The sequence below is a fragment of the Camelus bactrianus genome, chromosome 16 (genome assembly GCF_048773025.1).
Source record: "Camelus bactrianus isolate YW-2024 breed Bactrian camel chromosome 16, ASM4877302v1, whole genome shotgun sequence".
Lineage (NCBI taxonomy): Eukaryota > Metazoa > Chordata > Mammalia > Artiodactyla > Camelidae > Camelus > Camelus bactrianus.
The window spans coordinates 18,022,344-18,082,926 of record NC_133554.1 but is presented as its reverse complement, the minus strand read 5'-3'; the positions used below and the strand labels follow the sequence as shown (position 1 = coordinate 18,082,926).

Here is a 60,583-nt window from a genome sequence, read left to right as displayed (position 1 = left end):
TCTCTACTTTTTGTATCTCATTCTCACAAGCATTTTTCGGTGGCTCCGGGAGCAAGGCAAGAGAGAGGATGCTAAGCTTGGATGGGGCTAGGAGAAAATATTTAGAAGAGTATTTATTTTCAATTCGATCTAAACCAATCATTCTCAAATTTGGCTGCTTCTTGGAACCATCCCGGGAGCTTTAAAAACTTACCTGGATGTCAGCCCAGAGGTCTGACTTAATTGATTTGGATGCGACTGGTCATCTGGATTTTTTTTTTTAATTCCCCAGTTTATTCCCAGGTTGAAAACTACTGAGATAAATTTCTCATTCCTCTTCTCACTTTTGAAAAAGTTAGATTCTCAGCCTAAGTCGGTGGCCCAGGGCATCCAGGATATTTGCCGCCGGCCAGCGCTGCACAGTCCTAGAAAATCGGCGCGCGCGACAACGACAAACACGCGGCGGCGGGACGGGCGGGGCCGCGCGTGGCCCCGCCCCTGCACGCCTATCGGCGCGCGGTGCGGGCCCTGACGTCACTCTTGTCAGGCCGCGGCACATGGGCGGCCGGATGCGCTGAGCCAGGCGCTGCGGGGCCGCGGAGCGCGGGGGAGCAGCGGCCGCCGGCGCGGGGAGGGGGGTGGGGTGGGACGGCGCGCGGCCTCGGTGCTCGCGCGACCGGGCCGAAGCGGTACGGTACCCTCCGCCCTCTGAGCTGTCTGCTTATTTTTTCTTTCTTTTTCACAATTGTGAACATTTTGCAAGACGAGGGGTTTGCGGCAGGTGAGAGCATCCTGCCCGTGGCCGAGGAGCCCGCGGGCACTTGGCGCGCTCTCCGGGGACCTTCTGCATAGGGAACCCGAAAGTTTTTGTTTTATATTTTCATGCAGATGTGTTTATAAAGACATAAGTAATTTTTTTTTTCTTCTCTTGTCTCCACCGCCTTGAAAGAGACTACTTTCGGCAAAGGACGGAGGAAAACCCTCAGCAACATTTTGGAGAGCGGTTTTGTTGTTTTTTGGTTTTTTTTTTTAAGAAAAATAATTTGAGTGCATCGCAATGGAGAAAATGTCCCGACCGCTCCCCCTGAATCCTACCTTTATCCCGCCTCCCTACGGCGTGCTCAGGTCCTTGCTGGAGAACCCGCTGAAGCTCCCCCTTCATCACGAAGACGGTGAGCGCTGCCCTCCTGGTTGCCCCGCTCTGGGAAGGAACGGCGCTCCTGGGGCCCCGCTCCTGGGGCCCCGCTCCTGGGGTCCCCCTCCTGGGCCAGGCACACGCGCTGGCCCGCCGGAGCATCCATCCGCCTCCTTCTCTCCCTGTCACCGGCACCCTGCCCCTGCTTTGGTGAAATTGAGTAGCTCACCCATCGCTCCACCCTTCCTTCTCAAAAAGGGGAGACCCTCTCGCTGAGCAACGTTTACGGTAGCGTTGCGGACCCAGCCTGGCCTCCCGGGGTCCGGATCGGGCGGCGCAGGTGGGAGAGAGAACTTGACAGGTCAGTGTTCCCTAGATTGAGGCTCACCGGCATGCGGAGTGAAACCGTCTGCGCCAGGACAGAGCTTCGCGGGCTGGGGAGAGAAATCAGAGGGCTGGCTTCCATGCGGGTTGGGGCTCGAGTTGGGGGTCTCCCTGCGGAGCCTGGGTATTGGGGTCGTGCTTACTGCTGCCGTTAGTAGTATTTTGAAGTCCGGAGGAGGTGAAAGCAGAGACACGTGTTCCCCCGTGCAGGTTACTTCAGAAAGGGGGGTTGGGGAGCTGGGGCTGGAGAGGGGAGTGGTCTCTGGGCGCGGAGGGGCGTACGCCCCCAGCGCTGCCACCTTCCCGGTGCACTTTCCTTGGTGGGAGGGGAGAGCGGATCCCGCTCACGTGTAACCGCACAAGAGCCACCTCTGGCTTGAGCCTTGTCTGGGTAAGTCCCAAACCTTCCCCAGGCATCCTTGGCTGGAGCGGGCCGAAGGGGTCCTATGAGGAGATGCGGAACCCAGCTGGTGCCGCCCGGGATCTGTCCTTTGGGCTGATGGTTTTCATGCCTTCGATACCGCGCTAGCAAATGCGAAACCTCCCAGCTCATAGTGTAAAGTCTTGAAAGATCATTTGGCTGCAGGTAGCTCTGGAGAACTCGCATCTTCTTTCCTACCAGGAACAACCTGTTGCATTGCAAGAGTTGAGGGGTTTGATTCGCAGTCTGCAGAGCCTAGCTTACCTCTTAATTCCCCTTTAAGGAGTAGCACTTGGGAGGAAGGTGCTGCCTGCAGTCTTTTACATCTGTGGGTGTTTTTAAGTCAGATTCTCAGGAGATGAGACTGTAGGGAATTAGAATGGGGGTCGGTGGAGGCTGTTTCTCTGAGGAAGAACCTCAAGCCGAATTCCTTAATCCCAGATTCCACCGGCGCCTGAGTACTAGACTCGTCAAAATCCGGAGCGCTGGTTAAAGACCTAAGGGGGTGAGGGACACTCCCAGGCAGAAAACAGCTGCATACCTCCATCGCAGGTATAGAGAGGACCACGTTTCCACTAGCTGTGCTTTAAACAGGGCGCCTCCATGTGTAATTGAGTCAGATCATACTTAAACGTTTGCGGAAGAGGAGCACGAAAACACTTGGTATTTAAAAACAAAACAAAAACTCCTTTTGTAAAATGTAATATACCCAGTGGTTTTAGAAGCAAACACACGTGACCTAGGTAGTTCTTGGTTTCCTCTGCAATGAGAGGCACTGGTCAAGGTCCTGCAAATCTCAGAGCCTCCATTTCTTCATTGTGAATGGGGATAGTTGCTATTTGCAAGTTTATTATGTGATTGGGGGGGGTAGAAATATATGTGGAAGAAACCAGGTAGATAGTAGGTGCTCAATACATGGTATCGAAGAATGGGTAGAGAGTCTGTACTTTACCAAAATTAGAATTACCAACGCCCTGGCTTTCTAAGTCTGAATGACATCATCTTGTTACTGTAATGAAGTTCCTGGAAGATAAATCATGCCTGGTTATTGGCTGTTTTCTTAAAAAATCACATCAGTTGCCTGTAATTGCCTGGGTTATTTTCCCACTGTAGATTTAAATTAATATTTGTCTCCCCGAATAATGCACTGAAGCCTGTGCTCTCTTGTTTATATCCTAGACCAGTCTCTAGCCCTGTCCCAAGGACTCGTGCTTTCTTTCCAAAGTAAATAGGAAGATGTTGAAAAACAGGCAGAGATCCATGTCCTGCCTGAACTTTTAACTCCAGAGCCACAGAAGCCAGCAGCCAGAGAAAAGCCCCGGCATTTGTGGGAAGTAGTTTTACAGCAGAAGCCAGGAGGGGGTGATACAAAAGGGACACTTTTTCTTTTTTAAAATCCAATTCACCTCCCCCCCGCCTTTTTTTGCAGCATTTAGTAAAGATAAAGACAAGGAAAAGAAGCTGGATGATGAGAGCAATAGCCCGACGGTCCCCCAGTCAGCATTCTTGGGACCCACCTTATGGGACAAAACCCTTCCCTATGACGGAGATACCTTCCAGTTGGAATACATGGACCTGGAGGAGTTTTTGTCGGAAAATGGCATTCCCCCCAGCCCGTCGCAGCATGACCACAGCCCTCACCCTCCCGGGCTGCAGCCGGCTTCCTCAGCTGCCCCGTCCGTCATGGACCTCAGCAGTCGGGCCTCCGCACCCATTCACCCTGGCATCCCATCCCCGAACTGTATGCAGAGCCCCATCAGACCAGGTAAACTCTCAGAAGGGTCTCCCTTCAGACGGGGGAGGTGGGGAACAGAGGGGCAGGGTGAGGTTGACATAAACGTCTTCACCATCGGGGATGCTTTAGCCCTCTCTAGAGGGGGAGTCTTGCATTTCACCCACGGTTGTGGTTGTCCCCCTTCAACGAGCATTTCACCTGGAGAGTCAGCGAAAGGCAGATTCTGTGGACCTACCCCTAGAAATTCTGATTTTTCAGGTCTGGACAAGGCCCAGGAATATACATTTTTAACCAGCTCCCCGCAGCTGATCCAAGGACTATAGTTTAAGAAATACCGACTCACAGTGACTGAGTTGGATAATTTAGGCATCCATCTTGCCTCCTGTCTCTTTTCCTCATTCCCCAAATACACAGATGATAGGATTTTGCTGAATGATTTGGACAGACTCTTATAAAACTGTGGTTTACCCATATCTATCGTTCTCTGGCCTGAAGGGAAAAAAATGTGAATCAGGGGTTGGGGGACAGAGAGATTTTTGATCCATTGCATCTTGTGTTGTCATCGACTGAGAAATGGAATCTAAAAGCCGCTGTCGTATTAAGAGAGCTTAGCCGTCTTCGGTATCAGACCCCTTCTCTCTCCTCACTGTGCTGATAAACCAAATTGTTCGTACATTTTTGTTTTCATTTTCACCTGTCCACTACACGTCGTCCACTTTTATCAAAACCCACAAGGCCACAGGGTCAGCTTTAAATGGTGTGGAAATATAACACAGAAACGTTACCTGAAATGACCAGCACTTCAAAACCCACTGCTAAATGGTTAGACAGAAACAAGAGTTGAGGCCGCTCTGTCTTCGTGCCGTTCACACCCTGCGATACAAAATGAACAGGAAGAAAGGCCATTTCATGTGCACAGGTAACCAGGAACAAAGATCCAGCCAGATAAATTGTCAGGCAGGTCGCTGAGCCGAGGGCCTTAGCCGCAGGGAGGGCAGAAAGCAGGACAATAGGAGACTTGTGCTGGAGATCATTCCTGAACTCTGTGTCCCCAGCTCGGGTAGAATTTCTGTGACACACAGAGCGAGATTAAAATGAAAGGAAATGGTGCAAAGGAGGAAGAGAATGCCCCTGCCTTGAAATGTTAGTGTTGGAGTTAAAACTTTTCCATCAAATCTCTCTGGGCTGCCCCTTCTCCAAAGCTCACTTTGAATTATAACTTCAAGGCCCCTGGCTGGAATGGAATTAAGGCATCACCTCTGACCCCCTCAGGAGGCTGCAGAAACTTGGGGAAACATTCCTTCATGTGACCCTGAGTCCCTCTTACTTAGAACCCGTGGGGCCATTGTCTTCAGTTTCTTCTGGGAGCAGACCACAAAATAAATAACCTTTCAGAGTGAGGAAGCAACCAGGAAGACGGGGTGAGAGCCCCGGTGAGAAGGCACAGGTGTGCCTCAGTCATCTGCTCTGCAGAATGGGACTGACCACTTCGTACCTGTGTGACCTTACAAAGTGACACAACCTCTCTGGGCCTCAGCTTGCCTCTGTATAGACGGGCATACTTTATATTTGATTGAGCTGTTGTGAAAAGTACAGATAATGTGTATAAAGTGTAAAATGACCAGCACCAGATGTTTTGTAATGAGAGCAGTTATGATCATTATTCTGTCCCTGCCAGCTTTCATCATTCATTCCCATCCCTGTCTTCTGTAATACCTTCGTAAAAGCAATTAGGTACAGCATATAACCTCTCATTCTGGAGAGAGATGCCGGGAGATTTTGACCAATAGTTATTGGCTCGGGGTGTTCTAACACTTATACGCGATCGACTCGTATTTCTCAATCTCCTGTCAAGTACAGGATGTGTAACATGTTAGAAATGCTGTATTTATTTCCCAAGAGGCATGCAGATATGGGGTCCCCATCAGCGAGGTTCCTGCTGAGAGTCAAGAATTGGGGTCTTGGAGCTTGAGGCTTCCTTAAAAGTCACTTGTCAGAGCTCATTAGAATCAGTATTAATGACTCTTGGAAATCTGGGGTGCCCCAGTCAGGTTTGCAAATCTATAACAAAGATCTCCAGAGTTTCAGTGGATAGCATTTTGTGAGGTTATGGAGGAAAGGCTCCAGGATCAAAGTGGGTACTGGAATCTAGGAATAAGCTCTCCATTTAAACCTCTTTTTTGATACTTGAAACGCACTTCAAAATAATCTTCAATTCACTTAAACTCAATGGTACGCCTAACAAAAGAGGATAAAAAAGTTATAGCTCTTCTTAAAAACACCAAATGCAGATAAAATAACACTCGCCTGTTCATACAGTGCTGATCATTATAAAGATTATAAGGCAAAGTACAATTCTAGGGGACGTGGAATTCACGGGTGGTATGTCACAGGCAAACCTGAAAAAAGGAGAAAGTCCTCGATGATTCTGTATAATCACAGAGGTGACCAGAATAGAAATGTCAAACTAATCTTGAGGAAAATAAGTCCTCAGAAGGGAAGAGCACAGCTGTAGCCTTGAACATTCTGGGAATTGTATAATTTCAGTCTAAATCAAAAACTCTTAACCTTGGCACAGTTGATGTTTCAGGTAAGTCTTTGCTGCAGGGACCATCCTGGGCATCGTAGGACATTTAGAGGCACCCCTGCCTCTACCCTGTGACACATGAAAATACTTCCAGTCACTGCCAACTTTCTCCTGGGGTCAAAATCATCCCCGCCCCCCCCCCACCTGTTGAGAACTAATGATCTAGACTTTCAGTTTGAATGTCTGGGCTTAACTCAGGACCCTGTCACACACACGGATGCTTTTTACCCCCTGTACAGCTTTGTGGCAAAACTTTTGAGAAGATCAGGAGACTTTAGGTGGCCACGAATAAATATAACGTTAATCAGAGCGTGGTTATGCACTTTTAGTTGATAAAACAGAAATCAAGCTGATCAGGCTTTCAATGCAGAACAGCTTTATTAAACATTTGTTTTCTGCCCCCTGCTAAGCGTGCATCTTTTGAGTTACGCTCAGTAGCATTGTGCCGTGAGTGCTGCCTGTGTGGCTGAAAGGAGATGACAAATTAGGCGTTTCTAGGTTTACCCCACATGTGTCTCGGAATGACAAGGTGAACGTTCTTGTGAATTCTCTCACTTATCTACCCTGACCACCCTCTAACCCCTTTCCTGTTTGGTACACCCATCCTCATTCCTCTGTCTGGCTGTCTGATCGAAGGATGAATTAAATTCTCTGAATACAGTTTCCCTTGAAGAAATAAGCTGGGGATGCCTTGAAACCTCCTGTGGCTGTGGGTCACTGCTAAGCTTTCTGGGCTGATATCTTAACGAAGGAGAGTGGAGATCCCTGGATGCTACAGCCACCTGCGTGGGCTTCTCCGTCCTCTGAGGTGCAGCTTTCTGGACGTTCCCAGGCCCACAGAGATGGCAGGAGTCATCCTGACCGCTTCGATGTTTGCATGTCAGATACTATCAGAAGTGGTACCTGGGAGTGCTTTCCTAGAGGTATACGCTGTGTACTGGAAAAATAAGAATCGGTTTGCCCGGAGAATTGAGCGATTGCTTTAAGGACAGCAGTCCCTTTAGGGAAAGTCATCCATAGCAGACAAAGGCAGAGTTATTTTTAAATCACATGCTTGTAAAGCCAGATTTTAAATTGTTTCCTCTGGTGGTTTTTCTTTGCATAGCTTGGGGGTGTCCTACCACTGTAAACAGCTGAGAATTAAGAAGCCTCTCTTTCCAGTTCTGAGCACAGAGTCTGGGTCACAATGAAGGCTGCTTATGGAGTGAAGTGAAAACCCCTGGAGTGTGGTGGTGTGTGGGAGAGGAGGGCGTGAGAGGGTGGCCCAAATAGAGTGAGGAGGTAGGGAGAACCAACCGCACCTTTGCAGGATGGAACCTGTGTTCTGTTTCTGCTGACCTTCCCTTGTGATGAGGTTCCGCGTGGAAGGAGAATGCTGGCCATGGGGTCTGAATAACAATGGAGGAGGGTTCTGTGCTGGTGATTCTGGAATTACGGGAGGTCTTGCTCAGGCAACAGAATTCTCTTTGCTTTTTCCAGCATCGTGACACGAAGCTTCAGTTTCTCCCTCCCCTTGAGGGCATGCAGTACATGTATTTTCCCATCCAGCGTGTTGCTAAGTCTGCAGATTGGGAGCACCGTGCTGGAGTTGAGTGCGCTGCTCCTCAAGTTTCTTGGACATGCTCTCCATCCATCAGGGTCAAGGAGATTATGAGGGAGAAGGTCAGCTTTGCTCTGGAGGCCGGCAGACTTTTCTGTTGCTTGTAAGAGTTTATCTTCTCCACCACACCCTGTAGAAGACAAGTTTTCCCTGTTCTCTTGGCTTTGTTTTGTGTGACAGTCCCAGGACTGGGGTTTCCTGGCCTTCTGGCAAGAGGTATTTCCAGATACGTGTGGACAGCAGAGTGCCTTGGTGGTTAAGAGCATCAGCTCTGGACCCAGGGACTTGGGTTCACATCCTGGACATGCTTTGACCTGCTGTGTAACTCTCTGTCAATTTCTTGACTTCCTTAAGCCTCAATTTACTCATCAAGAGAATGGAGACTATAAAACCCTCCCTGGGGTTTCAGCAGGGTGTGTGGTAGGTGCATTCTCAGGGCCAGGAGCTGGAGTGATGTCACGGCTTGGGAGCAGGGGAAGGGAAAGCTTATTCCCAACCCCAGTCTCCATTTAGGGATTTGTATCATCCAGCGCCCTTCCTTCTGCAAAAATGGGACATGCATTTCGTTGTTGTTTTTCAGCACGCCCAGTCCCCATCCTGTGCAGCCTGCTTGACTTTTCTCCTTCATCCTGGGTTAGGACAAGCCACTTCCCTGATGTTACTCCAGCAGCAGCCCTTCTGGGTTAGCAAGTTCTGTTCCCCTGTTTGGAAACTGCTGCCCGCTGGGTGCCCAGCCCCCCTCCCCCCCAGCTCTCGTGCAGGCCCCGGCCACCCTGGCCGCCTGCCCGCGTGACCGTGTGCTCCAGGCACGTGGCTGTGCCCGGTGGAGCTCACCCAGCTCGGGGTGGCGCCCTGGCGGCCTTCCAGCCACCCTCGCCTCCCATCCCCGGCAAACCCAGGCAAGTGCCAGCGAGCAATTGTAATCCTGCCCCCTGGCAGGAGAAAGCCGGGCTCCGGAGGGCGGGGGCCCGTGCCAGGGAGCCCCGCTCTGCCCCACATTCCAGCCAGACCCCAGGGGCAGCCGCTCTCCTGCCCGTCTGCCCGGAGGCTCTGTCTTCTCCGCGCCGCTGCGGTGGGCAGGGTTCCTGCAGGCCGGCTCCTGCCAGCGATCTTGGCAGAGCCTTCTCAGTTCAGCACTGTGTCTACCAGACTAGAAAAATAGCAGCATAAAGACAGAAGTAGGTAGAGGAGAAGGGAAGGGGTGGGGGAGGTAGGACGAGAGAAGCCGTGAGTGATAACACCCAAATGTGAGGCAGCCAGGGGCCAAGAGACAGCCAGTGATTTATGAGGTTTCTCAGAAACCTCTCTTCCACCCAGCACTGATCACTTTTACCCAGGAACCCTGTCTGATGTCTCAGCCCTGAAAATGGAGGCGAGAGGGAGAGTGGTCGGGGAAGTATTAAGATGAAAAAACATCGAACAAGAACACACGAGAGAGGGAGGGGGAAGTTCAGGGCCTGTATCTGATTGTCTAATGGGAATGGCTGTGAATACGGGTCCCATCTAGAATCTTTCTTTGTTGTAATAGTTGGTGTTTCCCCAGCAAGGATCTGAAACCTGAAACCACCAAACCATTGTTTTGGAATAAATTTCAATGTCCTTTAGACCCAGGTGCTTGCCAGCTCACCATTCAGAGGCCCATCAGAGGGACCTGTGTTTGAGACACAGCTATCCAGGCAGGAGAGCAGTGTTTTAGGGCATAAGATCTGATGCACAGACACACCTGGTGGGAATGCCATGCCTGCTGGTGATCTCGGGCAGGCAGGTCCTTTAGACGATCGAAGCTTCAGATTTCCCACGTGGAACTTCGGAGTCGCCACTGGACCTGCCTCCTAGGACTGACTGTTGGACGTCCTCTGAGCCAGCACGTGCAGAGCGCAGGGCACAGAGTCTGGCACACAGTAGGCGCTCAATAACAGCTGGCTGCTGTGAAGGGTGTCCTCACTACCCATCTGATCTCGTTTCTCATAGGAGGACCCAGTGTTGGACTCCTAGGCAATCTGCATGCTTTTCCCTTCCAGCCAGTTAAGGCCTCTGGAATTTGAATTCCCCTTGCTCCTCTGCTGAGTCTTGCTCACCTTTCTCTTAGCCTGAGTTTTAAGTAATCTTGGGTGGCTAACCGTAACCTTTATTCAGTCCTCCTCGCTCATGAGGTTAAAAAAAAAAAAAATCAGACAAAATGCAGTTCAAGGAAGTTCTTTAGCAGAGGATTTCTCCATGACATAGATGACTAGTAAATCAGTCTGTCCGTCAACTGATGTCACTGTTGAATTTTTAATGATAGGCAATAATTACATTTGAAGGAAATATGATGACCTCAGGGGTAAAGCCATAAGGGTGTGTTATGGTGGGAGAGGAGAGACGTCTGGGTCATTCTCCCGCTTACGAGCAAGACTTCACACAGGCATTCCAGAGTAATAGTTCCCCCCTCCCCTGTTTCGCTAGTGGAGACACCTTCACTCTTTCTGCACCTTCATTTTCTCCTCTGCTAAGTAATTCTTTGTTGGGTTGAGGTGAGCTCTCTACTGTGCATGAGGGGTGGGCATGGCACGTGGCCCACAGTACGGCCAGCCCTACCCACGGTCAGTCCATTTTTTTCCTCTGGTCAATAGTGTGCAGATGACAGGGGAGCAGAGGAAATGGAAGGGCAGGCAGCAATGTGGACGGTCCCCAGAAATAGCACTGGCTTCAGCTGGGCTGCCCCCTGGACAAGACAGATAGAGAAGAGTATGATTTGGCTGCTGGTCTCAAAGACATGGCAGTTTAGGAGGGAAGAGAGAACTTTTAGGTAAAAGGATGAGTGACAGGACAAGCTCGCATCTCCTCGGTGCCAAGTGATGGGTGAGTACCTAGAGGCCCCCAGGATCTGTTGCAAAGAGGAGGGTGAAAGAGTGATCAGGAAAACATTTGGAAACAAATCAGGGAGCAGGGCAGAGAGAGCTGCAGACCTCAGAGGAAGCAGCCGCTGCCCAGGGCACGAGGGCCTGGGGCGAGGCTTCTTGCAGGAGCTGGACCTTTCCTTGGGCCTGAGAGTGAGAGGTGGAGGAGCCAGAATGGTGAGTGGCAATGGGGTGGCAGGCTGTGGAGGCAGGAGCGCCCACGGATGTTCAGGGAACGAGGTGTCGCTCCAGTTTGGCTGGTGCAGCAGATGCACATGGAGGAGTCAGGGCAACGAGTCTGGGGAGGCAGGTGCCAGCCAGGCTGCTGAGCGTGAACTTCATCCAGGAGGCAGTGGGGAGCCATGGAGGGTGTTTGAGCAGGGCAGTGGCATGTGGATGTTTCCTCTTGGGTTCAAGGTTGGATCTGAAACACTTTTAGATACTTCACAACAGTTTCCTCTGGCAAACCGGGGCTTCCTTATGATTGTTATTTTGAAAATAAATACGCTCCCTTGAACATCAAACAGCTTTTCAAAACACAATGTTCTAATGATGTAGAGAAAGTAATTCAAAAACATAGGGTTTAGGTTTCACTTATAAAGCCCATAATTGTGGTGATTGGGGGAAACACTCTCTGGCAAGGAAACAGTTTGAGGTATTTGGATGGTTCAGAATTTAAAAGCAGGCCTGCTCTCACAGGAGTAGAAAAATAGATTTTAATAAACCCAACCCATTAACATCCATGACTTTAAAAGGCCTCTATGTTATAACGCTTACTGGGTTTACAAAAAAAGTGTATTAAACCAATTTTTATGAGTGTGTGTTTGTTTTCATACGTGTGCCTATGTGTGTGTGAAAGAGAAGGAGAAGGCGTTCCTGGTTCAGTGAAACGAGCAATGCTTGGTTGAGATTACCAGCAGCAGTAACGTCAGGCTGCACACGCTTAGCCAAGTGTTTGTCCAGCTTATTCATTTCACCCCTGAGATACAGAAGACTCCTCCCTGCAGTTTTGTGTTCTTGAGCCCCGACCTGGTGTCTGTGGCAGTCTCCTTCCCTGAAGCCGGAGCGAGCTGCCTATTAACGCAGTGATCTGGTGGCTGTGGGATGTGCATGTGCCCTGCTGGGGGTGCTCGTGGAGGAAGGGGACTTGGGAGAAGACAGGCTCTGGGGGAAGGAGGGGACCGCTAACTGGCACCCATGGGGTGAGTTGCTCAGGTGCCCCCAAGGTGTCTCTGGGATCAAGCCAAGACTACAGCAGGTGGGAGGGGTCACCGTAACCCAGACCCATTCCCTTAAGTGAAAAGTAACAGTCAACATGTTCCATCTCGCCTTCAGCTACGTATAGTAGACAATCACAGGAGTGTTGGCGGAGCCACGTGTCTGGTGGGGGAAAGCTATACAGTACTTGTTTCTGTTAAATTGGCTTCTGGTGGATACACACTCCATGACTTCATGTGAAAATTCCTAAAATGTTTGCCTTCCTCCTTTTCTGACTTTAACCGGTATCGTTACTGCCTCAGCTCCCTAACCATCCAGCTCACAGTGGGAATCAATCCAGTCTCATCTTGTGTCCTGAAAAAATGACACATTTCCACTGTAATTGTCATGCAGATTTCCTAAAAGTTTTGTCTTCAGAAGTTTAATGTAGGATTTTTTTTTCTTTGCATTAATGATTTTTGGACGGATGCTTTGGAATTCGGGGTCTTGTAGTGAGAGATGGCTTGTGGCTAATAAAACCCTTTTCCCTCTTGAATCTTGCCTGGGAGACCCAAGATTCCTAAAATCCATGAGTGCGTGCTTGAGGAAGACGCTCCAGGGAGCTCCAACACTAAATCATCTGTGACAAAATGTTCTCTTAGAAAGTGGGATTGCATCAGTGGATCAGCAGAAGTAAGTGCTTTGGCAGAAACTCCTTGAGTGGGGAAGGGCGGTGCTTTCTTTTGTAATTAGCTCTGGGGAGCAGAGTCTGCTTTGGTGTCTTTGCTGTGGAACCCAAGTGTGTTGACTGTGGAGTGGAGGAGTCTCACTGCTGCTGTGGAAGCGTTTCCTGCACTCAATGGAAAGAGTTAAGCGAGGCTGTTCATTCACGCACAATAAATGCCTTCTGAGCTGAACTGAATGGGAAGTGTGAAGGTTTGGGGGAAGATGCCACTGGGCCCTGACCAATGGGAATCCAGGCTGTGAACCAGACGGACTAGACACCCAGTGATCAGATTACCCAGAACAGAGAGCTCAGTACCCCGAGACGGGGAGCGTTCTTCTGCGGAGAGTGGGCAAACCGTCTGCCCTTTTGATCAAAAGACGTCATTCACCTTAGAGTGGATTCGTTGTGTTGTATGGTGGGCTTCGTATTGCTGAGGGAGCTTATGGAGGCTTTTACTAGAGAAAACTTAAAAAATGGGATGGAGCCCTCATAATCCAGTTGGAATAATAATACTTTTAAAGGCCAAAGGCCACTGAAAGATTTCTAGGGGGAAGAGTAAATAAAATAAAACCTAAAGGTAGAAATAAAGCCTTGATAGAGCCTCTGAGGAAAAGGAAAGTTTGTAGAATTGACTTCCTAAGAATGTCATAGAATTCATTCCATTACAAGTGATTTTGTTTTTATTAACACATTTTCCCAGGGGAGTTGGGTGTATTTTTTTTCCCCCCTCATAGAATCTAAAATATATTTATTTCAAATGGCTGGTAACAGCTGATTGATTTTTAAAATAATGTTTATGTCCATGTCAAAAAAATATTTTTTAGCATTAGAAATGAAATTGATCCAAACATAACAGGGCATCATTGATACTTAGTTATTGGATTCCTTAGAAATGTAAAGACAGGAAGTTTTAGTATTACAAAAACTAGGCGTAAAGAAGCCGTTTGAGTTACTAATTTTCTCCTTATTTCTCTTTTTATCCTCAAGCTTTACCTGGCAGTAACATTGCATTGATTCAGACTTTGTGATCATTTGCTCTCACGTTGATTAAAGTGAAATTGGTATCTTTGTCTTCTTTATAAAGATATCATCAAACACATTCATTGTGCAAATATAATTTTAGAAGGCACATTAAACTTATTTGAGTACAAAACAGGCTTTGAAGACCTTGACCGTGTGTGTATAAATTGATGTTCTTGATCACAGTGTGTGGTAGGAGCCAAAGAACTTCTGTCATTCAGATGTTTGAGTAATCGAGATTAGTGTCCCCACCAAATTGTTGCAGTTTATCTCTGCCCTTCTTCCCCACTTGTCCCCACCCACTACATTTTCATATTTTTAAAACTTAAATTTACATATGAATACTTGGAGCCAAAAGAGCATTTCTGTTCATTTACGTACCGTCACAGAGGATGTCACGGACCAATCCCTAAGGACGGTGGTTTTCTCCTGAACTTTACTAATGAAATGATCACCTGCTAGAGCAGCCTCCTCTCATTCTTCCCTTCTCCTCACTGATGGGCAGCAAAATGGGGTTAAAATCCCAGCCTTGGCTCGGATCTTGGCTCTGCCGTTGACCAGCTCTGTGGCTGGTGGCTTTCTCCTCCCTAAGTGGGGATGGTGGTACCTGCTCCAGCCAATTCCCGGAGGAGTAGATGAGGTGCTGTATGGAAGCACGTAAAGCAGCGGTCCGTATGTGAATGGGAGCTTTCACCACTTTTATCGGTATTCTACGAATACTATTTTTTTTCTCTTTTTCTACCTCCATCATCATATTATGGACCCTGAGGTAGGACCACTTCTTGTGCTCCAGCAGTGATGGCTGCAAATTGCTCCCCGCCTCCCGAGTCACGGTAGGGGAGAAAGGGTATTGAGGAGGCAGAGCAGGTGAGCAGCCTGTGCACTGACCTCTGTGAAAAGGTCCACCCCACCTGGAAACCCCGTTTGTGGTCCTGTAACCCCGTAAATGCCCGCTTCCTTGGATAGCTCCGCCAGCCAGGGCTGTGTCTTTCGTCTTCACACCCCTTCCCACCCTCTGAGTCTGTGCCTGGAGACCTTGAGGGGGCGGAAAGGGGGAAATGGAACTGAAGTTTGTTTCTGTGAGTGCTCTCAAGCCTTCCAGCCTGCTGTAGGATTTGTGACTGGGGCTCCTTCTCTTTCCCTTTCGGTGACATCTTTGGGTGGTGGAGTGCAGTGCCAGTATCCCCAGCTGTCGGTGATGGGCTGTTGAGTAGGGTTGGCAGGGCCATGGGTTTGTGATGATAACGAACCCACTGGCCTTCCGCTCCCCCTGCTATAAATCTCTCAAACCTTTCTTAACCCTCCCTACAAGATGCAGAAGTGGCAGTTTCCAGAGAGGAAAAATGGACCCTCTGTCCAAGTAGAATGGGAACACAAGGAAATGGAGAAAAAGCAACAGTAAATCACCTGGAAGAAAGCGTGAAAATGGGTTTTACACAAAAGGATAAGTAGAAGTCGATCAATTTAAGAGTCGGGGCAAACCTGATATGACTTTATTTTCCAGCCAGATTAGAGATGTGGAGCTCTTGGCCTAGATCTTGCTGGAGTTTGGTGTGTACTGTACCTACGGGTGTGGCAGGATGACCCTTTTAAAGGTACAGCAGTCCTGTCTGAAGGATAACAAAGGGCCTCAGCATCGAACTAGGCAAGACGTTCCCCTCTCGAGAGGGGCATTTGACTCCAGCTGAAGCTCCCTCAGCGTATTTTCACATCCAGTCAGGTATCTCTTGAGCTTTTATGAAAGAGCAGGCACGGTGCTCCTAAGTTTATATCAGCTAAACATATGAAATCATGGCGGTACCCATTACGTGTTAAAGCCCGGATGGTGCTAAGCACTTACTCCAAGAGGTTGTTGGAAATCAACTCATATTGGACATGAAATTGGTTCCTGGAATTTAATCTGCCCCCAAGAGGACTGGATGTTGTGGCTACATTGCCAAAGTATGTTTTCTCTCTGCTTCATTAGCCCTCCCACTCTGACTACAGGCAGCTTAAAAGTAAATGCGGGCATATCTCAATGGCTGAAGCCATGGCGAGCAGGATATAATCATGTTCAAGGCAGAAATAACAAGCTTTGATAAAGACATTCAGAGAAACACAGTCCTAATAGCATTAGCAAACTGCTGTTGGATCCTTTAGACACTAAACTAAATTGGATTTGGAGTCAGAGGTCTCCTGAGAAGCCAGGATACCCTGGGCAAGTCACTTAAATTCTAAGCCCTGTTTCCTCATCTGGAACATAGCAGCCTATTTCATAGGAATAAAATTATACTAAATGGGCTAAATCAGTGACCAGACCTGGGACTGTGCCTGCTCAGAGTTGTCACTCAGTACGTGTTCTGGTATTTAAGTGTCACTTTCTAGAGTGTACTTATAGTTTGTGTCTTTTGAGTCTCACTTTTAGATTTCTGAGTTGCTGGGCTGAGTCTTTGAAGCCCCATGAAGTTTCTTTTCCTTTTTTTTTTTCAAGAATCGACAAAATGCGGTAATCCAGTCATAAATGACAGTCAAATGTGCTTAAACATATCCAAGAAATCAAAATAATAATTAGTTCATTTGTGTCGTTATTATTATTTTTAGATTCGTCATATGGCATTTTTCTTTCTCTTTCCTGCGCACTTCACTTAGAATGACAATCTTCAGGTCCATCTTAATTGCTGCAAATGGCATAATTTTATTCCTTTTTTATGGCTGAGTAGTGTTCCATTGTAAATATGTACCACATCTTCTTTATCCAGTCATATGTTGATGGACATTTGGGTTGTTTCCGTGTCTTGGCTATTGTAAATAATGCTGCTGTGAACACTGGGGTGCATGTGTCAATGAGATATCAGTTCACACCAGCCAGAATGGCCATCATTGGAAAGTCTACAAATGATAGATGCTGGAGAGGGTGTGGAGAAAAGGGAACCCTCCTACACTGTTGGTGGGAGTGTAGATTGGTGCAGCCACTCTGGAGGACAGTATGGAGGTTCCTTAAAAAACTGAAAATAGACTTACCACATGATCCAGCAATCCCACCCCTGGGGGATGGGCATAAATCCCATGAAGTTTCTTTAGGTCCACTAACAGATCTAATTTATATTCTCAGTTGTGCTGTTAATTAAGCAAGTTGTCAACCTCTCTGGGTTTCACTTCATATGTGAGATGAGAATTAACTGTTTTTCCGGCTTACAAGTATGAATATAAAATAAGATAGCCAATTAGGAAATTGATAAGATAAATTGGGTGGACATTGTTTCTTTTGGGTTTTAGGTGGCGAGAAGAGAAAACATGCAGCAGTAATCTCAAGGTAGGCCATTTACAAAGAGCACAGAATTTGGAATCAGCCAATGTCGGTTGCCAGGTTTGCCAGGATTGGTTTGTGTGTTCTTGGACAGGTCACTGAATCACTCAAGGCCTCAGTTTTCTTATCTAGCAAATGTGGGTACTGTTTTTAGCTCTGTGACTCTGGATTCTAAGACTGCTATGAACTGGAAGACTAACACTCAAAATTTTAGTGCAAAAATGTAAAGCTTCTTGGGGCGATGGTACCGCACCCATGCTGGTAGATGGATTAAGAGTTTGATGTTCTGCCTCTCAAAGGGTGACAGAGTCCAAAAACTAACACTGAAAAGCAAAAGACATTTGACAGTTCTGGGCAAAAAAAAAAAAAAAACCACCAATATTAAAGCTTGTTACTTCCTTAAAAATGGTCTTCATTCTGAATGGGAACCACTGCCTTCTCTCCAGAGTAACCCTGAAAGCAAGTTATCTGGCTGGAATCATTGCTCTGAGGGTTGGATTTTTTAAGCAGTGGTTTTTAAGCCAGATAAAACATTTTTTAAAAAGAAAAAAAGGAAAACCCCAAGGCCCACAGCTAGCTCTTTGATGGCAACTCTTCTAGAAGGGCAGTTGGCCAGCGAGCTTTTGGCTTGTGCTGGGTGGCGGGGTTCAGGTCTGAAGGAGCCTCCCTCCATATGGTAGGTTTCACTTCAGCCGGTGTCGATAGATTGGTAGGTGCCTGGAATGTCATCTTGAAAGACTGAAACTGGGTCTGGGCTCAGAGGAAGGAGTTCTGTGATTGATTAGAGATGTCTGCCCTGGGCTTAGGTGGGACTGTTTTTGTGCCAGGTATTTGCTGTCCTGACAGAGCAGGTTGGGAAGATCCTTTAGTCCTGGTCTGTCCACTGGGCAAAAGATCAAGGACTCAGCCCAGTGCTGTTCCCGGTGTCCTGGAAGAGTGTTTTTCCAGGCCCCTGGCACGTACTGTTCTGCTCTCAGCAGGAGACTTACTCTGGTTAGCTTAGCAGAATGGAAGAGGGGAAGTTTATTGATTCTGCCCCATGGTCACAGGGCAGGAGTTGCAAGGTGGAAGGAAGCTGGAATTCCAGAAGTCCCCATCAGATTCCCGTGGAAGCTCCAGCGGGGCAGATTGGGGCGCCCACTGCTCCAGCAGAGGTGACCACAAACCACAGGGCCGGGCAGGCTGAGGCCAGCGGTCATGGCTGCAGAGTGCCTGGAAACCCGGCCCGCAGAAGGGCTAGGAGGCTGGGCCCCCAGTATCGCACACACCGTGACTCTTGACCTTAAAAACGGAAGTTCTGTCACTTTCCTTAAGATGGCACTGGAGAATTTGCCAGGCCACTCAGGATAGCAGGGTGACCCTCCGTTATCCATGCCAGTAATTCTGAAGTTTTGGGATAAGCTTTTCTGTCTTTGTGCTGTGTGACCTGCTTCCCTGGTGATGTTTGAGCTCTTCAGGTTTTTTCTGGGGAGCACATTTGGGGTGAGGGGTAGTGCTTTTCACGGCTCCCCCAGGACACTTTCCCCCAGCCAGCCAAATGTCTTGGAGACCTCCGAGTTTCCTAACTTTAAGTCCATGAACTACACCAGAGGACTAATAATAGTTGCTCGCAGGCGCCAAGGTCACTGTGTGACAAGGGGTAGGTGCAGGCGTGTGTAGGGCAGTGGAGTGAAGTGGGTTCAAGGTTAAACATTGTCTATGGAGAATCTGCAAAGGAGTTCACTGAGAGTGGAGTTGACTTCCTCTGCTACTGAGGTTTTTCCAGTGACTGCACCTGAGCTGTGCATACCATTAACTTTCAATTATCCTGAGGCCGATTAACCAGTTTGCAGATTAACCAAGGCAAAGGCTCACCTGGGCCTGGGAGGCGCTCTCATCTCCGCTGCTTCATAATTAGCTGGTTCTGGCTGGTTGCATGCCCTGTGGTCGAGGACTCTGAGGGCTGCGTTGCTGCAGAGGCGGGGAGCCTCAGAGCAGCATCTTCTAGGACCTTCCACTCCCTTCAGCCAGAGGAGCGTGCTGGCACGTAAAGTCCGGCAGCCCCCAGCACAGTCCCCAAGAGCGTCAGAAGCAACTGGGGTCCCCGGAGCCCACCAGCCCTAACACGCTCCCCAGACTGGGAAGGTCAGTGTGGCTGGAGGGCACAGTGCATTTGAAAGTCCTGGAGATGAAGTAAGATGTTTGAAAGGGACCCAGGGTTGGGGGAGGGTAGAGCTCAGTGGTAGCGTGCGTGCGTGCTTAGCACACCTGAGGTCCTGGGTTCAATCCCCAGTACCTCCTCCAAATATAAATAAATGAATAACCTAATTACCTCCCCCTCATGAAAAAGCAAAACAAAAAAAATTTGAAAGGGGCCCAGGGGGCAGGAGCACTCATCCCCTCTTTCCTCCCCAGCCTGTGCACCTCCTGCTGCCCCCCCCATCCCCCAGAGATGTAGATTGACAGGCATGAGACCCTGTGCAGTGGATCCAAGGGGGCCAGGGCCACAGCGGCCATGAGGCTGGAGTTGCCCACAAAAGCAAACACCTCAAAATATGCATTTTTGCCACACCTTACACCAGAATACACACAAGTTAACCCAGGAGTCAGGTGCCTGCCATCCTTGGAGTGATCTCTGTCTTTTAGGGGAGTAACCTTGAATCCCAGGTAAACTCCAAATCTTAAGAACACGTCCACGAAGGACTTTGGTCTGTGACCCTTCAGGGAGGAACGAGCCTCTGCCCAGGATGGCGTTTGATGGGATTCCTCGGATTATCTTTATGTCCTCAGCAGAGTTCAGCTGAGCACCTGACCTGTCCTTTCACCTCTGACTCTGTTCTCATCCTGCACCTGCCAGGCGGGAGTGCCTGGCCTCGGGGCAACCAAGTTTGCTGACAACCGCGGTCCCTTCTCAGCCAGGGACGCGGCTTTCCTTGGGTCCTTCTCTTTGGCTTACGTTTTCCCGGGGCTGCTGGTGTGTACAGTCTAGAGATCACATTTTATTAACACAAAGAAATCTGCTTGGGCTGCCTGGCTCCCTCAGTCACATGGAGAGAAATGTGCTCCTTCAGGCGGCCAGCCTGCAGCTCTCCGTGCAGGATTCAGCCGAGAGCCGGGCACCCGGCCAAGCTTACATTTCACTTTGGAACACACTTTCGCATCACTCCTTGGCAGAACATCCACGGCGGTGTCTATTTGGGGAGTAAGTTAGAGAAGTGTTATTTCCCTCTTCTGAGTGTCGAGAGCTGGGACCTTTAAAAAAAATGTTTGACTTTTCCCCATCTTTGTTGTCTCCAAGGTGCCCAGGTCATCAGGTGATCCAGCTAAAGGGGGCAGCCACGTACAAGAGAAGTCCCCTCCCTCCCAGGTTGTCCTGCTTTTTTTTTTTTGCTAAATCAGTAAACATAGCCAGGACCGCCTGGGACAGAGAAAGTTAGGCCAAGGTAATAACATTAAAACCAAAGTCCTGGAACTCTTGAGTAAACTAGTTACCCTCCCAGATAAAACAACCTCGTTGTCCAAATCTTCCTTTCCAAAGATCTAAGACTTCAAATGCTGGTGCACGGCCAACCATTGAAAGAAAGAACTTCAGCGAGCCTCCCGGGATGGCAAACACTGTTAAAATCAACAAATGAACCTCTTCCATTCAGTTTTCCCTTACTGGTCTATTTTTATTTCTTTCTTTTTTTTTTTTTTTTTCTCTTATACCCTCCCTTCTCCACCTCTACCCCCATCTCCAGTTCACTTTGCTCAGGGGCAAGCTAATCGTTTTGCCTTTAGTAACACAACTATCCAATATCAAAAAAAGGGGTGTTTCCACCTCCAGGCTCGGTTCTCACAGGTCAAGGCCTGAAGCCTGACTTGGGTTTGAAAAGAAATTTGGTTGTGGGATTTTCAACCTTTTATAGAAAAGCTGAGAATGGTTAGAAAACACAGATTTATTGGAATAATACTGACTTCTCTTTTCTCAAATGAAATTAGACCCCTCTTGAAACAAGAAATTGAAAATAAACTCTTTCTGCCCCTTCATGCCAACCCATAAATTCCGTGGGGATTTCCCTAGTGCCAAGCCTTATTCTGATTCTAGTGTTTACGACTTTGGAATGTCGCTTTTGCTGTCAGTACCATCCAGCCCAGCGACAACTCATCAAGATTTAAAGAAACTTTTTCCAGCCAGACGCATACTACTGCTTCATCGGACAGGCCACCCATGGGAAGCCCTTCCCCCTCATTGAAAAGGATGCCCAGAACCTTGGGGACCAGGGGGCCGTCTCCTGCCAGTCACCTGGTGAAGCTTTTGCTTACTCTGCAGAAGGGAGGTGGCAGAAACCCATTCCGCCTGTCTTGAAAACCTGCAGGTAATTAGCTTTGAAAATAATGCCAGGTTCTCACAGGGCCAGTAGATGCCTCAGCCCAGTGGGGGCAGAAGGAGTGGGACTTCACAGAATAAAACTGTTGCAATCACATTAGTCATTTCAGGTGAGGTCAGATAAGGTTATTGGTGAGATGGAAGTGGCCCTGCAGTTTCAAAGAGGTCTCCCGAAAGCATTGAGAAATGGTTGAAGTTCAGAGGTTTATTTGAAGCTTTCCCCCCTCCCCCTTATAAGGGGGACAGGTGCTTCTCAGTCGCGTCTTCTTTTTTTGCTGGGCGGAAGCCCTGGCGGGTGATTGGGAGGGTCCGATGCACAGTCAGTGGCAGGCGTGCCCTGTGGGTCATCTGCTGGCTGCATTGGCCATAGTGAATGTGTAAGCCATGGCCACTGGCCACCGGGCAAGAGGGCGCCTTGAGGCCTCTACCCTCTGCCCTGCTTGGGGAAGGGTTCAGGGAATATAATTCCACTTCGTAATTAACCGAAGCAACATGCGGCATTTTTCTTTGTGCATTGTAACGGCAGGATGCTTGTCACTCAGAATCGGCTCTGTCAGGACTGCTTTGAAGATCAGTAGGTCCAGTGGTTGGGCCTGAGTCTGGCCTATTCTCATGCCAGTGTGGGTGCTTCAGTGCCGCGGGATTTTTGCATAAAACAGGTGAAGGTGTGTTGGAGCCCCATCCTCCCCAGAACGCTTGTGCGGACTCCCAGCACTCGACTTGTGTCTCAGAGGCAGGGATCAGGCTTGTCTCTCTGGCACCTGAGCTCATGCTTCACACGCAGTTGGTGCTAAGTGTCACTCAGTAAACTTTGCTGAGTGGTGGAAATAACCAAGATGTTATTTTCATTATCAGTGGTTTTAGAAGAGTACTCGTGCTCACTTCAATACCTCAGTGCTGCTGGCAGAATTCAGTTCAACATGGCCAGTCTCTGCAAAGGGTCACGACAGTGTGATGACCTCCTTTGGGGCAGAGCTGGGTCAGGGTGATCCTGGAGGAGGTGACGTGCAGACCGGTCCCTGCGGACCTACGTAGTGACAGGCCCAGCATAAGGCGTCAGTGAGCTTCTCTTCTCTGTGAACGTTTTGCTGTTTTCGGATTGATGCTTTAATAGCCAAGAGTGAAGAGTGCTTTCAGACAGGAGATTACAAAGAAAGGTGTGTACTGACCCCTGACTTTCCATCCTCGGTGACAGACACAGCTGGCATTCGGCAGCCCTGCGTGCCGTTCCCAGGTCCCCTGTAACAGGTTTGACGGGGAAGGAGAGAGGGTCCGTGTTAGGCTGGGGGTAAGGAGCAATGGAGAACTTCCACTTCTTTGCTGAAAAGATGCGGGGAGACGCCCCTCCGGGTGGCATGTTAGGGTGTAACTTTCTTGAGCATAGGATTGATTAGTTTATGGAATGGTGCTTCTGTCCTTACCAGCCAGAAGCTGGGGTCACTAAAACAGACCCGGCCTGCTGAAGAGGAGAGGGGCTTCCGAGGTCCACGCCAGGAGCAGCGGCAGCACCCTCCTCGCCACCCCCACCCCCAGCCCCGCCAGGGATGTGTTGGTGGCAGGAAGCTGCCCTTCTGACTCGCTGCCCCCAGGCAGCAGGTCAAGAGTTGGAACGGGTTGATCCCGGGCTTTGTGATGTCCTCAAATCTCCTCAAGCAGAATTCATTCTGAGCCTCCGACACACTCTGTGCCTGCACCAGGGAATGTGGTGTGGAACTTCTGGCAACACCCAGAGATGCTCCACCCTTCCCACATGTGCCACTGCTGTTCAGTCTGCCGTGTCTCATTGGGGAAAATAACTTCTTTCCTACCAGGGTGAAACTGCAGAGGTCTCTGGAGAGAACAGTGCAGAAAATTATCCAAACAACTGATGCATTTGAGAAATTATTTCGAGAAAGATTTAAAATATTTTTTAAAATACACAGCAAGCACCTTTCTTCCATTACCCAGAATTAACAATTTGACATGTTTACCTTGTATGTTCACATGTAAATTTATCTACATACTCATCTATGAATTGACACGTGGCAGATGAAGTTCGGGTCTCGGGGAACTTTTTGAAAAGAGCAATGTGTAAACTCATAAGGCAAAACAGAAATCATTCCAAATCTGCTTCCTCAGGTCTGAATCCCTCCTGGCACTTTGAGTCCGTTGTATTAATAAATGAGCCTGTTTTCATTCTAGTTAGGAAGGCAGTCCAGGCCGGTTCATCGGAGAGCCACCCTCTCTTTGGTTAGACTTTGCAGAGGGTCAGCAGGCGGCTCTTCAGCACCGAATTCCTGGGTGTTTCCCTTTGGAATGTGGAAGGAGTACCCCTCTGCCCCAGGAGAGGCCTCACCGAGAGCTGTCGTCTCCCTCGGTGCTGAAGAAAACCAGATACACAAACCAACATTCAGAGAAGGGCGTGGTGCAGCCCAAAGACCAGCAGGGAGCTGTGACGCCGGCTCACCCCAAAGACCACGGTGTCACAGGCGATGCCCTTGACGTGTGGCAGCTGGACTGGGCAACAGCCCGGCCCCACTGTGCCTCTTCTCTGGACCAGTGGAACCCTGAGAACGAGGCAGTCCACAGTGTGCACCGGTGTTTCTCCGAACACAGCACTTCCATCAGACAGATGCACAAAAATAGCTAAGCCCTCTCTAGGGCTCACGGCAGCCTGGGCACTAGTCTAAGTGCTTTACACGTATTACCTCTTAAAACTCAACCCCTGGGTGCTATTATTAGTCGTAGGTCGGAACTCTTATTACGGCCCTTTCAGAGGTGAGAAAACGAAGGCCCAGAGAACTGAATACAGTGCTGACGGGAGGACAGGTGGAGACAGCAGGGCCGGAATGTGCAGCCCCGCTGTCTGGCCCCAGCATCCGTGCATGGAGCCACTGTCCCCGCTGCTGCTCCCTGGGGGCTGCTTTGCTCATGGAAGGTGGAGAACTCCTGGGACCTCAGAACACCCGTGTCAGGCACAACACAGGGACACAGGTGTCCTGGGAACTGGATGCGGAGGGGATGCAACAAAGTCAAGCCAATCAGATGCACGTCTGAGGTGGCGCTGAGCTCTCCGCAGCCAGTGCCTGAGAAGGCCGGCTTTCAGAACACGGGCTTCTCTTTTAAATCATGAAGGATTTAAGTTAAAAAATGGATTCTGTGCTGCGGACTCTCAAATCCACAGTGCCTTCCAGAATGATCTTTAAAGTGAAATACTGTGAAATGATAAACCCAGCCACCCAGGAAGAGCCAGGGCCAGTCCAGAGGGGTGACAGGAACCTGGAATGTCCAGTACTGAGCCCAGTGCACAGTCCACGAAAGGCAGAAAGGGCAGGACTCATCCCCCTGGTGCCCGTCCTTTGCTGATCTGCCCCAGTAGGGGAGACCCACACAGTCCAGAGAACCCGGTCTTCCACACAGAGGTTTCCCCATTCTGCCGGCCTGAGAAGCCCGCATGGAGAAGCACGCGTGGCCTCGTGGATGTGCTGGACAGTTCTGCTCTCTGCCACCAGCTGGGTGAATGGAGGGAGCTGGAAATGCTCACGGTCTCCACCTTCACGTGCTTTGCAGAGACTTGCTTGCTGAGGCTCCTTGCAGCTTCGGAACAGGGGGGACGTGGGCTCTGGAGAGCTCTGCGTGTGAAAGACCACGGGGTGTGCAGCAGCACTTGGTAAATATTAGTTCCCCCCCTTCCTGTGTGCGAGGTAGGTCGTGCGAGTGAAGCATCAGCAGTGCGGACGCAGACATAGATCTCCACGTGAGGCTGTGGCCTCTTTTCCTTGAGTGTGGACCAGATGTCAGGCTGCCTGGTGCGGACTCCAGGAATGTGACGGCTTCCTTCTTCGGGGCTTCACTGCTTCTCCCCATATGGAGAAGCCTCCCTCTCGAGGCGCTTCTTGGATCTGAAAAGCAAGAATGAAAAAGAGGATGGTATAAAAGCCTCAGGAATGAACTTTTGGTGTTCTTAAAAAGGATCCGTGTATGTGTTGCTTGGATCTTACTGTCTAGTCTGACACCCGGTTGTCACATCATTATCCCTGTTATTTAATAACATAATAAAAGTTATTAGAGAGCCACTGCGGGTGGATGTTTGTTTTGAGTCCATTTCTCCTTTTCCTTTTCTGATGTTTACTGAAGGCCAACCATTGACCAGGCACCAAACTAGGTGCTGGGAATTCAGAGATAAGGAAGATTTCATCCCTTGAACTTGAGAAGTTTATGAATTGCAAAGACATAGATGAATAATTGCAAATAAAGTGTTATAGGGTATGTACCAGGTGAAACCGGAAAGGCAAGGGTGGTCGGCTCTGAATGGAGCGTAGAGGGAAGATCAGAGATGATCCTTGAATTGTGTCTTGAAGAATGAGCAAAAGTTATTTGGGGGAGCGATCCATTTAAGTGACTCACTGAGTTTCTCTTGACTGATACTAGGTTAATTTCCATTAAATATGCTCAAGAATTAATTCAGATCCTAGTGTTAAGGGACATGGGGCTGGAATAAAAAAATGAGGGGGAAAAGGAGAATAAAAAGGGTGTATGTGGTGGTTCACCCAGAGAGGACCTAACTCCCTCCTACCCAGAGAAAGGAGACTGTGTTGCGTGGTGAGGGGCCCAGAACTCTGCACTTCCAAGCCAGCCGGGCCACGTGTCTCAAACGTGGCGTGTTTAAAGAAGTTGGGAGGTTAGGGGCGGCATAACTGACGTGATTTGACAGTTGCTGTGGCAACACACCCACTTCCAGAAAATCAGTGTAAGTGGGAGGGCAGGAAAACTCGTGGTACTTGCCCTGGGCTGCCCTGCGCCCGACACTGCCTTTTCCCCCGAAGGGGCGACGGATTCAGAAGAACAAATGCTCCGCATGGCTGACTGCCGCCTGCCTTTGTGGAACTGAGTCTGGAATAAGATAAGGAGATGAGTAAACCAGAGCAAAGACAACAGGGAAACTGTGTGGAGGAGGAGGAGGTCTGAGCAAGCAATGCCAACTCCTTTCAGGAAAACGTCTCCCGGGTGTTGTATTTGAATATATTGAATGACCCATGGATTTCTATGAAAAAGTGCATATGGCGTAAATGTGTATAAACCTCCCTTTATGGAATCAGCAGCAAAGAATGCTTTAGGCATAAATAAAATAGTCCTTAGAGTAGCAAAAAGACTTGTGTTAATGAAAAATTGGTTTTGAAAAGTTTCAACTGGAGAGCTGGAGGATTGCCTCTGAGGCGCCACCTGCTGGCAAATCAGAGGTATTACATGATGTGAATATTCCAACTGTGGGGGTGGTGGGTTTCCTTGCAAGCTTCTGTGTACCAGCTGCTTACCTCCACAGCAGCTGTCTCCTGTAGATCCTTGGTTCTCAACCTCGGCCTTAGTGAGACTTGCCAGTGGAGCTTCTTGAGAAGTTATTGAAAAATATTTAATTGCAAAAGTAATATATGACAGTTGTAACATAAAGTCAGAACTGTACAAGGGGTGGGGGGGTGCAGCTCAGTGGTACAGTGTGGGCTTAGCATGCACGAGATCGTGGGTTCGATCCCCAGTACCTGCATTAAATAAATAAATAAATAAATCTAATTACCTCCCCCCACAAAAAATAAGTTAATTAAAAAAAAAGTCAAGAACTGTATAGGTGTACAGTTTGAGTTCCTATAGCCATTCCAGATTTAACTGTCAGCAGTTTCTTGGGTACTCTCCTAGGCATTTTCATTCTGTTTATAGGTGCATGTGTATGTGTATAAATATATCTCTATATATGCTTATATATAGATTGTGTACAGAAGTATGGGAATATATGTATATGTACTCTATACATAGAATAGTACACATAATATGTATAATATACATTGTGTGTGTGTGTGCGTGTGCACACACACACACATACACACACAAAATACATAATGTTATATAACTTGCCTTTTTTACTTAGTATCTTTTGGCTGTCTTTCCACATGGGTACATACAGATCTACCAGCTGCATCGATATGCCATAATTTATTTAAGAAGTACCTTGAGTGGGTTTTCATCTTTGGTTGCCATTCTTTGTACGTTCCGCATATCTAAAGTATAAATCCCTAGACGTGGAACTGCGGGATCAAAGTGTGTAGGCGCCAGAAGAATTGTACTGGTTCATACTCCCACCAAAAGTATGTGAGAAGGCTATTTCCTCTTTCATTAAAAAAAAAAAAAAAAAAAAAAAACAGAAAACAAAAATAAAATGGAACAAAAATACAGAGCCTAGGCCCCATTTTCAGAGGTTGAGGTAGGAGGGGTGCTGAGCGTCTGTATTTTTCTAAAGAATTCACGGGTGATTGTCGTCCTTAACCAGAGTTGAGCGCTGTGGCCTCAGATGGAGGGTGAACGTTAGAAGCCATGCTCTTAAATGAAGATGCCTCGGTCATGCCCTTTCAGATGCAAGCAGCATGACTTCCATTACCGTGGTCAGCTGGGGACCAAAGCTACCTGCTTCCTTTCAAATTCTTGTTAAACTAGAGGTTTTTATTTAGAGAGACACAAACATTAAATGAACCTGTATTTACTGAGTAGGATTAAGGCGACAAAAGCCAGAGGAGTAATACCCAGACATAGTTTGAGACCTTTCTCATTGTTCTCTAATTGTTTGGTCGTAATTCATTTCTCTTTCAAATTAAAGCCTTTTAGGGAAGAATTGTTTCATTCTTTTCGGTGTGGCCTCAGGTTGCATTGGAAGACGTTGAGTTTGTGGATGTTAAAGTTAACATCGTTCTCTGATTGCAGTATGAAAATCAGTCCCCAGCTGGTACGCAGCTGGCCAGCTTGGGGAAGTAACATTGTCTCCTTTAAATGAGCATCTCTTCTCCAGAGAACCTGTTCTAAGCATTCTCCATCTTGGGGAATGATTCTGGGTGTTGACCTGGGTCACTGCCTGTTTCAGAAGAAAGTCACCCACATTCAGTGCTTTGATTCCTTCCTTTGCGGCCATGCCTTCCCATCCTCTTCAGTGTCTCTTGTCCACTGAGCTGCTGCCCAGGACAGTATCCCTTGCTCTGTGGCGTTAGGAAGCCTGTCACGCCATCGCTCCTCACATCTCCCATCAACCCAAAGACCATTGTCTTCAGCCAATGGCATGCCGGTGTATTCCTTTTTGAGGAAACTGACTCCTGCCCTCTTCTGTCTGTCATTCGCCCACGTATCTTTTCAGTTGATCTCTTTATCAACCAACTGACTCCCATGATTTGCTAAGAACTACCTTTCATTAAGGAGTTTGCCTTAGGAAATCTGAGCTAATTGGGATGACAGAGGACCCCACAGGTGCTGGGGCACAGGTCCACCCAGAGGTGCTGGGACACTGGTCACAGACTAGGCTGACCCTCCCCTTCTCATGCATGGTCCTGGCAAGCCCTGGCCTGAGAAGCTAAAGGGGAAAGTACAGAATTATGTTGCAACACTAAGGACCCACACAAGTGTTTGATAATAACTTAGCGCCTAGTTTCTGTTTCCCCAAGAGGCACACAGACCTTACCTCATGCCTGTGGAATAGAAAGGCAGATTTTTGTCCCCTACAGATTTCTCTACATTAAGCAGGAGCCAGATGGGTTTAGCTTGGCTAATCTTAGTGCAAGCTGGAAAATTTCAATTTTTCCGAAACAACACATTTCTAAGAAATTGTCTGGTTTAGAACATTATCCTAGCGTATGTTAGGGACCTGCCTGATGCTGGGCTGACTTCTCTGCAGGCTTATAAATACGTATGAAAATGTACCTGCGTCTCCCTTTGTCCCCCACCAACCGGGTGGTGGGAAGTTCTAGGCTCAGTGAGCCCTTCCATTCTGATTATTTGTCTAAAGCAGTGGCTGTTTGGTAGTTCCCCCCGCCTCCCGTGTGGGACTGGAATTTATTTGAGAAAACCCAAATGTACGCCTTTCCCCAAGTCTTGGCATGCATCTGGATGTGAAGTTAGCTTCTGCATGATGCGTGCTCATTGAATATTGATTCAGAGTGTGGATCTCTGTAAACTGTATGTGTTGCTCTGAAGACTTCCCTCCTCCTCTGCCCAAGTGGCTGAGACCGAGCTGCCACTTCTCTAGAATATATTTCCTCCCGCGACACCTCATCACAAAGGTAGATGCCAGTCAGGCGGTAACAGGACCCACGCGATGAAAAACTTGTAGGAAGCAGAGCGCCCGGCGGCTGCCATGGAGGCTGGCAGTGCTCACCTCACCCCAGATGGGACACAAGATCCATTTTGTGTAACTGACCAGCTGGCTCCATGGAATTAAGTTGACTCCCCCGCCCCAAGAATCCATATCCTTGACTTAGCATAACCCTCCCCTCAACCCCACCAGAGCTTCCGTTGCCTGGCAACACTTACTTAGGAACCTTTCAGAGTTATCATTAACTAATGCAGAGAGAGAGGATGTCCCTAATCTGTGTTACACACGCAGCCTTGGGTACAGACATCCCTGCTGTAGGCTGGAGAGGGCATGTCCCCAGGCATTTTTATCTATCGTCCCTGTCTCACAGCCCGTGCCCCAGCCCCAAACATACACTTGCCAGCCGGAGAGTAAAAAATAAAAAGACGTCGTGGGACTTCAGGCGATAGATGCAAGGGGGCCACCTCTGTCAGGCTGGGTGGCTGAACACCCCTCCCTGAGTTCTCCCACACAGCATACGGAGTAGACCCCAACATCCCAAGGAGCGTGTCAGAGCCCAGGATTGCTGCCACATGCAGGGGCCAGGAGAGGGCTGCTTGGAGGGAACTGTTGGCCACTGGCCATTGGCATTAATTCTGTTGGTGGGCATATGCAGGTTTGGGGGAAGAACAGAAAGAAAATTGGGGCTTTGAAGCCAGCCCCAGTTTGAATGTAGGCTCTTCTGACTTCCTGGCTGTTCAACCTTGAGCAAGTGACCTAAGCTGTCCAGTTGCATCATTGTCCTTTGTTCAGTGGAGGTGATTTGATAGCTCCTTGATTCGGAGGCACAGTGGCTGCCCACAAGGGGCTGATAACCTAACTAGGAGAACCAGCTCTCAGTCAGTCCCCTCGCACCAGCCTGTCCAAGAGCTAGCTTGCCTCCTGCCTTCCTGGCCTCTCCAAAGTATCGTCCACGGAGTCCTCGTCATCTCCCTGTCCCTAAATGTCGGTGGTCCCCCAAGGCCTTTCCTTGGGTTTTCTTCTTGCTCTGCATTCTCTGCTGGGGGGGATCTCAAGGCTGTTAAATCTGTATCTCTGGTTAGGATTGCTCTTTTGAAGCCTAGACTCCTGTCTACAGCTGAGAGCCAGATCCTCCAGCGTCCTCATCTGGGGTCCAGAGCTGCCTCAGACTCGATGGGTCACAATCCGACGCTTCCTTTTCCTCCGATTGTGCCACCACCGTCTTTTCTATTTCAGTGAATTTTACCACCTCCCTTCTGGCTGCCTAAGCCAGAAACCTGAAAGTTGGTCTTGCTCTCTCCTTCCCTTTCCCCCATGTTGAGTTGGCTGAGACTCAGATTGATCCCACCTCACTGATAACTCTTGAAATTCCCCAGCCCTCTGCCATTGACGTGGGGGGAGCTCTCACCTTTCCTGTCTCCCTTCCGATGCCTCCTCCACTTCATTGTCACAGCATCATGTCATCCATTTCTCCCCATTCCCTTAAGGACAAGGTCAGAACGTGTAGGGCCCCTCTCTGGCTGCTCTCAACTCTTGTACCCACCTCCTTGCCCTCTGAGCTCCAACTACACCAACTACTTTCAGTGCCCTGCCCGGCTCATGGGTTCTCTCGCACCTTCATGCCTTCGCAGATTCCCTTCCCTCTGCCTTAATCAACCCCTATCTCTTTGTTCATCTGGCCAATTTCAAGAATCTGCCAAGATGTCAGCTCCCTCTGAGAGGCATTTCCTGATGCCCCTGCCCCTCCTCCAAGGATCTGGGTTAGTGATGGACCTCTGGACTCCAACCTTTGGTTCCTTGGGCAAAGCTCTGTCCTAGCACTTAGCACCTGCACTCTAACCACCTGTTTGCTTACCTGTTTCCACCTCCAGACTGTATGCTTCCAGGGGTTAGGTTTTATTCCTATATTTTCAGAGCCAAGTCCATAGCTGGGCTCCATAAATGTTAAACAAATGAATGTTTCAAGCAACATTAATCATCTTCTGTGCAAGGCATTGGCAAGGTCTTTGTCTTGAAAGGATTTCCAATCTCAGTTGAGAATAGATAATTGCTTAAAAGTTATAGAGTCAAGGTGGGGCAGGGCATAGCTCAAGTGGGAGAGCACATGCTTAGCATGCATGAGGTCCTGGGTTCAATCCCTAGCACCTCCTCAATAAGTAAACTCAATTACCTACCCCCTCCAAAAAAAAATATTTTTAAAAAGTTAGGAGTCAACCTGATAAGACTTCTAGGCTGGCATAAGCTTACATGCAATATAATGTAGTTGAAAGTTAAAAGTTGTCACCAACCCTGGGACAGTCAGCAGGCAGAGGACTTCTCTCAGGCCCTTGGGGTTGGTTGGACACATAGAGGTAGAGAGAATGTCCAGGAAACACGGCAGACCAGCCTGGCTTGAGCAGAGAGTACAAAGTGGGAGCTGAAGCCTAGATGTGGAAGTCCTGGATCTCCAAAGAGTCTGGACTGGGAGGCAGTGGGAAGCCCCTGGCCACCTTTGGTCATGGTAGACTTCTAGGAAGAGTAACCTGGTGGCCGTGTTGGCAGACAGGACTGCAGGTGGCAGACAGACAGGAAGGCATTGCATTTGTCAAGTCCTTAGAGGAATGGCCTGTGACAGCGATCTGAACCACGACAGAAGACCTCGCCTGGACTTACGGATGATTTATTGCCAGAGCTACAATGAGCCTTTGCTGTCATCTCAGACCCTGAGCCCGGATTTACTGGGTGGTCAAACCGAAGCCCAGGGAGTCCTCCCCACAGTTCCCATAACTGAAGTGTGTCTGGATTCCATGGTATGTCTCCCTCTGCGTGAGGGGGTGTGTTGAAAGCTTACATCCTGACAGAATCAGACAGATCACAGCGGTGAGGAGACCTGGAGGAGGGGCTGGTGGTCCCTGGGAGCTCGAAGGATGAGTTTGGCTTAAACACGTGGGCCTTGAGACCACAGTGAGAGGAAGGCCGTGGCCAGTGCACAGAATGGTGTCGGACTCTCTGTGAACTTTGGGGTGAGAGAATCTGAGAGCCCTGGCCTGGAGCCAAGGCAGGAGGCTTTGGAAAAGCTTGTTTACTTTTGGGTGCTCAACTTGGAGACTCGCACAGGAAGGGATTTTTGTGGATCTCCTTGAGAAGCCGAAGAACCACAGACACACCTGAATCCTGTTCGTCCGGAAACCCGGGCTTTAAAACAATCCTGTTTTTCTTCCTATGTTTGTTTGGGTTGGTGGGGGGGTCGGGAGAGGAGGAAGGGTGTCGCTCAGGAGACGCGGGCCATTTGTTGGCAGTCGGTTCCTGGGTTCACAGTGGACGTCAGCAGGCCTTGCTCTGCCCTCGTCCCTGGCTTCACTCTCTAAATCCAAACAAGAAACGAACATGGCCCAGAGGGGGACAGTCAGTTTAATAACTCGCCGTGGCAGCACTTTGAAAACTGCAGGTTTCAAACGGCTAGGCCTGCATATTTCCACCAACTCAGACAAAGAGACTCTGAGGACCCGGGCAGTGCTGATTCCAGGGGTGCGCACTGTCATTAAAAATGGAAATCACCTCTGAAAATAGCCTCCAGGTAGGGAGAGCTGGTCTCTCTGCTTGATAAGGAAGTAGTCCCTTCCACGGGGACCTCAGTAAATTGCTGAGTGCCTGGATTTCCCCGAGGAAAAGCCGTGCCCATCGGCCCCACGTCCTTCGCAGGGCTGTCAGGAGAGTGGGACGGGGCTGTAGGTTTGCTCCACGCAGGTGAACCAGGTCCGGATGCAGCCTGCAGATGAAAGCAGGCGGCCCTCCTGTCCCTGTGCTCTGTGGAACCTCGTCCTCACCGCCGTGCACGCAGCGGGTCTCCGAGGAGGGCCAAGGAGAACGCGCACTGGACTTTAGTTTCCACTTTGTCCTCTCCAGATGTCTCCTTTTTTTCTGTTTTCTTGGTGGGTTGGTGGTAATTAAGTTTATTTACTTTTTATTGTTATTATTTCTTTTTTAATGGATGTGCCGGGGGTTGACCTTGTGCATGCTAAGCATGCTCTCCATCGCGGAGCTCCCCCCTCCCCCACCCTCTCCCGACGTCTCCTGTTGCTCATTCTCTAGCGTGTGCAGATGCAGAGAGGCTCGAAATGGTCCTTCTTGGTTACAGCCACCGTTGCTGTGGAGGCCTTGGGAGGGATGGGCCTCTGCTCTTGCAGAAGGAAGAGCTGATGCACAGAAGGATATGAAGACTGTGGGCTGGCAGCAGCTGGTGGACCTGACCTTGCATTTCCCATGTCTTCACCCCTGTGCACTTGCTCCAAGTGCAGAGGGAACCAGGAGGCCAGCTCTTCTCCCACCGAAGCTCCAGAACTTGGGGATGGAGGGGGTGGGGACACGAGTGTGTGTTGGGGGAGGGCGGTGCCCCTGTTTCCTGTCTGTGACCCTCCCGACCCCCCAGGGGCATGTTGCAGTGATAGAGGATTTGATATACAGCTCGGCTGAGTAGGCGTGGGTCTCTGGCACTGAGAACGCATTTCTGGCCACCCTGTTACCTCCCTGCTCCTTGAGGTGCGGTGACAGCAGTGGGGAGAGGCTCGGGGAGAGGAGGTGGAGGGTGCTCTCTCATTGGGTCTCAGGGACGGTGGCGAGGCGGCCAGCAGGCCCACATGTGCCCTGACCCCTGGCTGGAACCCCTAGCAGGTCACCAGCTGCTAATGGGCATGGCTCGGAGCCCCTCTGCTCTTACCTCTCAGACGGCTTAAGGAGGCAGGTTTCTTGCTGACTCCACTGGCAGGACGCTCGATGATAAATACCCTTGGAATGAGAGGCCTAGTTAATCCAGGCCCAGCCCCTGCCAAGTTAGGAGCTGCCAAGTCAAGTCAGGGCCATTTTGGGTACTGATGCACGATCCCAGAGCAGCGTGCTTGTCCCGGACACAGGGTCACTCTTGGTGGCACCCAACAGGCTTCGCTTGGGCTGCTGCACTTGCGGGGGGGGGGGAGGGTCATGCAGACTCCACGCCCCTCCCATCCGGCCCCTGCCAACAGATGGGGGATGAGACTCTGGGGTGCAGTGACTTGCCTCAGGCCACAAAGCTGTTTAGGGGCAGAGGCACCATGAGTCCCAGTCTGTCTGTGCTTTCTGATAAACTGTGCCATCTCACAAGACGGCTCACAGTGGAGGGACAAAGGCTGGAGCAGCAGCCTGGGACGGTGTTCCAACTGGCTTTGCCCAAACCCAGACCCAGTATTCGCTCATGTACTGATAATTTAGGGGTATAGATATAAAACATGCCTTCCCCAGAGCGTGAACTTTGCAGCCATATCCCATAAGAGAATAGATGAGGCTTGGTCTCTGGCTGGTATCCAGATGCCTGAGTGAGATGGAGTACTGGCAGGTGCCCTGGCCCTGTGGGTCATGGAAGGCATGCCCTTGGCACAGGCTTACCATTCAGGGGGACTGAGGTGTTGCAGGAGGGAGGGAGGGGAAAGGAAGGAGAGAGGAAATGGAAATGGGGTAGCTGGCCGCCCGTGAATTCCGGGGGCTCTTGTCAACAATGGGAGGCGTTCCTGCCTCCTCGGGGGACCATGTGCTGCCCAGGAACATGGTGGTCTAGAGGGGTGGGGGCAGCAGGGTTCTCCCCTTTCTTTCTCTTCTGCCCTTGAAGGGGAAAGTGGAGTGCAGTAGAAAGGCCCAGGGCGTGGAGACGGAACTCCACCGACCTCCCCCCAGCTTTCTGGCTCCATGACTGTGTGCAGGTGGTTTCACCTCTGACCCTCCATTTCCTCATCCGTAAAATGTGGGACAGCCTGACCGGTCAGTGGCATGTGGGGCATGAGGACCCTGGCCCAGTCCTGACACAGGACTCACAGTCAGGAAGGACAAAGTCCCTGGCTGTCCTTTGAGGCATGTACGTGACTAAGACCTTGGGTTTAGAGTTAGAAGAGTTGGGAGGTGGGATTCTGTTGGGTTTACTAGTTGGGTGACCTTGGGCAAATTGCCGAGCACTTCTGAGCTTGTTGTAAACGGTCTGTTTCCATTCCTGTATCTCCACATCAGGAAAAGGGGGAATCCTAATGAATTTCTACTTCCATGCAGCTCTTGTGAGGACTGAATGTGTGCATGCACCAGCGGGGCCTGGGCGACAGCAAGGGCGCCTCCCGGCCACTCATCACTGTTGCTAACCGTGGTTACTCAGCGGGCTGGAGACCACGGGGCTTCCTTTCATTCGCCCTCTCAGTAACTGGTAACAGACAGCGCCTTTCCTGATGTTTACACAGAATGCATTGCGCCGGCTTCTCAGCATCCTGCCTTACCCATATTTCTGTTTACAGCCTGTTACCATGTGGAGAGAGCTGTTAGAAAAGAGTTGCTTGGATCAAAGTGATCTTCGTAGCGGGCCCTTCGGTGTATTTGTTCAGCAGTCACGGACAGCACTCACTGGGCACCTTGTCTGGACTTGGCACAAAGGAAGTGCGTGTGAGAGAGATTTGTTTTTGCCTTGAAGTCAGTTTTTCAGCTGCGTAGGGCTCAGAACACTTGAAAAGTATCAGGGTTGTGACAAATTCCCAGCTGCTGGGGTTGAGAAGGATGCTATCTAAGTTAATCTCTGGCTAAGCCTTTTCTTTCTTGTCATCTTCTTCCTTACAAGGGGCTTGAATGGTCTTGGCAGCATTTAACACAGCCCCTTAAAGGTTACATACGTGCCAAGTGAAGCAAAGTCCATTTTTTTTAAACAATGTTTTTATTTGTCTTTGAAAATAAAAGATGCTCATTTTAAAAAGTAGACAATTTGCAAAATATAAAACGGAAAAATAGTGCCTGTTCCCCAAAACAGTCCTTGTTAGGAGCTGGGGGTGTTTATGTCTGGCTGCTCGGTAGTTAGTGCTGAGCATCTCCTCCGTGCAGGCTCCTCTGGAAGAGGGGGATGCAGCAGCGAAGAAGACAGGCTCCCCGTCCCCTGGAGCCTACAGGTGAGTGGAGGGAGGTCAGTGACAAACATCAAACAAATATGAAATTTAAATTTTAAAATTACAAAATAAATTTTGCAAAGGAAAGGAAACAGGGTGGTTTGCTAGGCGGTGAGCTGAGGGAGAGGAAAGTCAGAGGGTTCGAGGAGGTGGCGTTTGAGCTGGTGTCTAGGTGACACAGAAGGACCAGCAGGCAGAGTGCAGGGGGAGAAGGTTCTAGGTTGAAAAGGCACTAAGGACACAGGCCTGGGGGTCCTGCTCGGGGCATGTGAGCAGCAGGAGGAAGGCCGGCGTGGCCGGGCATGTGGAGCAAGGGGGAGCCTTGAGTGTTCTCACGTGTGGCAGCACGAAGCCTCTGGAGCGTTGGATGTCGGGGGGGACCCGCATAGGTCTGCGTTTTTAGAGTGTTTCCCAGTGGCTATGTGGAGAGTGCATTGGGACAAGGATGGAAGGAGGGAGAGGAGTTTGGAGGGTGTGGTGTAGCTCAGGGGAGAGACCATGCTGGCTTGGGGGCTACAGTCTTCTTATTTGATTTTTTAAAGTTATCTGGTCGGGGGAGGGTATTGCTCAGTGGTAGAGTGTGCGCTTAGCATGCACAAGGTCCTGGATTCAATCCGCAGTACCTCCATTAAATAAATAAGTATATAGACCTAATTACAGCCCCCCAAAAAAGAAAACAAATAAAAATAAAAGTATCTGGGATCATAGTACCCATATTTTGTGTTTGTGTTTATATGGGGACCACTGATTACTTTCTAGGTACTGTGCGTTGTGGTAAGTAAGCACTTTATTCGTGTATGTACATGATCTCATTCATTTCTCAATGACCCTGTGAGGCAAGCATAGTAATCTCTAGTTGCAGGTGAAAAAACTGAAACTCAGAGAGGTAGATTTAAAAACAAAAAAAATCACCAGTAGTTCCTGTTCCTTACAGCAGACCATATTAGGAAATGGAGGTGGGTGCTTTCTTTCTGGTCCTTTATTCACAAACGCCCAGGTTTATAACATACAGGTGGGAGAATCAGAATGCAAACCCAAATCCGACTCACTTCACAGTTTAACCCTCCCCTGTACATTGTAAAACCTTGCTATAGTGTTCATGTTACGGTTTAAGCATCTCCCCAGACACAGTGGCTCGGCTTGTAGATCGGCCGTCTGTTGCCACAACAGCGTTTACCAAACAGTCACAAATCCTCAGCAGTGTACATAAACAAGGGTTTATTGTTCACTGATCTGAAATCTCTGTGGGTCAGTCGGAGGGCTCTGCTGACCTCGGCTGGACTCACACACCTCGGGAGCCGGTGATGGGCTGTCCTGAGCCAGCCTGCATGCCCTGGTAGGCTGGACCTGGCGTGTTTATGGTGATGACAGAAGTGCCACGGAGAAGTGGGAGGAAGACGCAAAGCCTCTTCGGGCCCAGCCTCAGAACTGACACACTGTCCCTCCTGCCACATTCTGTTGGCCGATGCACGTCACAAGGGCAGCCCAGATTCAAGGGGTGAAGTCACATGAAACAGGGTATGGGGGCAGAGGCGGGGGTGAGACCTCTGCCCATTAGGGCGTAGCTGCCTTTGCTGAGTGCTTGTTGGACAAGACACCAGGTTCCTGCCATCAGGACCGAGACCAGCTAATCAGCCTCCGAGTCCAGAAAGCTCATCTCCTTAGGATGTACTTGTGCGGCTCTAACTTCATCTTTGTTCCTGTTGTGGTGACTCTTTACTGGCCTTCGAGGGCTGTACTGCAGTCTCCTAAGCTAATTGGCTCCCCGTAATATAAGGATTCTCAGAGGCAAGGTGTTTTGCAGTGCAGTGGGCACTGACGATAGTTTACTTCTGAAAGCAGTGGGTGCATAGAGGGTCAGAGGTGCTATTTCAAACCCAAATTGTGACTGTCTGGTGTCAGAGAGGTCGTGAGAAGCAAAGAGACCACAGACGGGTTATGGGAAGGAGAGGAAGATCTTGGACCAAACTTTGAATCACAAGGAATTTCACCCATCAGTTCTAATAGAGAACCCTTTGGCCAAAACCGAATCGTTTCGCTTTTCTCAGCCTTCTTTACGCAAAATCACATTCACCAGCTGGTTAATGATCGTCCATGATGGACACTAGGATGGGGTATCTGTCCTGACTGTACAGCTGTGTTTAACTTCCCACGTGGGGAGCGCAACAGAAACGCTGGAGTTGGAGGTGCTGTAATTAGTTTTGCGGGTTAAGTCGTCAGTGTAGCGACCGTTTATCACTTTGACGCAGACATAAACTAAAGAAATGAACCATCCTCATGCGACTGGAACACAGGACACAGACTGCAGCCGTTCCCATTCACTGGCGACTTCGAGCTAACCAGCTAATTGAACGTGAGATGCTAACGTCTTGCTGAGGATAGAAGAATAAGAAACATCCTATCTTCACTTACACTGTTTGGCGGTTTAGACATGCCTACCCGGTGACAAAAGAGGAGGCCGATTTGGGTTTTGAAGGTAACTTCTAATCTCCTTCCAGATTTAAGCCTTTGTTCCACCCTTTTCCACCAGAAATCCTCTTTGGCCCTCCTGGAAGCGACGTTCATTAAGATGCTTTTAGAAAGGAAAACAGCGTGCCAGCAAACTGCAGAGTCTACACCACGGGGTCGATCTTGTCCACCCTGGGTCTTTCAAAGAAAGCCTTGGAGAGATACCAAGCTCAGGCTTAACAAATACAGGAAGAAAACCACATGTTCATCTCAGCAGACACTAAAAAGGCATGTGAGGAAATTTAACACATAATTTCTGATTAAAAACAACTCTCAGTGCAGTGGAGCTGGGTGGAACTGCCTTAGCTGGTCAGACTGTGTCTACTTAGGATTCTAGAGCAGACCCTGAGGATGGGAAGTGTTAAAGACGCTTTTCATCAAAGTCTAGGACAAGCAGGGATCTCTCGTCTTACAGCTTTACTCATTTTACTAGCTAACGCAGTGAGAGTTTTCTGTAAAGTAGGAATTATAAACATAGAGGCAACAATCAGCTCTAGAGGCAAAAAAGATTATTTACCTAGAAAACTCAGAGACGTTAGAACCATTAGAACTACTAGAAGTAATACAGGAGTGAAGGGGCTGGATATAAACCCAGCATTTTAAAGCCAGTAGCTGCTTCTATGTCATCAATAACCAATTAGTGGTTATAACAGGGGAAACCTACACTGGCAACAACTAGTAGAGAACATTTAAGGGATAAACTTGGCAAAAAATGTGGAAGGGTAAAGTGAAGAAAACTGTAAAACTTAACTGAAAGATGTAAGAAAAAGACCCAAAACTAAAAATGGGGAGTATATTATGGGGTATATTGAATATTTCAAAGGTAACTGTTGTCCCCAAATTAACCTATGGCTTTCATACAATTGTCATTCAAAAATCCCATTAATAATTTTAAATATAACTCGATGTATGCTGAAACTCATCTAGAAGAATGTAAGAATACTGAAGAAAATTTTCTGAAAAGAAAAATAAAGAGCAATAAAGAGGGCAGGACTTGCCCTACCAAATGTCAGACCTTACCGATACCATAATTTAAGACATTTGGAAAACATTATGTAAAGCCTCTTGCCTCATACAAAAATAAATCTTAGGTGACTCAAAATCCTAAAAATATAATTACAGTTGTATTATAGAAAAGTATACAGAAATATATATATATACACATACATATATGTTTACATATGTGGATATAATATAATTTGGAGATAGAGAAGATATGACATTAGAAGCCATAAAGGGGAAATTTTCAAGACATTATTGCTGTATTAGAGTGTAAGTTCTCACCAATAGTGAAAAACCCTAGAAGCAAAGTTAAAAAGCAAACAGTCTGGGAGAAAATATTTTCTACAAATAAAACAAATGAAAGGACAATATCCATAGTCTATAAAGAGTTCTTTACAAGTGAATGAGCACCAAAATCCATTTAAAAAGGAGCAAAAGATATGAAGAGGGTGTTTACAGGAGAGGAGATAAATACCCAACAGACACGCGAGATGACCAGTCTCACGAGTAACGAAGCAAATATAAATCAAAACAATGATGATGTTTGTATATATCAGGCTGGCAACATTTTAGAAATTAACATTTGTGCAAAAATATACTCTCATAAGTGTTGGTGCAAGTACAAATAGATGGTGATTTAGCAGTGCGTTTAGAAATATAAAATGTACATGCCTTTTGCATGAGCAATCTCACTCCTAGAAATCTATATTTCTATAAAAATATTCACATACCTAAAAATCCATCAGTTGGGGGGAATGATTAGGTAAATTGATATATAGCCAAACTGTGGAATACTACTCACCCTTTAAAAAGAACAGAATAGTTCTATTTGAACTAACGTGGGAAATTACATACGGTACATTGAAAAAGTCATTTAAGATCATTTAAGGTAGTGTAATCCTATTTTGGTTTAATCATTTATGTGTAGAACCCAAGGATGGAGACATTCACACCAAGCAGTTAAGGATGGTCTCCTCTGGGAAGAGAAGCAAGATGGATTGCCAGCAGAAGAGACCCATTTCTGCATTTGTGGAAGTTTTGCAGTGAACATGTTCTGTAATTTTTAAAAATTTAATGCTATGATGCATTCTTAATTTGAAAATTCTTAACATTAAAATTTTGCAAATCCAGAAAAGGTAGGACAAAATAATAAAGATCCCCCCTCCCTGTTACCCAGTGGTACCGTTGACGTATAGGAATAAAGGGGGGGGGGGATGAGTCTAGCAGAGTGAATGCAAGAGAAAACAGGGACAAACAAGATGGTGCAGGAGAATCTTGGGAGAAGCAGGGCTCAGCATGTTTCTCAGGTCCTTTGCCATTTGCTGTTTGATGCTGGGAAAGCCATTGAAAGCCGTTGACTCATCTGTGGTCCGGCTAGGTTTTCTCTGTGCTGCAGGCAGGGCTGACCTACTTCTACTGGAAGAAAGGTCTGGAGAGAAAGAATGCCGAGAGAGGTTGTGCCTCGACGTGAAGTGTTATTGTTAGAACGTCGGTGAATGAATGTCAGAGCCCAGTGACTCAGAGGGCCACCGTTAAATGAGGACTGTTCTTTGTAGAAGCGGGGCTCTGAAGTAGGCAACACCGTGAGGGGTGGGGTGGGGATAAAACAGATAAAACATGAAAAGACCATGTGGTCTGGTAGAGGAGGGCTGTGTGTGTGTGTGTGTGTGTGTGTGTGTAAAGCTTAACATTTCTAAAGAACTCTAAAGTACTAAGGAGGAACTTGAAGAAACTTTGAGTAATTAGAATTGGGAAATATTAATTAAGAGGTGCTTCCAGAAGGTAGGCGAGGGTGCATATGCCTTTGAGTGTGTGTGTGTGTGTGTGTGTGTGTGTGTGTGGTGGGGGGCGGTGGCTGTAATGAGACAGCATCGGGTAGCTTTGTTATTAAGTCCAAAGAGAGTTTCTAAAGGGAAAATAAAATCCCCGTTGGACTCAGATGTGGTTCATTTTCTGAGGCCACGCCAACAGGCAGGAGATCAAATCTAGCTTGACACCATCCCGTGCAGAACTCAGCAGCTTCTAGAAGCTGGAGCGGAACCGAGCTTGGCTAATGAGAAATCTCCATCCCCTGCCAATGCCTTGGGGCCCATCTCATCCTCTTTGGCAAACAGGATACAAAGAGAGCTCAAAGCTGAGTGGGGACCAAAAGATCACCCAGAACATTTATTCTGCAAGCATCCCCACCAGACCTTTTCGGAAGACAGACAAGCTTGGTTTCACAGTTTAGCCAGAAAGCAAGCCGATGGCTTCACCCTTCAACCCAGGGTAGGTTCTAATGACACCTACGGGCAACTCTACCCAGCGTCCAGCCTTCGGCGGTGAGGAGGAGGAAGACGATGGTCACACTGAGCTGAGCTGTGTCCTCTTCGTTTCCTCTCTGGGTATGAAAGGAGTGATTGTAAAATTCAGATGAAACTAGGAGTTAAGATTCAGAGCTTCCCACATACACACTGCGGTCTGTGATTAAGTTCATGGTCACCAGTAAGACACATTCCAAAATACAGTCAGGGGAAGGGTATAGCTCAGTGGTAGGGCAGGTGCTTAGCATGCACAAGGTCCTGGGTTCAATCCCCAGTACCTCCATTTAAAAAAAAAAAAAGATAAAATTAAAAAAATTTTTCTTTTTAGACTATAACAAAATGCAGTCAACCCGTTGCTCTGAGGACCTTTGTGCATTTCAGTGGTTTGGTCTGCAGAACTCTCCAGTGGAAGTTAGATCACCTCCATTGGGTCCTTTCTGATTTGTTCAGTATTTCTTGAAGGCACGCCTCGGTTAGCATGACAGCCTGGTGTCTCATCGCCGGTCTCCAGACCTGCCCCTTCGGTCCACTCCTCACACTGCCTGAGTCTTCTTTCCACACTTCAGCTCTGCCTGTCGCTTCAGTGCTCAGAACCCCATCAGTGCCACCCAAGGCCTTTTATACCAGCCTCACCGTCCACCTCCCTGACCACCTCTCTCTCTCCTCTCCATCCTGTGCTCAGATACAGCTACCCAAGACTCCTTGAGGCTCCTCAGAAATGCAGCCCTCTCCCCTGTCTGTCCCTGGATTATGCTTTTTTTTTTTTTTTTGCTAGTTACTATGTATCTCAAGATGCAGCTCTACCAAGCGTCCTCTCTAGGAAGTGTTCCCCAGCCTTTACATGCTCATCCCCCACACTCAGGAAAAACGCGTGTTTACTTTCATCCCTTCACTGTATCTCACTGGCTAGTTTTGGTCTGATTCCCTGGCTCACCTAGAAAATGCCTTAAAGGTAAAAAATGGAGTACCTGGTGCACAGTTGGTGCTCCATGACTGTGTCATGGGAAGGGATGAATGCGTGCATTTTTTAGTTTAGTTTATAAACTTGCATATGTGGGTTCTTGTTTTACCTGATCTGACATGAGTCAAGCCATTCAGCCCACCGTGTCACAGGAACATGCGTGAGACGAGCGATGTTAGAGTCACAGATAAGTAAGTTTAAGACTCTTGCCGTGCATCCTGGAGCATCGTTGAGGTGCTGACTCCAGGCTGGGTCTCCAGAGAGTGTTCCCAAATTAAAACTCCTGTGTTGTGTTGTTCCAGGCCAGCTGTTGCCAGCAAACCGCAATACACCCAGCCCCATCGATCCAGACACCATCCAGGTGCCAGTGGGCTACGAGCCAGACCCGGCCGACCTCGCCCTCTCCAGCATCCCCGGGCAGGAAATGTTTGACCCTCGCAAACGCAAGTTCTCCGAGGAAGAACTGAAGCCACAGCCCATGATTAAGAAAGCTCGCAAAGTCTTCATCCCTGATGATCTGAAGGTAAATTGGAACTGGTAATCAGGCCGGGGGACAAATGGAGAAAGGGCTCAAAGCGGCAGGTTTCGGGGGGAGGGTGTCGCTCAAGTGGTAGGGTCCTGGGTTCAATCCCCAGTTCCTCCATTAAAATAAATAAACAAACAAACCTAATTGCCTCTCCCAACCCTCCCCCCCTCCAAATACCTTAAAAAAAAAAAAAGGCAGATTATAAGGGTGGCCCTAGGAAAATCACACAAGCCAGTGTGAACAAAGGACTTGTGGTTTCTGTCCCATTTCTTGGCATGTGACTAGGCAAGTTGCTTCCTCTCTGGGTGTCTTCTGAACTCTGCCTCTCACATCTTGATAATGCCTGTTGATGATGCGCAGAAATAAAGAAAAGCAATAGAATGGAGTGCTTTGCAGCCCACAAAGGAAGCAAGCCCACCACTGTCTGCAAGGAAACCCATGAAAGCCTCATAAAATCAAACCAGGATCCTTCAGGGTTGGGAAGAGAAAGAACATTATTTGGGAAGGGCATCTGGACCTCGTAGTCCTCCAGGGATCCCCTTCCCTTTGGGAATTTACTGCTCATTAAAAAGGTGGCTGTTTCTCTGTGGGCCCAAGGCAGTAACAGCCAGAGACGGGGCCGCGCTCCACACTTTGTACCTTGGGTGCCAGGGTAGGACTTTGTTAAGGAAACTGGCAGGTTTATGTGGAATGTTCACCCGGTGTCTTGAGTAATGATCACTTGAGTATCTAAACAAAAGGTTAATTTGGGGTTGGGTTTTCTCTGCTGTGTTGAAGGGACACATTATTTATAAAGGAAAAAGAGATTTACCTTGGGAAGTCAGATACCACTTAAAACAAAATTAATCTGACGCATTTAATGACACCTTAAGAAGAGAATTCTTTCTAAAATTATGCCGTGCCTACTAATACCAAAATAGGACCATTTTTGATGAGCTGTTGCTTAGAATTTTTTGTGTTTATGCTGCTTTTCAACCATATGGACAATAGAAATATGACTGCATATATTCAGGGCACTGGAAGCAGATATAATTAGATCTTTTCCAACTTCTGACCCCCATTTTTCAAGCCTAAACGTGGTTCACATGAAGAGACACTCCTGTTGGGAAAATGGGAGATTGGGACTTTGTCCTGGAGCTGCTTTAGACCAGTTAGCTCTGCTTTTCATATCTGCAAAGCCGCCGCTGTCATCCGCATCCCTGAGATCACCTTCAGTGATGCAGAACCATAACACAAGCGGGCGGAAAGGGACCTCCGAGATTCGTTAGACCAAAGGGCTCATTTTGCAGTTGAGGAAGTGGAGACACAGAAAGGGAAAGGACGGCGAGCACTGCTAGTTAGGGGGGGTCTGGCCTGGTTCCCAGGTCATCTAGCTTCCAGAAAGTTCTCTTCAGCATGCTAGCCCTGAGAGGGCACCACCGGGGCCTTGGCGTGACAAGCCAAGAGCTGCCGCCCTGAGAATCGAAAGAGGAAAGGGCATAGTAAAATCACCAGAAAATGGAAACCAGTCAGGGAACTGATGGTTAGACCACGATGGGGTGAGAAAGGGGCCCAAGGAATTAGGGCCTGGGCAGTTAGTATCTTCTTTCCACTGATGGTTTTCCTCCTCTTGGGTTCTTAGCCACCCAATTCTGTGTGTCTTTTAGAACTTGCCTCTTAAACTAAACCAGGGAGCCCATCCTGAGTGGATTTCCTCTTGAATAGAGAGAGACTGGAAGGGACACTGCTGAGTGGTGGACGTAACTTCTCATAGACCTGCACAAGGTCTCCAGCTTTACAGATTTAAAGCAAAGAACATGCGTACTTAATTACCCAGGGGCCCGTGGCAACAAAGAGGCCACGTGAAAACCGTCTGTGCTGGGATTATGCACAGTACTGCCGCCGTGGCCGGGCCTGGCCTTGGTGGCAGCGGGAGCAGGCAGGAACATTCTCCTGCCAGGTGGCCTTGGGTTCCTTCAGCTGTGAGTAAAGTCTCAGGCCTCAGACCTTGAGCTTGGGTGATGCGGGAAGCTGAGATGTAATAGGTTCCTCCCCCAGCAGGAGGACTGAGCTGGGGTAGGTGGGAGACGTACATGCGTGTGTGTGTGGCCTCCAGCCCTGGAGGAGCAAACCAAGTGAGTGAAATCCTCTCGGGTTCGCAGGCACCCCTCGAAGGATGAAAGGGTGGCATACTGATTCCTAGCTGAGGATTCCTTTAATCACCTGGGTGTCTTTCAAATGCCCATTCATTCACCTGACAAATATTTTTCAAATGCTGATGTTTGCCAAGTCCTGTGTCAGGGCCTGAGGACTCCAAGGTGAGTCACCACGGACATTGTTCCTACCCTCAGGGGAGGAAAAGGGAGTGCTGACGTATCAGAAGGAGACTGCTGGGGGAGGTGGCGTCAGACACAAGACCCTCAAGAAGGAGATGGGACTGGCCTGAGGGGGTCTTTGCCAGGTGGGGGCACCTGGGTAGGCAGATGGCATCTACACCTGGGAGATAGAGGAGAAGGGGACAGGGGATGTATCAGCCCCACTAAGTGTCCTGCGCCCAACCCCCACCAACCATTCTGTGATGACCGGGGGAGGCAGGCTGATTTTTCTAGTCCAGGACAGTCCTCTGCTCCACGTACTCCCAGCTCCCCTCCCCCGTGAGATGTGCCCATTCCACACCTTTCCTAGCTCCTCTGCACATGTGGACAGGTGAGGCAGGGGCGGGGGAAGCAGGGACTGCTTTCTCATTGACCACAGTTAAACATGACTCAGGCTAAGAAGGCCCAGAGAACAGTTAAACAGGAAATTAGAGCAAATTATGTAAATGCTAGCCACCAATGTAAGTCTATTGCTCAGTAGCAGGTGGAAGTTTATTTATTTATTTACTTTTAGGTTTTTTTGAGGGGAGGTATTTGGTGTATTTATTTATTTATTTTTAGAGGAGGTACTGGGGATTGAACCCAGGACCTTGTGCATGCTAAACATGCACTCTACCACTTGAGCTATATACCCTCCCCTATTTTTTAAAAAAAAAAATTTAATTACCAAAGTATGCATGCCCATTATATATTTTCTTATAGTTTGGAAGGATGCAAAGTAAAAGGTGAAAGTTCCTCCTTCTCTCCTTGGCCTCCCTCCTTCAACCCCCTTTGCAAAGGCACCGCTTTTAGTAGCTGGGTATAAATCTGTCTGGGCCTCTCTCTATGAATATATAACATTACAATTTTCTAACCAAAGTGGGATGAAGCCATACATATTTATCTGTAAATTGTCATTGTTTCCACCCACACAGTGAGCATCTTTCTTGTTCAGTTGGATCAGTATTTTTCACCATTGTGTAAACCTGTCATGATGCAGTTATTAGAGCTCCTCCTGATAATTAGGTTTTTTTTTTTTCCTACTACAAACAATGCTGCAGTGAAACTTTGGGGCCTGTACTAGCGCATGAAGACTGCCATGGGATGAGAGCCTAGAGTGGGGCTGCACTTAAGTCATTGATAGGTATTGTCAGGTTGCCTTCTGTTGACATCAATAATCAATAAACAATCAATAAGAAGAAAGGAAAGAGTTTTATTCGAGCCAAACTGAGAACTAGCCTGGAAGCCTGCTTCCCAGATTACTCTGAGTCGCTGCTCTGGAGGAACATGGCTTCCAGCACAGTTTTACATCTTGTCAGAACAAAGAAGCATTAACAAGCCAGAGATAAATTTCTTCAAGGTTATAAAAAGAACAGACCAGCACATACAGGGTGAGTCAGCATGGCCCTGGCACCTGGGAAGGGGGCCTTCCCATCAAGGGAGGACCAGCATTGGCATCCTGAGAAGAGGGACATTTAATCTTTGTTTTTAACATGGACATTCATTACTTCTGGTCAGTGTGCTCTTTTCTTTAATAATTAAAGCAGATGTACAGTGTACTTGCGAGGCCACAGTCAGGTTATTTTAGTTAGCATAAAATTCAAGTTAACTCATGTATCAAATCAGCCAGCATGACTTCCGTACATGTCACTATGTGAACATTTCTTTTATCACTTCCAACGATATTGCATCGGCTTGTACCAAACAGCATGAGTGCCCAGGGAAGAAAAGCGTCCCGAAACTTTTCCTCAGAAGGAGCGGGAAGCCTTTCGGAGGGCAGTTCGGGGTGTGCGGGAGCCCCTGGCTTTGCTCCAGCCTCTGCTCTGTGTGTACGTGGAGGGGGGACGGGGGAGGGGTGGCAGAGAGGGGGAGCGCGCACGCTCTGTGGGGCAGGCTGGCGCCCTGCAGCCGGAGTCTAAGGCCCTCTCTGTCCCCGAGCAGGACGATAAGTACTGGGCGCGGCGGCGGAAGAACAACATGGCAGCCAAGCGCTCCCGGGACGCACGGAGGCTCAAGGAGAACCAGATCGCCATCCGGGCGTCCTTCCTGGAGAAGGAGAACTCGGCGCTGCGCCAGGAGGTGGCCGACCTGCGCAAGGAGCTGGGCAAGTGCAAGAACATCCTGGCCAAGTATGAGGCCAGGCACGGGCCCCTGTAGGGACAGTGGCTTCCCGGCTGAGAGCACCGCACTCGACCGACCTTTCTGACATCAGCACTTTACCAGATGCATCAACACAACGGACTCACAATCTGTGTGTATGTGTGTGTGTGAGATTGTGTTTGTGCCCATGTATGGGGTGTGTGTGCGTGTGTGTGCGCCTGCGTCCCTTTGCACTTGCCATTTTGATAGCCCTCCATTATCTTTTAGCTCCCAAAATGAAAGGTGCCGTGTTTTTACTGGACCGCAGAGACCTCTCGTGGATTTTCCTGCCCCTCCCTTCTCCTCAGCTCCTGCCCTTTCAGCGATGCTTCATGTCGGCTCCTACCTACTCTCCCAGGACCCTCCGCTTGGACCCACTCCGAGGGAGCCCTGGCGAAATAGTTGATCTCGGTTTTCGAGACCATAAGCTCTTGTTCTGTCGAATCTGAAAGTTACCATGCTAACGAGGTGCACAGAATAACTTCGCACTACCCAGCGGCTCTCTTCAGTTATAGGTTGCTTTCCTCATATTTTCAGTTTTGGTGATAATCGTCTTCAAATTTAAAGTGCTGTTTAGATTGATTAAATCCCATATTTACTTACTGCTATCTACTAAGTTTCCTTTTATCTCTACCAACCCCAGTAAGTAAGAGTACTATTATAGAACACAGAGTGTGTTTTTGCACTGTCTGTACCTAAAGCAATAATCCTATTGTACGCTAGAGCATGCTGCCTGAGTATTACTAGTGGACGTAGGATATCTTCCCTACCTAAGAATTTCAGTGTCTTTTAAAAAAACAAAAATTACAGTAATGCATTTGAGCATGCCCAGAACATCCCCAGGACAGGGAAGCAGAGGGAAATGCCAGGTCTAAGAACGAGGGGTTAACTCATCAATACACAGCCGAAAAATGCATCTTGGAACAGCTTTTGACATTGATGTGTTGGCTTTTCTTCCTCCCCTTTCCCACATCCCCTACCCTCCACTTTTCTAGTTAATTTTTTCCATATCCCTCTTAATATGCAGTACAACTCAATCACTTAAGACTCAGTTTTCTCCATTTTTTGTAATATATATATTTTTGTGGATTATACCTTGTTTTAAAAATCAGTCAATTAAGTTAATAAGTTGATGTTTCGTAAAACCCTTTTTTCTAGTGGTGTCATTTTTTGAATGCTTCATAAATTAATGACTCTGGAGCTTATGTTTCTTATTCTCTGTTTGCTTTTGAACGTATGTCCTCTTATAAAGTGGACTTCTGAAAAATGAATGTAAAAGACACTGGTGTATCTCAGAAGGGGATGGTGTTGTCACAAACTGTGGTGAAGCCAATCAATTTACATGTTTACTGTAGACCAAAAGGAGAGATTGTTAAATTGTTTAATGTTTATACAGAGTAATTATAGGAAGTTCTTTTTGTACAGTATTTTTCAGATATAAATACTGACAATGTATTTTGGAAGACATATATTATATATAGCAAAGAGAAAAGGAAAAACTATTCCATGTTTTAAAGTTATATAGCAAAGATATATATTCATCAATGTTGTACAGAAAAGAAGTGCTTGGGGCTTTTTGAAGTCTTTAATATTTTAAGCCTATCACTGACACATCAGCATGTTTTCTGCTTTAAATTAAAATTTTATGACAGTATCGAAGCTTGCTGTGACGAATTCTGCTCTAAAGTATATCAGGAGCTTTCTTATTTCCTATTAGGCCTCAGAAAGAAGTCGGTTAACGTCATCCAAAAACACAAAATGGATGTTAGTCAAATATTTATTGGATGATGCTGTGTTTTTTAGGAAAAGCATCTGCCACAAAAATGTTCATTTCAAAATTATGAGTTCCTGGAGTGGAATATCACTGCAGGCATCCCAAACAATTCTGTTCTCTGTGGGCACGTGCATCTTACACAGTATAAGGTTGGTATCGGTGCTATGTGTATGGTTCATAATTCGATAGATGCTTCGAATTTAAAGACGACCGTTCTATTGTTTCACTGACTTGTGTGATGTCAAAAGATTCTGCTGTTGTTGCAAATATTTTCTGCTAGATTAAAGTACCCTTTTGTTGGTGGGATTTCCTAGTTTCCTGCCTCCAGAGTATCTAATTCTTTGATGACCTGGTGGTCTCCTTGTCAGTGCATCAGTAGTGCTTCTTTTACAGTGTCATGGTCTTGGGAAACCTGACTAGTAGGATGCCCCTACTCTGTGTCCATTTTGTCCCAAGCTACAGATTATAGTGGAAGATGGGAGAGCATTAGAGTTGAAATATGTTGTTCATGGCTAATAAAATAAACAAAACCTTTGGCAAGCTTAGGCAGAAAGGAATAAGTGACATTCAGAAAGAGACACATGCGGACACAGAGTTGGCCTTTTTATAGGCAAAGAGACTAACTGAGGCAGAATTGCAACATGGCAGGATCACTAAAACAGAAACAGATGATGTCTTTAAGTGGAGAGGTGTTGAAGGATTGCACCGTAGACCATCCAAATTCATTGAAGTACAAAATGGTAGCTGGAAAAAACCATTTGAGCACTAGTCTTTCTGAAATTTGGTTGTTTGTATCAAATGAGAATTGCAATCATGTTTTCTGCAGAAAAAAAAATTAAAAGATCATAATAAAACTTACTCTTTGGCCTGCCAGGGGAGGTTTCAGAAACCTACCTTGTCTTAAAAATTTTTAAACTTTGGAGTCTGTACAGGTGCCTTATATGTAGGTCATTGTCACCACATGAACAGGAGTGCTCACCCCTGGACTCACTGCCTTCTGTCCAGGGCAGTTAACTAGTAAATAAGTCAGTTCTGCTAAATGGCGTGGGAAGATGTGGCCCAATTTGGAAATACTTGGATCATCTGGGGTCAGATGAGTTCTGCAGACTGCAGCTATTAAAAGAGTCCTGTTGTCATTTTTCACCTTTTCATCATAAGCATCTTTCAGAGATTAATTACTTGGCCATTAAAAATGAATCCAAGTCATATTATGCCAACATCATTTAGATGTGATTTGGTATGAGCGGCCTAGGACTTCCTGACAAGGTCACAGCATCCTTTCTTTTGACTAGACTTGCAAAGAAAAGCTAAAATTGGTCAGCTTATCCTACTTGGGCTAGATTGAGGACATAGGCAGGGAGTGGGAGGGCTCCAAGTGATCACTTCCTCTTCTGGGGAGAGTGGCCACCTTTGGACCATTCAGAACCCACAGGGGTCAAGATCATGATAGGCCTTTCATCTTCAAGTACAACAGGGCCTCTGTCAAACCGTCCCTTGACCTTGAAGCAGAAGGACCACTTGTTTGAAGAGCACTCAGACGGAATTCTGGCATTGGGTGGAGAGGAAGCTGTAGCCCAGAGGTTCCTTCCAACTCACTGGTTTTGTGAGGGAATTCACAATAGTTCTAAATGTACGTTTAAAAGATCTTGGGTCTGTTTTCAGAAAAGTCAAGAAGAATTTTAAGTAGAGTCCCTCCCACCCGCTTCCACCATAAAGTGAAACAAAAGACATTCTGTAAAGTGCAAAGTAGTTTATCTACTTCCCCCCTAATGTTCCTTTTAGGAAAACTCAAACTTTATCTGAGTTAATCAGAGCAATCCCAGAAGACGGTGGACACCTTCTGCTCTCAGTCTGCCAGCTTCCTGCCGAGGGCTCCTAGCCCCCCACTGGAGAGGCCAAGAACGCCTCTAGGTTTTCTCTACAATTAATAATGTCATTTTTTTTTTTTTAAACAAGCAAAGCCATGTCCTCAAATTTGATCCATTGGTTTGGCAACCAAAGTCAGTACATGTTATAGAGGGCCAAGTGTATGTAGAAGAACGTGTGTGTGTGTGTGAGTAGTTAAGACATAAAATCTTTCATTTTGGAGCACCTTCCCAAACATGACAGTAATCCACCATTATCCTTTTTGGCAACACCACAAAGATCGCATCTGTTAAACAGGTACAAGTTCACTTGAGGTCAGTTCAATTGTACACCATGGCATTGGTGGTGTTTATGCTGTTAAGTCCAAACCTTTATCTGTCTGTTATTCTTAATGTTTAATAAACTTTGAATTGTTTCCTGTCTTTCATGTATTATTGTTCACAGACTCTGTCAGATTCTGTTCCCAATTCTATCACCAAGAGGCCATTTATAGAGATTAATTACATAGATGATAAAATAATAATACTATATAACTAATGATAAATTGACACTTTTTGAGTACTTAAGTGTCAGACCCTGTGCTAAACACTCACATGGGATATTTTGTTTAACCTCATGTCAACCGTATGAGGTAAGGACAATTGTTACCTCCATTTACTGAAGAGGACGTAGAAGGTTCACAAGGTTGAGTAGCTGGTGGAAGTGACAGAAATAAATTCTGATCCATCAAATGCACATCATTTAAAGTGGTAGTTTCCCAAAAACTCTCCCAAAGACAGTTTTCTCGTTGCACATATAAGAATCTTCTGGGAACATATTGCAAGAATACAGATCCACTGATTCTGAATCGGTAGATCTGGGGTGGGGCCTGGAAATCCAAATTGTTTAAAAACTCTCAGCTAACTCTCATGTGTGACCAAGTAATTAGAGCCAAGGGTTTACAGACTTGACCTTAATTTGAGTTCACTACCCTTAAAGGATTCATGTAAAAGCTTCAAAACTTCCATAATTATCTGAAATTATATGTACCTTTCTGTGTAAAAATAAATTTTTTTCTGTACAGGAGAGCCATAGCTTGCCCCCACCTCCCCCAAGGAATCTGTGATGCAAGATGGAATAAAACACTGTGATTTACAGGAAGGCGGATGTGATGGTTCTCAGCCCAGGCAGCCCATTAGAGCCACCTGGGAGCTCAAAACACTGGCACTGCATGGGCTGCAGCCCAGGCCAAGGAGCCCAGCATCTCTGGCATGAGAGAAGGAGGCTCTGTGGTGGGGAGCTCAATGATTCAAATCTGTCGCTTAGCGGGTGTGTGACCTTCAACAGCTACTAAGTATTTTTGAACCTAAATCTCCATCTGTGAAATGAAGGTCAGTTCTCCATCTCCGAGTGTTGTGGAGAGAACTGATGACATGACAAATGCCTGGTCTCTGGCGTATCATTGGCCTTCAATAAATAACTGTCACAGGGTCCCGGGGAGAAGAGTGTGTGCCTGGAGCACTTTTTCCAGTTCAATATTTCAGACCATTTGTTCCTTCAAAGAAGGCAGGAAACAATTCTCAAAAGAAGGGATAGGTGGCTGGTGGTGAGGGAACAGGTGATGCCCCTGCAGAGGTGTGGTTCCTACTCTGACGTCCCTAGTAGATCAGAGCTTCATCCACAGGTTGGGGGATGGCCATCCAGGTGGCACCTTCCAATTTCAGCAGCTACAAGTTAGGGTTCTGCTCTGTTTCATCATCAAACACATTTCTCCTTTCTCAGAAAAATAGGTACAATGACCTTCCGATTCTCTTTGAGCAACTGATTATATATTTTTGGCATCTCCAAATCTCTTAGAGGAAGTGACTGCTTCTCCATACCTGGAGAGGCTTTTGACTCTGGGATGGCAGGAATCGAGGTGAAGCCCAGCTGTGTAGATGCCCAGTCACTCGTAAGCCCTCAATCAACTGCTACCCTCAGGATGGCTTTTTTATTCACATTTAAACACAATAAACCATCCAACCACCAAGCCCCTCTCTTCAAACACAGGAATTCTGTTCCCTTTTTGAAAATCACTAGCTTAGAAGTCTCTTTGGGCACCGTAGTCAGGAACTGGTGGGAATTACTGGAATCTCCTTTGTGGTCAGGAGAGGGCTTCTTGGTATTAAATCTGAAGAACTCGACAGAGGAGAAAAACCTGAGCGAGGAAGGTGGTAAACGCCCCCTGCCTCTCTGGACTTTAAGTCAGTGAGGACTTGGGTCCAAAGGCCCCTCTCTGACTTCTTTTCATCCTGCAAAGCCTGGCACAAATGGAAAAGCTAAAAGGTATGGAGCCCTACACCCCATCCCTGCCTCATCTAATGTAATTCTTAGTCTATGAAATAGGTACAATAGTTTCCCTGTTTTACAGATGAAGAAACAGGTTCATGGAAATGAAGTAAACAGAAGTTAAACCCAGACAGGAAGCGTGACTCCAGAGTTTGTGTTCTGTGTTACAACTTATGGCTTAAATTAGGGGCTTGGCAAAGGCAAAGGGCAACTACTATGGTTAGGAGGGTGAGCCTGGACTTAAATCCCACGTCTATTATTTGCTATCTGTATGACCATAGATAATGCACCAAGTTGCCCTGAGTTTTATCTGCTCTCCTTCTAGGGTTGTTATTAGGATTAAGTGATAACATGCATTTAAAACACTTAGATCACACTTCTGCAAGGTTGAGAAACATAACTAACCTACCTAAAAATACAAATAGAAAGATAGACAATATGAAGTGACAGAGGAATATCTCCCAGGCCAAGGCACAAGGTAAAATCCCAGAAGAAATAAGTGATGAGGACTTAGGCAATTTATCTAAGAAAGAGTTTAAAGTAATGATGACCAAGATGTTCAGAGAACTCAAGAGAAGTATAGATGCTCAGAGCAAAGTTTTTAGCAGAGTTGGAAAATATAAAGAATCCCCAAACAGAGTTGAAGAATAAAATCACTGAAATGAATAACACACCAGAAGGAACCAAGAATAGACTAAATGGGGCAGAAGAATGGATCAGTGAGCTAGAAGATAGATTAGTGGAAATCACTACTGCAGAACAGAAAAAAGAAAAAAGAATGAAAAGAAATGAGGATAGTTTAAGAGAATTCTGGGATAACATGAAGTGGATTAATATTTGCATTACAGGGGTCTCATAAAGAGAAGAGAGAAATGACCTGAGAAAAATTTTGGAGAGCTAATGACCAAAAAATTCCCCAACTTGGGAAAGGAGACAGTCATCCAAGTCCAAGAAGCCCAGAGAATTCCACCCAGAATCAACAGAAAGAGGAACACACCAAGGCACACAGTAATCAAATTGACAAAAACTAAGGGTAAGGAGAAAATATTAAAATTAGTAAGAGAAAAGCAACAAATAACATACACAGGGACTCCCATAGGGTTATTAGCTGATTTTTCAGCAGAAACTGAAAAATCTACAGGCCAAAAGGGAGTGGCACGATATATTTAAAGTGATGAAAGGGAAAAACTTACAACTCAGAATACTCTATCTATCCAGCAAGGCTCTCGTTCAGATTTGATGAAGAAATCAAAAGCGTCACAGATAAACAAAAGCTAAAAGAATTCAGCATCACCAAACCAGATTTACAACAAATGTTAAAGGAACTTCTCTAGTCATCAAACCTTAAGAAAAGAGAACAAAAAGAAAAAAGAAAAAAAAAAAACGTACAAAAGACTGCTTTGGCAATTTGGGGTCTATTATGGTTCCATATAAATTTTGGAATTTTTTGTTCTAGTTCTGTGAAAAATGTGAGTATTTTGACAAGGATTGCATTGGATCTGTAGATTGCTTTGGGTAGTATGGACGGCCTTTCTGATAATGTTGATTCTTCTAATCCATAAGCATAAGATATCCTTCCATTTCTTTATATCATCTTCAGTTTCCTTCATCAATGTTTCACATTTTTCAGAGTATAGGTAACCTCCTTGGTTAAGTTTATTTCTAGGTATTTTGTTGTTTTTGGTGCAATGGAAATGTTTATGCCAGTTATAAAATTCTGGTTTTTGAAGTGAAAAAAAAGTGTATGAAGGGCCACAAATGGCAAAATATGCTTCTTTTTATGGGTGAGTTGTATTCCATTACATAGATATGCTACATCTTCTTTATCAATTCATCTATTGCTATGAACTTGGGATACTTCCATATCTTGGCAATTATAATGTTGCCGTTAATAGTCGGGTGTATGTATCTTTTTGAATTAATGTTTTTGTTTTTCTCAGATAAATGCTGAGCCATACAATGGTTTTATTTTTTAGGTTTTTGAGAAACCTCCGTATTATTTTCCACAGTGGCTGCACCAATTTACATTCCCACCAACAGTGTACAAGGGCTCTCTTTTCTCCACATCCTTGCCAACATTTGTTATTTATGTTCGTTTTGATGATGGCCATTCTGACAGGTGTAAGCTGATGTCTCATTGTGGTTTTGATGTGCATTTCCCTGATATTAGTGATGGTGAGCAACCGTTCATGCCCCTGTTCACCATCTGCGTTTCCTCCTTTGGAAAAATGTCTGTTCAGTTCTTCTGCCCACATTTTAAATGGGTTGGTTGGTTGCTTGGTTTTTAATTGAAGTACAGTTGATTTAAAATGTTGTATTAGTTTCTGGTGTACAGCATGGATGGACTTGGAGGGCATTATGCTGAGTGAAATAAGTCAGACAGAGAAAGACAGATACTGTAGGATATCACTTACATGTGGAATCTAAAAAAATGCAACAAACTAGTGAATATAACAGAAAAGAAACAGACTCACAGATGCAGAGAAGGAACTAGTGGTCACTAGTGGGGAGAGGGAAGGGGGAGGGGCAGGATGGAGGTGGAGGGTTAAGAAGTACAAGATATTAGGTATAAAATAAGATGCAAGGATGTATTGTACAACGTGGGGAATACAGCCAGTATTTTACAATAACTATAAATGGAGTGTAACCCAACATACTTCAATTTAAAAATATAATATTATAAAATAAATAAATTAATAAAAAATTTAAAAAACACTTAGATCAATTTCCACAGTGGAATAGGAATTCAACAAAGATTTGCTTTTTATGATAATAATAGTAGTCATTAAATATTGCTTGACTGGATTTCACTAGTGATGTGTTACAATAGAGCCAGACTGTATATCTTGTATTTTGGTGGGTGCGTTTTTATTCTGCAAACACTTGATTCAAAAGCCACCTCTATGTTTGGGCGACGTCCCTGTTTTATGGAAGAGTGAACAGGGGAGAGAGTATGACTGACCACTTTAGGAGCCAAATTATGTTTCTGAGATTGATGTTATAAATATGAAATTCATGAAGCATCACCAGTTTTAAGCCAACTATGTTGCCTCTGATATTATGGGGATCTTGGAGACCTTTACTTTAGTGAATGTACTGAACGGTACTGAAAGGGCGACCCTTACAGTGTGAGGAGAGGGTCCCACTCACACAGAGATGAGAAGTCATGGGTGGTTCCCAAGGGTCTTCCAATAGCTTCTGCCTTCAGGCCTGCCCCAGTCTCCCCACTCTATCTATCTATCTGTCTATCTATCAATATATCTGTCTGTCTATCTATCTGTCTGTCTGTCTATCTATCTACCTACCAAACTACCTACCTAACTATCATTTGTCCATCTTTTTTAGCTCCTGCTAATCACATGTAGAGCCAGGCCCAGCCCCCCACGGTCCATAACAAGGGTGAGAAATATGTCAGTTGCTTACTAAACCCATTCATTTTCCTTCTAGACATTCACCTAGACCACCTTGTGCAGCCCCCCTTGCATGTGGTGTGGTCAACAGAATATGAGCAGGAGTGATCCCAGATGTCACGTCACGACTGGCCCACAAACATTGCCGCGTAACTTTCTCCTCTCTTCTTCTGGCTCCAGCAGACGGCCTGACAAGGTGGAGACTAAGAAAGAAGGGACCTAGGTCCCTGAGTTACTGAGCAGTTACATGAGGGACGAAAAACTTTCTCTGTGCTAAACTTTTCAGATACTGGGGTTGATTGCTGCAGGTGCCAGCCTACCCCCACATGAGAACCGTCCTGTGAAGCCCAGCATCTTTATCTGAGGTCTTCACATCTTTGCCAGCTTCCTCCCCAGGCTGGGGAGTAGAGGAGTGTCCCTGTTTGGAATCCAGGCTCATCGCCTCTCACATACAGGACTTTGGAGTTTTCCCATCTCCTGGACAGAACTCCCATCCTGGTTTGGCCCACCCTGTTGGGCTGGACCTTCAGAATATCACTGCCTGCCTCTTGCCTCAGTTTTTCCTGCATTTGAACGGTGTCCAGAGCTGTCCTGTTGCCGTTCGGGGAGACCAGCCTCTCCATCCAGGTCAGCTTTACTAGTCTTCACCCCTCCCTGCCCAGACTCCCCCCCCCCCCAGCTGCCTGGTCCCTCCTCCATCCCTCACCCCAGATATGCAGATACTCACCTAGAAATGAAGCCTAACAATTCATAAGTACTGATCTTCCCATTTTTTGAACTCACATATTCCCTAAAATTCTTTTTAAACCATAAACCCATATTGCACATTAGAAAGCTGCCCTCAAAAAATTTTTTCATCACAAGTAGAAATAGTTGCAAAAAGGGCAATATTTAGTTGCTTCTAAATATCAGCCTTTTAATAAAGCATAACACGGCTCTTCTTAATGTAGCCAACGAGGTACCAAAACCCAAGTGAGCTGATACCTGCCGACATCCATTTGAAAAATGCCGTTGGAATTTGTACGCCACTCCTTTTCCCCTCAAATTTATTATTTCCATTGTATTTTCCCCTCATTGAATTTGTTTCTAACATAATATATTTTTCTGCTTGAAAGTCTTGTATCGACTTTTCCATGCTTTTCAGCCATAAAACCGTATCTATTGACTGAGATTATTTTTATTCTCTCTGAACATAAGACTCCAAAAGTTTAAAAAGTATTTCCCTAGGTGTAACTTGCAGTTCCCTTTATTACTACTATGCAACTGATCAAAACCACTTGCATGTTAAATTTTTTGGTGCACTTACTGACCTTAGAAAGCAAAGCTTTAATGGAATTGCATATCTAGGGAGACGGACGTGGGAGATTGTGCTGCCTTGACAACCAAAGACTTTAAAGACAGTCAACTTCCTCATGATCGCCTGGTGCCCCAAGTATTTACACCTGGAACAGAGCCCCCCCATAAGTAAGACTTAGGGTGGGCGGGAAGTATGCACATCATTGGTAAGGTGAGAGGAGTATGACTTTGAAAGGACAAGAAAGGAAGAGAAACGGCATGAGGACTTATCAACAAGCACTTTCTGGCATGGGGGTATAGCGCACCACTAAACTGACTACACGTCAATAATAAATAAGTAAGTAAATAAATAAATAACCTAATTAACCACTCCCCCCACCAAGAAAGGAAGGAAGGAAGGAAAAAAAGGAAAGGAAAGGAAAGGAAAGGAAAGGAAAGGAAAGGAAAGGAAAGGAAAGGAAAGGAAAGGAAAGGAAAGGAAAAGAAAGGAAAGAAAAATAAGCACTTTCTGGGGCAGATCGGTTTAAGAAAAAAAAGTATGTAGAAGTTGAGGAACTAGAAATTCCCTTAAAATTTGCCTCTGCACACATAACCCACTGAATTACATGGCTCCTCCGATTTGAAGATTGTGCTAGCTCAAAGCAGGGTACTTGAGTGGGGGGCGGGTAGGGAGCAGGATAGTCATTTGGTCAAGTCCTACATTTTTGAAAGGTCTCAAATTAGGATATGTGATTTGTCACCAAATACATGTACATTCACAGAGATAGAATGGCAACTTTGAGAGTCATTTTCTTTGGGCACTACTTCATCTTTTGAAATATCCCTAAAAATCCATGAAATAGAAGTGGCTCCCTAGCCTCCCTCACTCTTTGATGGGGAACAGGATGGGTCTGGGAGGCTCCACAGGGAAGGTGATGGTTGAGCTGAGTGAGGAAAAGCAGGAGTTTGTCAGGAAAAGATGGGGAGGGACATTCCAGGCAGCAGAACAGAGGTGAGAGAAACCAGAACCCTCCTAGGGTGAAGCATCGTTGGATCACAGGGTCCGAAGGGGAGCATGGTGGAAAATGGAGTACGGCCAGACCATGGATGTCCCTGCACATCCCTCCAAGGCCTTTGGACTTCAGCCTGATCAGGGGAATGACATAAGCATATTCCTGTATTAGAAAGATTATCCTGGAAGATGGATGGCAAGGAATCAGGAAGGGTTGGAGGGTGAGGGAGTTTCCTACAATAGTCTCCCAATAAGGCTTTAGGGATGAGACGGATGGATAGATTAGGGATCTTGGTAGAAGAGTCAAGGACAGCTCTCAGGTTTCATTACATGAGCTCAGTCGATAGATAGCTTACAGCCAAGGATGGATGCACATCTCGGGGAGCTTGTAAAGACACCCCTGCCTGCACCGCCCAGAGATGTGCAGCCCCTGGTGTGGAAGACCAGCCTGATTTGCGGTCTGACAGAACTCTCCCAGTTGAGTCTCCCCTGCACACCCCTGACTATCAAAACACCCTGAGAGGGATGTGGATCCGAGGCTATAGTCTTCACCTTTCACTTAAAGAAACCAAGGCTCAAAGAATTCTGAAACCAGAATCTGCTGGGGTAGGTGGAACGCAGGCATCAGCAGTTTAAAAAATTCCCCAGGTGATTCCAACTGCAGCTTGTGAATTAGTGATCTAAGGCTTTGGGGTTGAATTAAACCTGGATTCAAACCCTGCATCTCTGACATTCATTTATTCGATAAATGGATACTCATTGAGCGATCACTATGAAGAAGGTCTTTTCAGCTAGTAACATGGTACTTAATTTTTCTGAGCCTCACAATCATTTAATGCTGTCTTTAT

General features: G+C 47.0%; 1 protein-coding gene across 3 annotated transcripts; it reads left to right on the top strand.

Annotated features, from left to right (window-relative positions):
* Window positions 1-532: 532 nt before the first annotated feature.
* Window positions 533-52,146, top strand: HLF (HLF transcription factor, PAR bZIP family member). Of its 3 annotated transcripts, XM_074342765.1 has the most exons (5): window positions 533-760; window positions 929-1,151; window positions 3,349-3,684; window positions 43,396-43,616; window positions 47,891-52,146. In XM_074342765.1, exons 2-5 carry the CDS (start codon window positions 1,037-1,039, stop codon window positions 48,107-48,109), a joined length of 891 nt encoding a protein of 296 aa, XP_074198866.1. In that variant the 5' UTR covers window positions 533-760; window positions 929-1,036; the 3' UTR covers window positions 48,110-52,146. The 3 variants fall into 3 exon arrangements, with proteins under 3 accessions (XP_074198866.1, XP_010949398.1, XP_045369751.1); XM_010951096.3 differs by having other exon boundaries at window positions 533-1,151; window positions 47,894-52,146; XM_045513795.2 differs by having other exon boundaries at window positions 533-1,151.
* The last annotated feature ends 8,437 nt before the right edge of the window (window positions 52,147-60,583 follow it).

Bases quoted from the DNA above. Each gene is read 5' to 3' on its own strand.
- HLF (XM_074342765.1), top strand. From the start codon at position 1,037: ATGGAGAAAATGTCCCGACCGCTCCCCCTGAATCCTACCTTTATCCCG. The intron at 1,152-3,348 runs GTGAGCGCTGCC...CTTTTTTTGCAG, and splicing joins CCCCCTTCATCACGAAGACG to CATTTAGTAAAGATAAAGAC. The intron at 3,685-43,395 runs GTAAACTCTCAG...GTGTTGTTCCAG, and splicing joins GCAGAGCCCCATCAGACCAG to GCCAGCTGTTGCCAGCAAAC.